The sequence below is a fragment of the Peromyscus leucopus genome, chromosome 4 (genome assembly GCF_004664715.2).
Source record: "Peromyscus leucopus breed LL Stock chromosome 4, UCI_PerLeu_2.1, whole genome shotgun sequence".
Taxonomy (NCBI): Eukaryota; Metazoa; Chordata; class Mammalia; order Rodentia; family Cricetidae; genus Peromyscus; species Peromyscus leucopus.
In genome coordinates, this window is record NC_051066.1 from 8,533,062 (window position 1) to 8,603,564 (window position 70,503).

Consider the following 70,503-nt stretch of genomic DNA (forward strand, 5'->3'; position numbering starts at 1 on the left):
ATCCCTTGGAGCTGGGGTTCCAGATAGTTGTAAGCCTCCATATGGCTGCTGGGAGTTGATCCTGGTGGTCCTCTGCAAGAGAAGTAAGTGAGCCATCTCTCTGGCTGGATTTTATTTTATTTTATTTTATTTTATTTTTATTTATTTATTTATTCATTCATTCATTCATTCATTCATTTATATATTATGTATACAGTGTTCTGTCTGCATGTATCCCTGCAGGCCAGAAGAGGGCATCAAATTTCATTTCAGATGGTTGTGAGCCACCATGTGGTTGCTGGGAAATGAACTCAGGACCTCTGGAAGGACAACCAGTGCTCTTAACCCCTGAGCCATCTCTCCAGCCCTGGATTGTATTTCTTATACTCTCTAGTCCTGAAGCTTCAGTGGTTGGTATTTAGTCTAGCATTTTCTGAACATTCCTACTTGGTAATGCTGTAGATCCACCTGGTGAGGCTCATTCAGGACTTCCTAGGTACTCTGCCTAGGGGGCTGAACTCCTGGGGAGCTGAGAACCCTCCTGACTCCATAGGTCATCACAGACAGTTGAGGGTCGGAGATGAAGCCCAGATTGGTAGAGTGCTTGCATAAAATAGAGTTGGAGGCTAGCCTGGACTACATGAGACTCTATCTTACAAAAAAAAGGAAGGAAGGAAGGAAGCCAGCCACTTGTGGTAGCCCATCTTTTTAATCCTGGGACTTGGGAAACAGAGGCAGGAGGATCTCTATGAGTTTGAGTTCAGTCTGATTTACACAGTGAGTTCCAAGCCAGCCAGAGGACCCCGTCTCAAAGAAGAAAATGTGTCAGCTGAGGGTGCAGAACTGGGAATCATGCCAGCTGCCTCCCTCTAGGAACTGACTGGAGAGAGAGAGCGAGCAGTTAATGTTGGAACCAGGGCACGTGCCCCCAGGCCAACACTGCTGTGTACACAGGAAGCATGAAGCCTGGATCCTGGGTCATAAATCTGCCTTGCACATGCTGGAGACAAGCAAGGCTAGTTCTGAGGCAGTCAGGGACCAGGTTTAAAGAATGGAACCCAGGCGGCTGGAGAGAGGATCCCGTGGTTAAGAACACTTGTTGCTCTTGCAGAGGACTCAGGTTCGATTCCCAGCATCCACATGGTGCCCTTTTCTGATCTCCTCAGGCACTAGGCACACATGTGGTGCACATATATACATGTAGGCAAAAATACTCCAACAAAAAATAAAATAGGTAACTTTAATTTAACTTAATTCTTTTTTTTTTAAGTCAGGGTCTCACTATGTAGCCATAGCCTTAGCTATTCTGGAACTCACTCTGTAGACCAGGCTGGCTTCAAACTCACAGAGATCTGCCTGGCTCTGCCTCCCAAGTGCTGGGATTAAAGGTGTGCACCACCACCACCTGGCCAAATTTTTTTTTAAGATTAAAAAAAAAAAAAAAAAAGAATGGAACAGGTGGCCTCACCTGGAATTCTAGCATTGAGGAGGTGGAGGCGGCAGGGTCAGAGTTCGAGGCCAGCCTTAGCTGCACAATATCACATCAGAGGCTTGCACAAACTCCATGAGACAGGAAGGAGACCAGCTGTGGGGAGCGAAGGAAGTCCTGAATGTGTAAGGAACAGATGAAGTCCTGAGCAAGTCTGTTGTTGGCATGGGCACGGCCATGCCGCAGACTAAAGTCTCAGACTCATAGCAGTGGCAAAGCCTTCCTCCGATGAGGCCCGGGGATGGCAAAGCCTTCCTCTGGTCCTGGTGCGAATGTTGGCAGGATATAATAAAAACTCGTAACTGCAAACCTCCTCAAGGATGTTTACGGGCTGGGACTGCCCTCCTACACAGACCTCCTGACCCCTCCCTCCCCCTCTGTACACAATAAACTCCTGGCAGGGAGCGAGTGGCTCACTGACCCCAGCTTCTCTGGATGTGTGTCTGTGCTTTCCCTCGCTGCCCCAGTCAAGTTCCAGCCGTTCTGGACAGGTACCCAGCCACGTTCTCCGCCCGGGACACCTGCCCGCACTCACACCCTGCCACGTTCTCCTCCCGGGACACCTGTCCACACTTGTACCCAGCCACGGTCTCCGCCCAGGACACCTGCCCGCACTCACCCAGCCACATTCTAGTCCCAGGACGGTGCCACCATCCTATGTTCCAGAAATGGCATCCTACCTGTCCATTTATCAGTAGTGGACACAGGCTTAGAGAGGAGGGACACCTGCCTGTGGCCTCAGCTCCTTGGTGGCAGTCAGAGCTGGTGGCCTCTGGTGGAACCCCCATTTCTCACTAGGGTCAGTGAGGGACTGTGGCAGGTTGTCAGCTAAAGGAGAACGAGGAGCAGTCACAGCTGTGTCCAGACCGGGGCTGGTGATTTCGGGGTGGCCATGATGGGGGCGGTGGTAACAAACTTAAGGCCCTCCGGTCTTCTTTTCCTTATTTTCTGGGTATCAACACCCACAGCACCCCAGCACTCCGAGGAGAGTGATGTTTAGAAGCGGTGTGCCAAGGTCTGGCCCTGAGGCTGTAACCCCATCTAGCAGGAGGCAAAGCCTCAACACCCCACTGCCTCAGCCCCACCCCTTACCGAATTCCCTCAGCACACCCGCCTCTGGCACCAAGCAGCCGTCCTCTGGCACCCTGAGCTCACGTACACGTGCGGCGTGGGTGGCGCTGGAGGAGAGGGAACATGTTGCCTCCAGCTGCTGTCACTGCCTTGACCTGGGGTCACCGGAGGTCTCTCCTCATAGCAGTCACTTGCTGCAGTAAAACTGCTCTGTTCCAGCATGTGTTGAGGGCGAGGGGCAGGCGGATGTCACGTGTGTGTGTGTGTGTGTGTGTGTGTGTGTGTGTGTGTGTGTGTGTGCATGCAAGTCTCGTCTGGTGGGAACTGGCTTTGGTGACTTTTGCCTCAGATCACTGCTTGTTATTGTGACACATTTCTCCCTGCCTCCCAGTACGTGACTCCCTCCATGCCTCTGTCTGGATACTGTAGCAGGGGAGGAGAGGTGAGCTTTACTTTGTTTTTTTCAACATCCTGATTTCCCCATTCTTCCCTGCCCCCGGCACCACCGTGGCGTGGTGGGGCCCCATTGTGGTTTCAAACAGATGAGGGAGGGAGGCCCGGGTCGGAGCTCCATCTGCTCCCAGCCACCTTTCTTACGTGTGCCTAGGGAGTGTGTTCTCTGCAAGGTCCGCCTTCCCAAGCGGGGGCCTGCCTCGGAGCCGAGACCTCTCCTCCTACCCTGAGTCCCAGCCTTGCCTACCTGCTTTTCAGTTTTGGTCACATTTGTTCTCAATATGGTTTTGTTTCATTTTTGAGACAGTGTCCCATGTAGCCCAGGCTGGCCTCTCTCTACATAGCTGAGGATAACCTTGAACTTCTGATCCTTCTGCCTCTACCTGGATATGTAAAAAATACATATTATTTATCTTTATGTATTTGGGTGTTGGGCATTATATATATGCAGTGCCTGAAGCGGCCAGGAGAGGGCGTCAGACCCCTGGACCTGGCATCACAGACGGTTGGGAGCCACCCTGTGGAAGAGCAGCCCGTGCTCCCGACCGATGAGCCATCTTGCAACACCTTGTGTTTGTTTTCAGGACAGGGCCTTTTGTAGCCCAGGTGGTCTACACCACCACCAGCCAGCCTTGACTCTTGCTCTTAACACGCCAACTCCTCTCGGTGGAGACATGCTTGCAAACGTGTGTGAGCCCAGGGGCCAGCCTCGGCTGCTGTTCTCAAGTGCTACCTCATAACTTGGAACTGGGCTAGCCCATGGGAGCCTCCTCTCTCCATTTCCCTGAGCTGGGGCTACGGGCGGGTACAAGAGCACCTAGCTTTTTCATGCGGCTTCTGGGGATTGAACTTGGTTCTTCATGCTTACCCAGCCAACACTTCACAGATTCCCCAGCCCCCGGCTCCCCTCCCATGTATAAGGAGCAGTCTGGCAGCTCAGCCCCTCCCCTCATCCGGCGCTTCAGACAGCCACCTCTCAGTCCCCTGTGGTAGACAGGGCCCATCTGCAGACAGGCTCATTTGCTGTGGTGGGCTTCCAAGGGTGTTCCCATAATTAGGACCCAGAGGCTGTGTAGACACCGCTCCATCTCGTCGGGTGTTGTGATCTGAGGGAACCCTGTCCTGTCTCTAGTGACCCATGGGATGAGAGTCACCACGGCCCCTGCTCTCAGGTCTCCCACCCTTCCCTGTCATCTGTCTCCAGAGTCTGTCCAGGCCTGTCACCCTGTGCCATGCACCACTGTAGTCTGTGCCACAGAGCTGACCTCACCAGCCATCCAGACTTGCTTTCCTTGTGTCTGGGTCGCAAGGTCATGATCCAGGTGAAAAGAAGAAGAAAGGTCATATGGACGGGGCTCAGGGAGATGGAGGCTGGCTACAACACCTGAGAAAGTTCCAGGTCCTGCTGGAAGAAAGGGTGTGTGGGGGGGTGCCGAGGCTAGAGAATTTGTGATCCCCCCCCCCCAATCTGGTGCTCTTCTTCTTTTTCCCTTGAGGCAGAGTCTCTCACTGAACCTGGAGCTGGATCGACAGCCAGCAAACTCCAGCCATTCTCCTGTTTCCATCCCCTCCTGCTAGGGTTATTAGCACTTTAATCACATCTAGGTTTGTTTTGTTTTAAATATGGGTGGTGGGGATTTGAACTCTGGTCCTCATGATTGTTCAGCAATCTGTCTTAACCACTGAGCCTTTTTTTTTTTTTAAAGAAAGAAAACACAGAGTTTTGTAACAAGTCTTTTTCTGTTCTGCCAATTCCCAAATAATAACACAGAGACTTCTTATTAATTACAAAAGCTTGGTCTATAGCTTAGGCTTGTTCCTAACTAGCTCTTATAGTTTAAATGAACCCATTTATATTAACCTACATTCTATCACATGGCGTTACCTCTCTTCCATCTTTTTTTTTTTTTTTTTTGTTTTTCAAGACAGGGTTTCTCTATGTAGCTTTGCGCCTTTCCTGGAACTCACTCTGTAGATCAGGCTGGCCTCGAACTCACAGAGATCTGCCTGGCTCTGCCTCCCGAGTGCTGGGATTAAAGGAGTGCGCCACCACTGCCCGGCCCTCTCTTCCATCTTGTACCTTCTGTTTCCTCTTTGTGTCTCCTCGCTTTTCCTGCATGCCTAGATCCCTCCTCCTCTTCCTTCTCTCTCCAGAAATCCTGCCTGTATCTCCTGCCTAGCTATTGGCCATTCAGCTCTTTATTAAACCAATCAGAAGGTGCCCTAGCAAAGACACATCTTCACAGTGTTCAAATATTCTGCAACAGGGTTTCTCTGTGTAACCCTGGCTGGCCTGGAACTTGCTCTGTAGACCAGGCTGACCTCGAACTTACAGAAATCTGCCTGCCTCTGTGCTGGGATTGAAGGAGTGTGCCACCACGCCCGGCTAAGAAAGTCAAGAGAGAGAGAGAGGAAGGGAGGGATTGAGGGAGGGAGGAGAGAGGAAGGAAGGAAGGACAGAACGTCTTATATACAGCCCAGGACTGCCTAAACTCATTCACTAGTAGAATATGACCAAGATTTATTTATTTTTATTTTATGTGTGTTTACTTGCATGTACATATGTGTGCACCATGTGTATGCCTGGTGCCTTCAGAGGCCAGAGGGGGCATCAAATCCCCTGGAACTGGAATTAGAGATGCTTGTGACCCACTCTGTGGGTGCTGGGATCTGAACCTGAGTCCTCTCCAAGAGCACCAAGTGCTCTTCACTGATGAACCATCTCTCCAGGCCCTGACCTTGAACTCTTGATTGTAGTTATTTTTCCGCCCTGTTTTAAGCAGAGCTGGGGATAAGCGCCCCATCTGCTAAGCTCCATCTCCCCTCCTTAAGAATGTCCATGCCCGTGGCTGAATTTCATCTCCTCCTGCGTTACCAGGCCCCCTGCTACCCATGTGCCTCACTTCCCTCTCGTGTACTTCACTCCAGCAAACAGATTTTGAACTCTGCTGTTCTGACCACAGGGCCTTTGCATATGCCGGGTACTTCCCAAGAAGGTTCTTCTCTGCCTGGCCAGCTTCTCCTCAATTAGACTCTAACACATGTCTCCACCTGACTACTGCCTCAGTCTCCCTGCAGCATTGGGGTGCTGGGTATCCCAGCCTCTACCGGGCTCTGCCTACTGCCTTTCAGTGAACAGCTGGTGGCTCCTTTCAGTAAACAGCGGGAAACAAGATGAGACCTCTGAAGCGGTTCACCGCACAAGCACTGGGGCCAGGCTGGACTGGCCCGTGGCCTGGCGCTGCTCGTCAGATGGGCTGCAGCTGGAAGCTACAGTCCCCAGACTGAGTGATGGGGCCTGTCCTGGGGAAGGTCATGGCTCAGTCCCTGGGGTCATGTTTATCTAAGCGGTCATCGATGGCTCCAGGGCGTTCACCGTCCCTGATTGATGGGGCTTGACTGCCTGGTTCATTTTAGAGAGCGGCAACAGTCCAAAAGGGGTCATGGAAACTGACTGACAGCCAGTGAGAGTTTTCTCCCTTGGTCATCATTTACGGTTGGCTTGTAAGCAGCCTTCCCGCCACGCATGCTCACAAAAGAGCAGGCTAGCATGCCTGAAGGAAGGGAAGGCTGAGCAGCGCCCTGTGCTTAGCTGGGCTGGTGAACGGAAGAATCCTGTGGTCAGTCCTGCAAGGATGATGCTTAGTCAGCTTTTGGGGTGGAAAGGGACAGCGACAGCACTGGATGGGGCCCCAAACTTGCATTCAGAGGGCAGGCGGGTCTCCTCAGAGAACACCTGTCACTCACCCAACCCTAGCCTCTGAGTCCTCCTTTTTCTGCCTGGTGTCTAAGGGACAGAAGAGACAGCGTGGGGAAGGTGGGAAGGACCGTGCCCATTCAAGCCCCGTGGTATGTTAGGAAAGCCCCAATCCAGCGGCGGCCTCCCAGTCAGGTGCTATGAACAGGGCTTGAGCCTCAGCCCCTTCTGGGTAAAAGCTCGGAGTCACTGTCGCCCTCGGCCCTGCATCATCGAGCCAGCTGGCCAGCAGGGGATTGGAGTGTCTGGCAGCCCCAGAAGGTCCCGGTGGGCTGGGCGCCCCAGCACTAAGGCTACTGACTGTACCCCTCTGCTCCCCAGGGCCCACCGCAACGACATGGAGACCATCTATCCCTTCCTCTTCCTGGGCTTCATCTACTCCTTCCTGGGACCCACACCTTTGATCGCCTGGATACATTTCCTTGTGGTCCTCACAGGCCGTGTGGTGCACACGGTAGCCTACCTGGGCAAGCTGAACCCGCGCATCCGCTCTGGAGCTTATGTCCTGGCCCAGTCTGCCTGTGTCTCCATGGCCTTGCAGATCCTCTGGGAAGCGGCTCACCACCTGTGACCAGTGCCTGAAGCCTCTGCAGCTACCACATTGTGGACAGAAGCCACAGAGGCTGAACCTGGGGACTTGGGGTCCCTTCCAGAATAGGGATGGGCTGAGGTCCTGGGATCCTGCCACCTAGGTGTGTTGGATACCGGGCCAGCCCACGGAGAGACCTGGCTGCTGTGTGTCCCAGGAAGTCCTCACAAGAGGCCAAGCGATAACCTGCTCCCTCTCAGGCTGTGGAGCTTGGGGACTTGCTGTTTTTCAGCAGTAGGCAGGTCTGCACGCCCCTGTTCCCTGTGGACACCTCCCTGTCCTTTGTTCCGAGTGCCTTAGGTAGGGCAGGCTTAGGAATGGTGGGTGCTCACGGTAAGCTCTGCCTGCCTGGTCAAGGCCTTAGCTTCTTCAAAAGGCCGTCTGTCAGGGATGGGCTTTGTCTGACCAACCACTGAAAGGATTTGGGCTTCTTCAGCATCTGTGAGGTTTGAAGATGCCAAATGTCCACCCCTGTGGAAAACCTCATGTGTGTGGTGATCCTCCAAAGTCCTAAGACCTGTTCAGGGTTAGTCATTAAACAGCAATGTGTGACCTGTGAATGCCCTGTGTTCCCTATTTCCAATGTCCCAGCTGGCCTGGTGCCTGCTGGGAATTTTTGGGGTTTGGGTGTATGTTTTGCTTTCTTGAGACTGGGTGTCACTTAGCCCAAGTTGGCCTCAGATTTGCTATGTAGCCGAGGACAACCTTGACCTAACAGCCTGCCCGTACCTCCTAAGTGCTGGAATTTTAGATCTGCACCGCCACAGTGGGTTCGTTCCTGGGGCCAAGCCAGCACAGGCCACCTGTTTGTGGAAATCACACGCCCCCCGTCAGGCTACTCCAGGGAAGTCCCCTTCTTCGCAAGGGGATGATCCCTGACAATGTGGTGTTTGGTTGGGATCTAGAGATGTCCAAATCCTGTCCTGCCGGGTAGCCTTCCCTGCAGCTCTGTCACCAGGGAGGATGCTGTGTTTCTGCTCTATGGGTGGAGACACAGGAGTGACCACCTGGAAGCTCGGGGCTGCCCCAGCGGGGCCTGCGCCCCCCTATGTTGAGATCTGCCCTCTGAGGGAGGCGTTACTGGAAAGCCCAGCCAGCCTAGGCTTCCGCCTGCCCTACAGAGCCGCAGTGCACGGTGAGTGGATAGCACTGCCCTCTGGTGGTAAGACGAAACCTTTGCTGCTGGAACGCTCGCTCGCCGGAGGAAAACAAAAACCATAGAGTGCCAGCTGCTGAGCATTAGGCTGGAGGTACCTTCATCTGTCGTCCCCCCTCACCGCCCCAATTAATACTTAAAGTAATTTTAAGAAGGAGGAATTTCTGCATTTTAGACAGGCGGTATGGCCAAAGACTTCATTTCTGCCTTTTCATTTTACGTATATGGGTGTTTTGTATGAAGACATGTCTGTATCATATGTGTGCCTGGTGCCCATGGAGGCCAGAACAGGGTGTTGGATCCCCTGGAACTGGAGTTACAGTTATGAGCCACTCTGTGGGTGCTGGGAATTGAACATGGGTTCTCTGAAGAACAGCTAGTGCTCTTAACCACCAAGCCATCTCTCCAGATCCATTTCAGCATTTAGCTGAGGGACTCAAGGGTCCAAGAGATGACTTGCTCTGAATTCCTGCCTAGGACAGGAGAGAACTCCGCATGGTAGGGCCCAGGAGGGATGGGGGTCAGAGGTCTAAGCAGGGCAGAGGAACATCTGTCCGTTTCTGTGTTTTCCCTCTTGAAGAAGGGCTTGTGAGGGCCAGGTGTTCTAGTAAGAACCTGTCAGTTGTCTGGTGCAGGGACATGTTTCACACACACGACGACTGCATGATCTTGGACCTGGGTGATGGAGCTGCCCCTCTGAGGGGCCTGGGTGATGGAGCCACCCCTCTGAGGGGGCCTGGGTGATGGAGCCGCCCCTCTTAGGGGCCTGGGTGATGGAGTCGCCCCTCTGAGGGGACCTGGGTGATGGAGCAGACCCTCTGAGGGGGCCTGGGTGATGGAGCTGACCCTGTGAGGGGCCTGGGTGATGGAGCGGACCCTCTGAGGGGGCCTGGGTGATGGAGCGGACCCTCTGAGGGGGCCTGGGTGATGGAGCGGACCCTGTGAGGGGCCTGGGTGATGGAGCGGACCCTCTGAAGGGCCTGGGTGATGGAGCGGACCCTCTGAGGGGGCCTGGGTGATGGAGCGGACCCTCTGAGGGGGCCTGGGTGATGGAGCGGACCCTGTGAGGGGCCTGGGTGATGGAGCGGACCCTCTGAGGGGGCCTGGGTGATGGAGTGGACCATCTGAGGGGCCTGGGTGATGGAGGCCCTCTGAGGGTCCGCGCAGTTGTCCACTCCTACAGTACACTTCCTCAGTCCTGTCCCCTAGCACGGCCGGCCGTGGGAAAGGCAGCCCAGGAGGGGACGGTGACAGCCCCACTTGGGGTGAGGTGGGGTGTGCTGCTCAGGGGCCCTCTGATCCCCGCTGGGCTAGTGACACTGAGGTCCAATGGGGAGGTGAGTCATGCGGACATTGGCCAGGAAATTTAAAGAAATCCAACTGGGCTGGGCGTGGCAGCACACACCTTTGATCCCAGCACACAGGAGACAGGCAAGTGGATCTCTGAGCTGGAGGCTAGCCTGGTCTACAAAGTAAGACCTTAGCCCAAAAACAAAAGACAACCAACTGTGAGGGTGGGGAGAGTCAGCACCAGTGTGCGGTGGTGTGCAGTTGGGGGTGGAGGGACAGCGGAGTAAGAGGCCCACTAAGGTAGCCAGGGTCGGGTGGTACCTAGGCAAGTGGGCCCAGCCGGCCAGTATATGACCCTCACAGGGTGTCACTGGGTAACTGGCAGGAGCAGAGACAGGACTGCTGCAGCCCTCGTGGTGGGGAACGAAGGGAGTAGTCTCCTGGCTGCAAATCTGGGCTCAAGACGGGCAGCTTTGCTGCAGCCCACAGCCCAGGGTAAGAGCAGCTGCACCGCCCGGGGGGTGGGGTGGGCAGCTGAGCCAGTACCACCTGCTGAGCCAGCCAGAGGTGGCACATGGTGCCTGCAGACCCCAGCCCTGGCACCACACCAGCAACTCTTGGTTTCTCTTCCTGGGCTTGCTTTCTTGTCTGAGGACATCCATTTTCCCAAACTCCAACCAGACAGGACCAGTCCCTCCTCACCCTGGGGTCAGATACTGGAAACGGTGTGGCTGGATTCATGGGGTGCTGGGGTGTAGGCGACTGAGCAGCAGCCTGGAGCCCTAGAGTACCAGACACAGGAGCTGGCCAAGGACTAGGAGCCTGGGAAGCTAGAGATGTCCCTAGTTGGTGCTCAGTGGGGAGAAGCCCTAACCTCTGGGAGAGCAGGAGGAGACCAGAGCCAAGGTGGGGTTCATATGAACCCAAGGGCCAGTAACCACACTGGAATCTTAGAAACAAGTCTGTCTGCATGTATGTATTCTCTGTGGGTACATACGTCAGGGTACACATGTGGATGGTCGAGAGTCAGTTCTGTCTTCTGGGCCCAGGGATCGAACTGAGATCCTTAGGCAAGAAGTACCTTTACTTGCTGAGTTACCTTGCTGGCCCTTGCAATCTGTGGCTCCCACCCTGTAGACGAGGCTGGCCATGAATTTGCCTGAGATCGAGACTGCAAACCTGTGGCAGTGACATTAAGTTTAGTATCACCCTGCCTTTCATTCCATCAGCCCTGGTTGTTGGGTAATTATTTCCCAGAGTGCACTACATGTGCTACCCAGGTATCTTCTTCACACATCAATCCCTACTGGAATCACAGGCTGGCGGCACTGCATCAGCTCACATATATTTCTTTTTGGTCTCATCTTATAGCTGAGGGTAGCCTGTAACTCACCATATTGCCTATGCAAGCCTAGAACTCAATAGGCCAGGCTAGCCTCAAAATCAAACAGCCAGACATGGTGGCACACACCTTTAATCCCAGCACTCAGGAGGCTGAGGCAGGCAGGTCACCCCAAGTTTGAGGCACCACAAGTTTGAGGCTAACCCAGTCTATGTGGTGAGACCCTGCAGCAAACAAACGAAAAACTGAATAGTATATTTTAGCCCAAGCTTGCCTCCAGATTTAGGCAATCCACTTGCCTCAGTCTCCTAAACCTGGAGATTACAAGTATGAGAGGTGTTTTTTGTTTGTTTGGTTTTGGTTTTTGGTTTATTTTATTCTGTGTTATGAGTGTTTTGCCTGTATGAATGTATGTGTACTGGGGGTTTGTCTGGTGACCTCAGATGTGAAAAAGGGCATCAGACCCCCTGGGACTGTAGTTTCAGGTGGTTGTGAGCCACCGTGGGGGTGCTGAGCACCAAACCTAGGTCCCCTTAACCACTGAGCTATCTCTCTAGTTCCAGATTTTTTTTTTTCAGAGACAGGGTTTCTCTATGTAGCTTTGTGCCTTTCCTGGAACTTGCTTTGTAGACCAGGCTGGCCTTTTATTTATTTATTATATATACAGTGTTCTGCCTGCATGTATGACTGCAGGCCAGAAGAGGGCACCAGATCTCATTACAGATGGTTATGAGCCACCATGCGGTTGCTGGGAATTGAACTCAGGACCTCTGGAAGAGCAGCCAGTGCTCTTAACCACTGAGCCATCTGTCCAGCACCCCCATAATTTTTTTTTTAAATCAAAGGCAGTTAGCGAAGCAAGGACTCATATTCCTGAACCTTCTCTTCCCCAGTCTCTTCACAGAGATCAGCCAATCATATCAGGTTGTGCTCCCGCCAATGGGATGAGACGCAGCCACTGCCTAGATCAGGGATAAAGGAAGCCAGGTTGGCCAGGCTGTGTAGATAGTCTAGTTCGGGTTGTGGCTCATCCTTTTTGCAAAATGAATTGCTTGGCTAAGATACTTTGGTCTTATTTGTGTGTGTTCCTTTGTGCTATACTGAGATTATTTCTAATGCAGACCATGTCCAGGTGTTTAGAGTCTATTTGTGAGGCTTGAGGGATCTACAAGCACTCTCTAAAAGGATGGCATTAATTTGGACAGGACACATTTTTAAAGTTTTGTTCATCTTTGCCTCAGGGAAGTTTACAAGGATATAAGGACAGGAGGGAGACCATCCAGTGTCCTGCCTCCCAGAAGAAAGCACCAATTACATGATGGTTTTTTACTTTCCTTTTTCTTCTTTTTTTAATTATTGCAAATTTTAAGCACATATCTGATATATAACAGACACATGTTGTGTAAGTCAGTGGCCCAGGCTTCAGGATCCTGGCCTCTCCTTAAAGCACACGCTCCCTTTGGCAATATTTCCATTCCCCCGGGAGATGCTGCCGTGGTCAGGCACACAATGTTGGTAGCTCCTCTTCACATCGGCACCAGCCACGGATTTGACCAACTTCACTTTGCAAAGTTTGGATGCGGAAAATAATGAGTCTCTGTGAGATAGTTGTTTTTGTCAACATGACTAAAATAGGGAGTCATCTGGGAAGAGGCAATGTCAGTTGAAAAAAATGCCTCCATCAGGTTGGTCCGTGGGCAGTTTTCTTCATTGGTGCTTGAAGCTGGAGGGCCCAGCCCACTGTGGACAGTGCTACCCTCTGGGCAAGTGGTACTGGGCTCTATAAGAACACAAGCTGCTGGGCGGCGGTGGTGGCGCACGCCTTTAATCCCAGCACTCGGATCTCTGTGAGTTGGAGGCCAGCCTGGGCTACAGAGTGAGTTCCAGGAAAGGCACAAAACTACACAGAGAAACCCTGTCTTGAAAAACCAAAAAAAAAAAAAAAAAAAAAAACCCACAAGCTGAGCAAGCCATGGGGAGCTAGCCAATAAGCCAAGTTCCTCATGGCCTCTGCTTCCCTCTGCTTCAGTTCCTAGCTCCAGGTTCCTGCCTTGAGTTACCTAAAGATTTATTTATTTATTATATACACAGTGTTCTGTCTGCACACCAGAAGAGGGCACCAGATCTCATTACAGATGGTTGTGAGCCACCATGTGGTTGCTGGGAATTGAACTCAGGACCTCTGAAAGAACAGCCAGGGCTCTTAACCTCTGAGCCATCTCTCCAGCCCCATTCTTGATGGAATGTAACTGTAAGGTGAAATAAACCCTTCCCTCCCCACGTCCCTTTGGGTCATGGTGTTTATGTGTGGAGTTTTTTGCAGGAAAAAGCAAAGCAGGGCAGTTCCTCTGTTTACCAACAAACACTCACAGCATGGAATCATCCTGGGTTTTTGTTGTTGTTTGTTTGTTTTTCCAGACAGGGTTTCTCTGTGTAGCCCTGGCTGTCTTGGAACTCACTCTGTAGACCAGGCTGTCCTCGAACTCACAAAGATCCTCCTGCCTCTGCCTCCCAAATGCTGGGATTAACGGTGTGCGCCACCACTGCCCGGCCATTCTGTCTTTTATTTATTTATTTATTTATTTATTTATTTATTTATTTATTTATTTATTTGTTAAGAGTCTAGAACTTGGCTGTTTGTTTTTTTAAACACGCTACTTTATTAACCTATTGAACATTTTAATGTGTCTTGATTATATTTATCTCCCCCTAACTCTTCCCAGATCCACCCCCACCTCCCTACTCTTCCTCCTCCTCCTCCTCCTCCCTTCTTTCTCTTCACAAGACACCCACCACCCCTGAACCAGACATGATGAGCCAAGCTCTCTAGACAAGAGAGCTCATTCCCTTGCCCCGTCAGAGTATCCTCATCCTTCCTCCCCACTCCCCCACCCCGCCCATTCAAGACAGGGTCTCTCTATAAAGTCTAGTTGGCCTGAAACTCACTCTGTAGACCAGGCTGGCCTCCAACTCACAGAGATCTGCTTGCCTCTGCCTCCCAAGTGCTGGGATTAAAAGTGTGGATGACCATGCCTGGCAGGAATATTTTTTCAAGATTTATTTATTTTATTTTATGTGTGTTTGCCTGCACATGTGTCTATGCATCATGTGTGTGCACTGCCCACAGAGGCCAGAAGAGAGCAACAGAATGAACTCTCCTTTTGACCCGGGACTGGAGTCACAGATGGTTGGGAGCCACTGAGTAGACACTGGGTATTGAACTCGGGTCCTCTGGAGGAGCAGCAATTGCTCTTGAGTGCTAAGCCCTCTCTCTCCAGCCCCTAAAGATTTGTTTTTATTTTTAACATGTATATGTAGCCAGGAGTGGTGGCGCACCCCTTCAATCCCAGCACTAGGGAGGCAGAAGCAGGTGGATCCTTGAGTTTGAGGCCAGCCTGGGTTACAGAGTGAGTCTTAGGACACCCAGGGCTACACAGAGACCCAGTCTTAACAACAGCAAACAAAATTGCGTGCGTGCATCTGCGTTTGAACGCACCAGATCCCCTGGAGCTGGAGCTGGGGCTGGAACTGAACTCAGGTCCTCTGTAAGAGCAGCATTGCCGCACCATCTCGCCAGTCTCAGGGGGGGCATCTTCACTTCTTCATTGCCTACCCCTCACTCTGCTCCTCCACAGTAAGAACTGCTGGATGTGTGGCTCCCTTGGGAGAGGGCTTGCCTAGCTAGCAGGAATAAAGTCCTAGATTCCACCCCAGCGCCACATACGCCAGGTGAGATGAGACATGAAGGGCCTTGCCCAAGGCCCTCAGCCACAAACTGCTCTTTCGCTGGTATTTTTTTTAGAATCCCCCCCCCCCCGTTGTAAGAAATAAAAGCAGACACGAAGCCGGATGGTGGTGGCCCCGGCGGCGGCGCACGCCTTTAATCCCAGCACTCAGGAGGCAGAGCCAGGCGGATCTCTGTGAGTTCGAGGCCAGCCTGGGCTACCAAGTGAGTTCCAGGAAAGGTGCAAAGCTACACAGAGAAACCCTGTCTCGAAAAACCAAAAAAAAAAAGCAGACACGATGCCCTCGTTCTTTGCTTAAATAAGCAAAGCCAGGGGAGAATGGGGTCCAAGTCCTCCTGGGCTGGGCTGGGCTGGGCTGGGCTGGGGCTTCAGGTGCCTTGGCTTTATAGAACAAGGACAGCCTGGGACGGGTGCCCAGGAAGCTGCCCCCACACAGATCTGCAGCCAGGCGGATGGCAGTGTTTAACAGTCTCTGCTTTGCAGAGAGGGCGGGCTGCAAGCCCCCCCTTGGCTTCCAGAGTAGCATGTGCAAGCTATTAAGTTGGTTTATTTTTTCTAGAGTGCCAGAGTGGAAGTGACATGGACATCCTCATGGTCATCCGTGGGAACATGGCCTCCAGCATTTTCCAAAGCTGCCATTTCCGGGGCCCACCTTCCAGGCCCCCAATCAGTGGGACCCTGAGTTGACAGCGGTCAGCCAGTCTTCAGTTCTCTGTGGTATTTTGCCTCTAGGGACTATACAGTAGAAATTTGGCAGGGTTGGGGGCCGGGTCGGGTGGAGAGATAGCTCAATGATAAGGATATTTGCTGCTCTTGCAGAGGACCCAGGTTCAGTTCCCAGTGCCCACATCAGGTAGCTCACAAGGGCCTGTAACTCCAGTTCTAGGGGATCTGACGCCCTCTTCTGGCCTCCACATGTACCTGCAGCTCCACAGTGCACACACACACACACACACACACACACACAGACACACACAGACAAGCAGGCATATACACAGACATATAAATAAAAATAGATTTTAAAAATTTACATAGAAAGATGGATGGGTCTCCACTGGACTCTGGGTCCTGGCCTGGTACCTGAGAAGGCCTGGTCCCACATCCACTCCCAGTTACATGAGAAAAAAAGGTATTGCTTTAGACCACACTTCATCCTGTGAGTTGGACTGTGCTGATACAATTCCTCAGGTAAAGGAAGGAACAACCACTGTGTACTGAAGACCCTGCTTAGGCACAGCCAACTTCTAGAAACTTCCATGAGGCAGATCCTATATCCAGATGTCTTCTCTTGGGTACTCGTGTATATCCAAGCCTCCTTTTGTTCCTCAGCCACCTTCTAGTCATCAACTCAGGCCCGTCCTGCTTCTATGACGTCTTCCACATTCACCCACACTGTCTCCATATTGTCCAAGCCGCTGACCCTCCTGCCTGGACACCTGCCTCAGTTTCTGACAGGCCACCTCTGGCTCTACTCTCAAGCCACAGTCCCTCCTCCACACTAAGGCCAGAGGGCATATTCCTCCTCCCCGCACCCCCCTGCCCTGGAAGGGCCCCTCCAGACAGTTCTTTCCCTTCCATAGGGAAGCTCACCTATGGAAATGGTCCCCTGGTCCAAGAAAAGCCTCTGACCTGACCTAAGGCCTCTATTGTGCTCTCTGGGCCCCGAGACACTCTGTCATAGCCTTAGGCTAATGGTGTATTTACTCATGTAGTAGTATATTCCCTGTGACGAGTACTACCCCTGTGGCCTGCTCTCTGCCCTAAACCCTTGCTCCAGACCCCAAAAGCTGGAGCCCATGTTGAGTGTGTCATAGACTCAGTGGACGAATGACAGACAGAGGCCCAGGGAGTGCACATCCAGAGCAGACAGGAAACCAGAACATGGTTCTGGGCTCTGGAACATAGCTTGGCATGCAGAAAACCCGAGTTTTACCTCCAGAACCACATAAACCTGTCATGGCGGCACACGCCTGCAATCTCCGTACCTGGGAGGCAGAGCCTGGAGAATCAGGAGTTCAGTGCCAGCCTGGAACTCCATAACACCCTGTTTCAAAACACAGAACAGAAGAGCACAGCTGCCCATGCCCCAGCCCAGAGCACAGGCCTCCTCTGGCTTTGGCTGGGTCCTTGCCTTCAGATGGGCCACTAGACAGCACTGGATTGCCCAAGGTCCCTGTTGCCAAGGCAGTAAGTCCCGCCATTTCCCAGGGGTGCTGCACATCCACAGACCATGCTGAAGCCACAGGGTCTCTGCTGGGGTTCCAGTGGGAAGGAGAGGAAGAAAGCTAAGGGACCTAACTGAGAGAGTGGAGTCTGACCCTCACCCGGAACTGCTGCCCCGACCTTCACATGGCAGTTCACGTAGTCCAGTGCTCTCAACCACTGAGCCATCTCTCCAGCCAGGGAATGATTAGTTTTGGGATCTCAACACAATATGGAATCACCTATGAAGAAAGTCTCCATGAGGGGTTGTCTGGAGAGAGTTGGCTATGGACATGACTGTGGCAGGCCGTCTTGATTACATTAAATGGTGTGGGAAGCCCCATCCACTGTGGGCAGCGTCATTCCCTGAGCCTGGGGCTCCTTGACGGTGGAAGCGTAAAGAGGGATCTGAGCATATCTATGCATTCCTTCTCCCTGCTCTTGACTATGCGTGTGACCAGCTGCTTCAAGGTCCTGACCCCTCAACTTCTTCACAATGGTGGACGTCACCCGGAGTTACGAGCTAATGTAAATCCTTTCTCCCTTAAGTTGCTTTTTGCCGGTGTATTTTGTCCCAGCAACCGGAAAGGAAGCCAGGGCACCCTCCACGGTCACATGCCCAGATGCCACACTTGTGCATGCTCAGTAGAAGAATCCACCCCCAGCACCTGTCCCTACACTCTCCCAGTGGCCACCTACCCACACCTCATGAAGAGAAAGAGACGTGCCCTGGCCAATCACCCAGCAAGATGCCTCCAGAGCCTCCAGGTGTCCCCATGGGCCTCAGAACGGGAAGTGAACCTGGAGCAGGTTCTGCCTTCTGCCCCCTCTCCCTTCTGGGAACCCCGCGCACGGACAGCACCACCTCCCAAAGAACTGTACAGGTGAGCTACAGGTGAGCTGGCAGTGAGCCTCACTGAAGCTGCGATATCGGCCAGTCCAGGCCTGGTGCCACCTCCAAACTGCTATCCACCGGGAGGGCTGTGACCCAGCCAGCTGGGTGCTGGCACCCTCTGTGAGCACCCGGCGTGCCCTTCTGAAGTCGCGCGGAGCTTAAGAAAAATGGTTTTATTCCTTAAAGACAAAAGCTTTTTGGTTTTAATACATAAGAGAGTTCCTTGGCGGACTCCTGTTCCACCTTCTGGCCAGGCCGCTCCAGGGACCTCAGGCCACAATCTCAGCCACCAAAGGCACTTCCAGTACCCAGCAGGCCTCTGGAACTCAGGAAGCTGGGATGAAGAGAAGGCACAGGAGAGGCTGCCCAGTCCCTCTGGGCGCAGGGACAGACAAGGCCACTTCCATTGCTGCTGTCTGTCATTGGGCCAGGAGGAGGCTGGACCCAGCGCACACTGTCAGTTCACTGTGGGCACCTGGCTGTGGTGGAGGCTGAACTCTTTGGCCTTGAGGCGCAGGCTGGCAATGCTGTTGGCCATGTTGACCCCGGGGGTCGCAGGACTTGAACCTCCGGGGCTGTAGGGAGGCACAGAGCTGGGGAGACAGGAAACAGAGGAACCCATTGGTGCATCTGGCTAGTCCTACTTCCCTTGACGGCCCAGGGTGGCCCTGGCCAGGGGGAGGAGACAGCATCTAGAGTTAGCACTGGGTCAAAGGCACCTCCCCAGCCCGATGGAGTGGCTCACATCACTATAATCCCAACGTCTGGGATGCTGAGGCAGGAGGATGGCCTAGGTTAGAGTGTGAGACCTTTGCCCTTTGTTTATTGGCATTCCTCTCTGGATCGAGCCCCTCCTGAGAGCGGGACATGTGCTCTGTTCTGTAGCAGTACTCTGTGCCCAATGCTTCTGGGTGAGGATGGATCAGGGAGGGAGGTTGGTAACCCAGGAGCCACACAAACTAACCACCCAACATCCCTCCCAGAGGTTCATGGCTCCTGCAGAGTTATCTATGCTGGTGAGAGGCTGGAACTCCTAGAGCTTTGGAATATGCTGGCCCAACTCCCTAGCATCCCCTCCTTTCCACCTGGCCGGCCATCTTGGAGGGAGCCATTTTTTTTTTAAGGCTGACTTTACTTTTTATTTCTGTGTATGTTTGCCTACATGTATGTCAGCACACCACATGAGTGCCTTGTCCCTGCGGAGTTACAGATGGTTGTGAGCCACCGTGTGAGTGTTGGGACCTGAACCCAGGGCCTCTGGAAGAGCAGCCAGTGCTCTTAACCTCTGAGCCATCTCTCCAGCCCAAGGAAGGAGTTTAGTTTGTTTGTTTGTCTGTCTGTCTGTCTGTCTGTCTTAAACAGCAAAGCCACTCCTCTACATGACTCTAGACCCCGACAGGATCACAGGACAGGGAACCTTACCCTCAGCACTCCCAGACTGTCTCCCACCTGGAGGGTGGATACAGGGCGCTGGCTTGAGAGGCTTCCTTTAGCCTTCTAGCTACCTCAGGGTGGAGCCCACCCTTTGTTCTCCTCCAGGCAGGCCTGCCTTCATCCCTCGCCACATGCATGTACATACACACTGCACATCAACACTTGGGTGGACACACACACACACACACACACACACACACACACACACACACGATCCTGTGCATACTTGAGCGCTCACATGCACGGTCATGTATACACACTCATCCATACACCATCCAAGCTCTCCCCAGAGAGGTGGCCTTAAAGGTCTCACGCGGCTCCAGCTGCCCCTGCTGGCCCAGAGGAGCTCCCCAATCTCACCTATAGGGGGATGACGCCGGCCAAGACAGATAATCCGGGCTCAGCGCCGTAGGTCGGGGGGCTACGGGCTGCTCAACGGCGGCCTCCTGGCCATAGGACTTGAGCAGCGAGGCCGAGCGGGTGGCCAGCATGGCACGCTCATTCCGGCGGAACTTGGCACGGCGGTTCTGGAACCAGACCTGAGAGGAAGGGCAGAGCAAGCAAGTTCTGGCAGATTCTGAGGGGAGCGACATCCTTGTGGGTCTGCATGACTGCTACCCCAGCCTGAGCTGGTGGCTTCATTCTCCGACCTTTTGACTCTTCCTCCAGAATGGGGGTGATCAACAGTGCCAGCAGAATGTGCTGAGGAGGACCCGTGGAAAAAAGGTCACTGGACAGGTGAGCCAGTGGGTCCCGGGATAACAAGGGAGGTGGGCATCCAGGGCAGAGCTGGCAAAGAACGTCTAAAAAGTTAATAATTTCTTCCTTCCTTTTTTCTTCTTCTTCTTTTTCTGAGACAGGGTTTCTCTGTGTAGCCTTGGTTGTCCTGGAATTTGCTCTGTAGACCAGGCTGGGCTCAAACTCAGAGATCCACCTGTCTCTGCCTCCCAAGTGCTGGGTTTACAGGTATGTGCTACCACTGCCTGGCAAAAAAAGTTAATAATTTCTTTGCCAAAAGCTTCGTGCTTGGCACTGCTCTAGGCTCTCATCTTTGTGCGTATGTGGTGTATGCACGTGTGTGTACATGCATGTACTCACATACATGGGTGTGTGGCGGTCAGTGGTCAATGACCACTATTGGAGCTCTATTCCGCTCCACAATTTTCTTTTTCTTTCTATTTGTTTGTTCTTTTATTGAGAAAGAGTCTCTCACTGAGCCTGGAGCTTGTCTGTTCCAGACTGGCCGCCAGTGATCCCCAGGATCCTCCTGTCTCCACTTGCCCAGCACTGGTATTACAGGGGTACACTGCCTCCCTCAGCTTTTTACACGGGTGCTGGCGATCTGAACTCAGGTCTGCATGCCATGGCGAGCATGTTACCCGCTGAGCTGTCTTCCCACCCCGGCTCTACTTTTACACGAACATCAGCTCCCTGAATCATAACATAGCCTGCATTGTAGGTGGATCTATTTGCAGGGAGAAACTGATCGGGATGAGACCCCTCGCTCCTTCCACGTCACTGGCTGTAGCAAGGCTTCCATCTGAGCTTCATTTTCCTGGCCCCAGGGGCTCTGAGCTAACGCCTCTCTCCCCTGGCAAGTGCCTGCTCCCGGGCCACCAGTGGCCACCAGGGATGTGGGCTCTCTGGGAGCCTCTGGATGGGTCCTACTTACCTGGACACGTGCCTCGCTGAGGTTGACACGCCGGGCCAGCTCCTCGCGCACAAAGGCGTCGGGGTAGTGTGTGCGCTCGAACACTCTCTCCAGGGCCTGAAGCTGGCTGCTGTTGAACGTGGTTCGGTTCCGTCGCTGCTTCTTCTTTCGTTTGGTGGCATGGCCACGGCCCGGGCTGGGACAGTCACCTAAGGAAAGACGGAGGGTCAGCAGAGCGGCTGCACTGTGCCCACAATACCCCGTGTGGTACATGGGGTCCCTGTGGCCCAGGGACGTCCACAGTATCAGCCATCGGCTCCTCTTCCATTGGCTTTCCTGTGTCTACCTCTGCAGGTGGCCTGACCTGAGGGTTGGAACATGATGTCCTCTTAGCTAACCTGCTACCTTTTGCCCATGTCCATTTATCACTCACCCACCTATTAGTTTATCCATCCATCCATCCATATATCCACCCATCCACTCATCTACATACCCATCTATCCACCCACCCACCTACCTGTCTGCCTCTCCATATATCCATCCATCCATCCATCCATCCATCCATCCATCCATCCATCCATCCATCTATCCATCCATAATATTCATCCACCTCTCCATCCATCCATCCACTCCCTCATCTATCCATTTATCAATCTGTCTGTCCATCCATCCATCCATCCATCCATTCATTTATTTGAGACAGTGTCTCTCTCTGAACTACAACTAGACAGACTTTGTGGTCAGCAAGCTCCCCAGGACCTGCCTGTCTACCCCCTCACCCCCACACTGCAGTTACAGGTCCTCACGCTTACATAGCAGGCATTTTACCACTGAGCTCCCTCCCAGCTCCTAAAATGTGTGCTTTAGTAGCCAAGAAGCATCATTTGCCACCGTGCCGTGTCCAGCGGACACAGGAGGGTGCAAAGCAGAGCAAAGGCCCCGGGCTCCCCAGTCCCGAGCCCCGTGGTTCGTAAAACTGCATCATCATGGTTCAAACTTAGAGGCCAACAAGCATGCTGCCATGCCACATGTGCTGGGGCTCTGCCTGGGCTGTTTTATTTTCTAATATTCTGGAAACTTCCATTTCAGTCTGCACACTCGGCTGTTTTTCCTTCCTGTCCTCCCTCTACCTGCAGGAGCCAGTTCTTTAATTAGCTTTTTTTTTTTTTTTTTTAAGATTTATTTTATGTCTGTTGGTGTTTTGCCTGAGTCTGTGTGAGGATGTCGGGTATCCTGGAACTGGAGTTACAGTTGTGAGCTGCCATGTTGGGGCTGGGAATTGAACCCAGGTCCTCTGGAAGAACAGCCAGTGCTCTTAACCACGGAGCCATCTTCCTAGCCTTTTAATTAGTTTTTGCTCCATCCCTCCAGTATTGTCCTTTTTTTTTTTCTCAGTATAATACAATGTGTGTAACGAGCCTTCCTGGGGCTCATTTATTCAGCTGGTGAAGGGAACCTCTTGCTCCTCTTCACAGGGCACACACAGTACTTACTCCTTCGGCAACCGTGCTGTGGTTTGTTCACGGGTCCTCATGATGGACACTTGGTGTGTTTCCAGTTTTTGGAAGCTACAACAAACAGGAGCATGTGTTTTGCTGCTCACATTTGCTACAGATTCCTAGACGTGGCAGTTGTGGCCAGTGAGCAAGTGTTGGGTGTGGCCAAGTACCTTACAGGTCTGTCCTGGACGCTTCCCACCACTGCTGCTGGAGAGGCCTTGGTGGCTGCTGGTGGCTGCTGGTCAGCCATGAGAGCTGCTCACAGGCCGTCTTTGGAATTCTAATCCATACTTCACATTTTGTTTTTTTAGTGACACATTCCTCCCTGGTTCTGATACTCAAAGAAAACCTTGTGGCTTGGGGTCAGAGCACTTGCCTGGCAGAGGGGAGGCCCTGGGCTTCGTCCCTAGAACTGCAGAAGAGATCGAGAGTGCAAGGGCTCACAAGAGAGTGCAAGGCTCACGAGTGTGTTAGGTGAGGGAGAGGGAAATGAAAAGAGGGGCCAGCAGGATACCTCAGTGGCCAGGGCACTTGCAGACAAACCTGACTGTCTTGAGTTCAACCCCCAGAACCACATGGTAGGAGGCGAGAACAGACTCCCGTGAAAAAATGTCCCCGACCTCCACAGGAACACTGGGGCACACGCATCCCCCTACAACTGTGCACACACTCACAGCATAAATAAAAATGTAATTTTGTTTTTGAGGCAGGGTTTCTCTGTGTAGCCCAAGCTGGCCTTGAACTCACGGAGATCCTGAGACCTCTGACTCCTGAGCGCTGGGATTAGAGACCCGTGCAGATGCATACCACTGCGCCCATCCCCTGATCCCACTTTCAGTGTGTCTGTATTCAGTGCTGGGGATGGAGCCAGGGTCTCATGCTCCACCAGCAAGCACCCGACCGACCGAGCTACAGCCCAGCCCTGCAGACGGGTTTTACCGGGGGGTGCTCCTGGGACTAGCAGTGAGTTAGGGGGGCTAGTCAGTGTACTCCAGCACACAGGCCAGTCCCGCCCCCGTGTGCAGGCATCCTCTGCTCCAAAGTGCACAGGGCTGAGGACAGCAGCAGTTTGTGTGCAGTTTTCCCTCTTTGGGAAATGCGTGCAAACGAGAGCCGACCATGCGGGGGAAGCGAGGGCGCCAGAGCGCGGCAGGGCTGGTGCAGGCTGGCCTTGTCACCTGCTCCCCTCCCCCGCTTCCTTGTCACTCCACACCCCTGTCCGGTCTTATGAGGAAAGGCTAAGATGGATGAGTGTGCCTGGTGCCTGGGAATGTTCCCGTCCCCGCCCCGCCCCCTCACCCCTGGACAGGAGAGAAATCCTAAACCAAAATAACTAAGGCCGGGTGCTGAAAGAATGTCAGGTGGTGAACAAGAACCCCAAAGTAGAGATGGGAGCTTCTGGAACATGAGCCATCCCCAGAGCTGACTTCCGCCCCCCTTCAGGCAACGCCGCTTGGGCACACACCCAATGCAGGAGGCATTTCAGCCAAAAAAGGAGAGTTTTTCTGGAAGTTTCTGAGCAATTGGAAACTGGGGGTGTTTAAATGAAAACCGTTTTTGCAGGCTTCCCCGCTGAGTGGCTGTGGGAAGAAACAATGGCACTTGAGGCCAGATATGCTGGTGGTGACTTATAGCCAAGACTCAGTGCCCAGGCCCCTTCTCCCAGGGCCACAAGGGCCCATCACGGGGCTTTAGCCCAGGGGCACGGCAGCAGGGTAGTTGGAGGCAGAACACTCCAGAAAAACCAGTCTGGGCAAAAGGATTTCAGTGGCCTCCACCAAAGTCCAGCATGGCTGTGAGGTGCTGAGCCACTTCCCACATGGGGAAACTGAGGCTCTCAGGCTCTCTCATTCCAGGCTGTGTCAGCCACCTCCCTCCCAGGCTTGGTGACACTGTCTGTCCCAGCTCTCAGAGCCCACAGTGATGAACCTCTAGCCTCCGTCATCTCAACCAGCGCAGAGATGTCCACTGCCTCCGTGACAGACCTGAGCAGTGTCTGGTCCCTGAGGAAGTCTCCATGATGGGAGTTTCGGGACAGTAGCTTGCTCTAGGACTCCAGTTGGTGTGAACTGCTAAGTGTCCTTAGTGCAGAGCACAGACAGCCGTTGTTCAACAAATGAGGGCTCTGTGTGACAGCCTGGTCCTTTGGTCCCTTCCTGTACTGTGGTGGAAGGACACAGGGACTCAGCAAAGCCCAGGCGGCAGCCTCCAGGGCACAGCCCGTGAGGCCACAACTCTAGTCCGGCAAGGGCCGCTGTTTGACCTGCTTGTCACAGGTTGCTGCTCTGCCTCCTGAGAACAGGGATTCCCTCCGGGCTCCAAGCTTGGCTTCAGGTATTCGGGAAATCAGTCAGTTCTCTCCCAGCCCCAGTTGGTGTGCGTGCCCTGTCTCATCCCGGCATCCTCTCTCTCCCGGGCTGGTGCTCACTGGGTGGGCTGCATCCCAGGAGAGCTTGCGTGCAATCTCCTTTGGCTCCAGGACCCCTCCCTGCTTCCCGCAGGTGATTAAACATGTTTAAAGACCACTGTGAGAGATCGAACATACCAAGGCAACCTGGTCTACAGACTGAGTTCAAGGTCAGCCTGGGCAAGTTAGTGAGAATCAGACTCTAAAGAAGAAACAAGAGGCTTAAGGGTGCGGCTCAGTGTAGAGGCACTTGGATGAATGGGGCCCTGGTTCCACGCCCAGAACAGAAAACAAGCAAACAAAAATAAAATAAAACCAAAGGAGCAGTCGAGAGGTGGCTGTGCACGCCTTTAATCCCAGCACTCAGGAGGCAGAGGCAGGTGGATCTCTGTGAGTTCGAGGCCAGCCTGGTCCGCAGATCAAGTTCCAGGACAGCCAGAGCTGTAACCTAGAGAAACCTTGTCTCAAAAAAACAAAAACAAAAACAAAAACAAAAAACCACCAAAACAAAACAAAACAAACAAAATCAAGCAAACAAACAAAAAATAAAACCGAAGGAGCACACCAACAGAATTTACAAAACCCAGAGCCCCCCATCAGCACCCACTGCTCTGCTGAGGCTGGGTCAGAAGCTTGAGACAGGGAGGCCAGCTGCGACTTTTAGTCTCTTATAACCTAAGTGACACTGTTCCCAGTGACATCACAACGACAAGTGACGGGCACACATACCATTTGTTTGCCTGACTGTGACCCAAAGACATTAAAAAGCCCTGCTCGCTGCCAAACACCCAGTGTCCCTCTGCCTTGTGTGCCCATGGTTCTACTCCGGGTAATTTAGGATCTCAATAGCCTGGAGGGAATTAGCTGAGAATTCTTCGGGAGACAAATAAACTTAGCCCGCCCATCCTGCCTTTCTCAAGTGCTGTGGACACTTCCAACAGTCGTCTGTGCCTGACCCTTGGGCTGCGCCGAGCTCCAACCCAAATAAATAAAGTTTATTAATTAGCATTCATTCTGACCAAATAAGCTCTATCCCCCGTGATCCCTGCCAACATGATCGGAAAAATAAACCACTGGTCCCAGGGACCTTGACGAGGATTTAACAAATTAACACGAGGCAGTCCTGGGGGAGGGGAGGCTGTGAGAAAAGTCCATATTACAGCCAAGGACAGAGCTAGAGGTGGTACAGACTGGGGGTCCTGGCTGAGGTTTCAGAAGCTCCTTGGTAGAGACCAGGTTTCCTGTGACGGGCCCCTAGAGAAGAAAGGCACGTCTTTTGCCGGGGGGGGGGGGGGGGGGGGGGGGGGGGGGGGGGCGGCGCTACAAATCGAGCCAGAGAGGCAGTGGGCAGGAGTGGGGGGTGGGGTGGGGTGGCTCATCCACAGTGTTCCTTAGCACGCATGAAGCAGGTCCACCCGGAAATCCACTTAAACCTCGTACACCTGCCATCCCAGCACCAGGACAGGAGAGACTGGAGGATCAAAAATCCAGTCAGCCTGGGCGACAGAGTGAATTTGCGGCCAGCCTGGACTCCATGAAACTTTGTCCCAAAAAACTAGAAAAGAGAGGGCTGGAGAGACCACTCAGCAGTCTGGCTGCTCTTCCAGAGGACCTGGGTTCAATTCCCAGCACCCACATGTGTGTAACTCCAGTTCTAGGGGACTCGACACCCTCACACAGACATGCATGCAGGCAAAACACCAATGCACGTAAAGTAGAAAATAAATAATTAAAAAAAAAAATCCAGAAACTAGGGGGAGGTTGCAAGGGCTGAGGGCAGCTACGAAGGAACAGGGAAATGGATGCTATCGAGATCCATGATGTGAAAGTCACAAAGAATAAATAAAAAGGAATGTAAAGAAAAACAAAACACTAGAAAAGAACAAGAATGAGAGTGGAGTGGCCTGGCTGAGGAGGAAAGGGACCTTAGGCCCAGATCTGAGGTCGTCGCTAGCAGAACGGCCATGCATACCCTTAACCACTCCCTGCCCCAGGAGTCAGATCTACGAAGTGGGAACAGCCAACACTCTCTCTCTCTCTCTCTCTCTCTCTCTCTCTGTGTGTGTGTGTGTGTGTATGTGTGTGTGTGTGTGTGTGTGTGTGTGTGTGTGTGTGTGTTGTTTTGTTTTTCGAGACAGGGTTTCTCTGTGTAGCATTGGAGCCTGTCCTGGATCTTGCTCTGTAGACCAAGCTGGCCTGGAACTCACAGAGATTCACCTGCCTCTGCCTCCCGAGTGCAAGGGTCTCCGTCTCAGCGGGGAGTGGAGCTTTCTGGTTCTTCTCTCCTTGCAGCCCACCGCAGGGCCTGGCACACGTCAGCGTCTGCTAAGCACTGAATGTACAAATGAGTGAATGGAGGGCCCCTGACAGACCAGGGAGGACTTCAGAGTCTGCCCTCCTGTCCAGGCCGCAGGCTTTGCCTTAAGGAACCAGAAAGCCCAGGACTCAAGTCACATCAGTACGGGGCCTGGGGCCCAAGAAGGGCTGTGCCAGCTAGGGTCCGGCCCTGTCCGACGTGCCAAGGACACCCTGTCTTATTAATGTCTAACCAAAGCTCAAGACAGGGACACAGATTTACAGCCACCAGCCTGCGACGGTGATAAACCACCAAGGAGGGAAGACAGGCTGAATCCTGGGGGGGTCTGCCCCTATCTCATGGCACAGGAGGGAAGAACCCAGGGCCATAAGCTACCCTGGCCTGATTCTGGGGTGCATAGCCCTTTCAGCAAATCTGAGATGACCCCCTCCCCCAAGCATGGCAGCTGCTTAGCCTACCTCAGGCCCCCCAAATTCCCATCTGCAGTGCACTTGGGCCTCTCTGGTGCCAGAGGCCTGTCTTTAATTTTTATTTTATTTTATTTTTTTGGTTTTTTGAGACAAGATTTCTCTGTGTAACAGAGAACTTGCTTTGTAGACCAGGCTGGCCTCGAACTCACAGAGATCCTCCTGCCTCTGCCTCCCAAGTGCTGGAATTAAAGGTGTGTGCCACCATCGCCCAGCCAGAGGCCTGTCTTTTAAAGGCATGATACATTGTGCACATTTCTATGGGGCCAGAAAATCGCAGGGAAGGGCCCAATACACCAGTAGGAGCCCTGGGCAGCAAGGACGGGCCCTTCCTGCCACAGGACCTTTGTACATGCTACTCCTGTTTTCAGGGCATCTGTCCCATTTTTCCCTTTGTGTCTGGCTAACACGTACTCATGCTGGGCCTTCCTGGTCTGTCCAGAAAGGCCTGCCCAGCTCCCTGGCTGTGACCAGTCATCTGTCTTAGGCTCCTGGACCATGTCCCTCAGTTGTTGAAGAAAGTGTTACACAAATCCTAAATGGTCTTATAATAAAAACCTGGAGCCAGACATCAGGGTAAAATCTGAAAGATCGGAGAAGCAGAGGATTCCTTTCTCCTCTTGCCTTATATTCCTTTCTCTGCCCAGCCATATCACTTCCTGTTTCAGCCTTTCTAGTGCTGAATCCTAGTGTGTGATCCTGAGTGCTAGGATTAAAGGTGTGTGCCACCACTGCCTGACCTCTGTGGCTGGCTCTGTCCTCTGATGTTCAGGCGAGCTTTCTTAGATTACAGATGTATCACCACAAAAAATGTTTTTCTCTCTGCTTCCTGTTTGTACACCTCATTCCGCTCTTGCCAACAGGGAGGCAAGACACATGCAAACAAGGAGAAGAGTTGAACTTCATTTCATCAAAATTAAAGACTTACCAGGTGGTGGCATGCACTGTATGTAATATCAGCACTGGGGAAGCTGAGGCAGGAGGGCTTCAAATTCAAGAGCAGCCTAGGCTATACAGACAGACCCTGCCTCCAAACAACCCCGCCCCTGCGCATGCCAATTAACAACCTTGTGAACATCCCTGAAAAAGGTAAAAATACAACTCACAAAATGGGCTGGGGAGGCGGCCCAGTGGGTGAAGAGTCGGCCACGCACGTGAGTGAGGACCTGAGTAAAGCCAGACGGAGGAGCCACTGGCAACCTCAGCAGCTGCATGGTGGAGAAACCGGGGATGGAGCCCAGAGAATGCCTGGAATTACAGACCAGCTGCCCTGGCACACAGTGAGAACAAAACACCATGGCTCAAACAAGGCAGAAGGTGAGGCTGCTTTCTGACTCCCACCATTCACCATAGCATGTGCACAGCCTCGCTCTCACACACACACATGCCTACATCTCTCTCTCTCTCACACACACACATATATAAAGGGGGGACACAGGGAAAACTCGGGTTGGGAAAGAATGAAGCAAAGGTGATTGATGGCCATGAATCTCCCAGTAAGAGACAAAGTCGATAGTACCATAGATGAGGACATGACACACTGGGAGACATTTGAGTGCTCTGAGACAGTAGGCAAGGGAGCATCCGTGTGGGTCAGCCACAGCGGGCCGACTCAAGGGAGCATCCGTGTGGATCAGCCACAGTGGCCGACTCAAGGGAGCATCCGTGTGGGTCAGCCACAGTGGCCGACTCAAAGGAGCATCCGTGTGGATCAGCCACATCGGGCGACTCAAGGGACCATCCGTGTGGATCAGCCACAGCGGGCCAACACAAGGGAGCATCCGTGTGGGTCAGCCACAGTGGCCGACTCAAAGGAGCATTCGTGTGGGTCAGCCACAGTGGCCGACTCAAGGGAGCCGAACACAAGCAAGGCCAAGACAAAGCAAGGCCTGGGAGGACAGGGATGCGGCCCCTGGCAGAGGACATCTGCACGGTTCTCAAGCACAAGAAAGACCAGACACACAGTCCCACACGGGCTTGGGGCTCCTGGTGGGTACCAGTGCCAACAGTCCCTTGTGCCCCCAAGGCCTATGGTTTCCCAGACCTCAGCAAACCAGAGCCAAGTGTTCCTCTGATCACACAGATGGGCAACTTGGTCTCCGTTCCTGTGTCCCTGACCCTAAGCTCTGGAGAGTGAGGCACCTGGCTGCAGCTGAAGCACAGGCGGACCGAGGAAGCGGTAGCGGGGAGAGGGGCTGCCCCAGTTCCAAATCCAGTCTGAGAAGGAGCTCATGTCTTCTGTCTGGTTTTAATCTAAGGCTGATGGCCAACTGCCAATTTAGTATAGGACCTACATTTTAATAAGGGCTACACTGCCCATTAACCACCTCCAGACCGGAACACAGAGACCCATGGGGCCATGGGTGCTTTCATCTCCCCCCGTGAGGCCTGGAGCCTCCAGACTACAGCCAGTAGGAAGGTGAGGTGAGGGCTGGGACCAGACACCAAGGCTGTTGAATTTCATGTTGGGTTTTTGTCGTTTTTCTCTGCCTGTCTTGGGCAGGGTCTCATGTGGTTCAAGACGGCCTCAAACTCAGTTTGCAGCTAGGGCTAGGATCACCGACTTGTGTGCCACCACACCCAGTTTTGGGTGGGTTTGCTTGTTTGTTTTTGTTTTTATTTTGGTTTTCTCTGACAGGGTTTTTCTGTGTAGCCTTGGCTGCCATGGAACTTGCTTTGTAGGCCAGGCTGGCCTAGAACTCACAGAGATCCGCCTGCCTCTGCCTCCTGAGTGCTGGGATTAAAGGCGTGTGCCGCCGCCCAGCCCACCTGGCTATCATATCCAGTCTTTTTGTGCTTTGTTTTTTTCTGAGACAATGTCTCAATGGACTGTCCTGGAACTCACTCTGTAGACCAGGTTGGTCTCAAACTCAGAGATCTGCCTGACTCAGCCTCTCAAGTGCTGGGATTAAAAGTGTCCACCACTCTGCCCGGCTTCAGTTATTTTATTAATATTTAATTTTATTCTTAAAAGTGTGTATATATGTGTCATGTGTGTGGATGCTCAGGAGACCAGAGCGCGGTGTCTGAATCCTTGGAGCTGGAGTACAGTATGTTGTGAGCCACTGGATGTGTGTGGTGCTGGGAACTGAACTTAGGCTGTCTGGGAATCAATGAGTGCTCTTAACTGCTGAGCCATCTCTCCAGCCCAGGTTTTTGTTTTGTTTGAGAAATGTCTCCCTCTAAGCTCAGACTGGCCTCAAACTCATAGCAATTCTCCTGCCTCAGCCTGGATTACAGACGTGACCCAAATGTCTGGCTAGGCTTGGTTTGAGCAAATCCACGGGCAGTTCTGGAGCCCCTGGGCCACTGTTCATCTTCTGAAGGACTCAGAGCCCACAGGGGTCTTAGGGATCATCAACAAAGCACTTCATTTGCAGATGGGGAAACTGAGGTATGGTGAGAGAAGTGGGGCCCCCTGCATTTTTCCTGGACACACAGGGACACGAGTCCTCACCACCCCCGCCTCTGTACTGGGGATTCCTGGGTGGGCTGCAGGACAGCTGAGCTGCGGGCAGGACTTGCGCCAGGGTGCAGCAGGCAGCCATCCAGACAGCAAACGCTGCCCCCTTCTAGCGCATCCAAGGAGGAGAAAAATGGGCCTGGGCTGGGAGCCGCCCCTTCTCAGATCCTGAGTTTCTTCTGTTCTTCCACGTTCCTGGAGGCTTGGTGAGTTGGTGTGTGTGTGTGTGTGTGTGTGTGTGTGTGTGTGTGTGTGTGTGTGTGATATATCCCAGACCCCACCCCCACTTCCCTTTCCCTGGAAGACCTGTTTGCAGCTGGCCAGTGCTTTGCCAGTCCCCACCATAAACCTCCGGACCCCCACCAGGACCCACTCCCCAAGCCCGGTTCTGGCCCCAGGGAGCCTGTTCTGGTCCAGCTTCATCTCTTGAGAGTAGCCCAGATCCGGTGTGCCCACCACTCTGTCCATCCACCCCAGGCATAGGCCCTGCTGTGACCCCTCCCAGAGGCCAAGCTCCAGGGCAAAGCCGGAGGTTTCCATGACCCAGTTGTGAGGCCTACAAAGCGGAAAATTTGCTTTGCAAGCTTGGCCGGGCCCTGCCAGGCGAGGCTCCAAGGGCTGTCTCCAGCAGGACTCTCTGCCCCAGCCTCCACACAGCAGGGGGCCTGTGGTCGGGACTGGACTTCTCCCCAACCCTGGTTTTTTGGCTTCGCCTCTTCGGCTTTCATTACACTCTACACACTGGCTTATGAAGCCTCTCCTTCTCAAATGCGGAGGCCTGCAAATTAAACCCAGTTTGCAGTGTGGGGCAGTGAGGGATCAGAGAGGGAATGTAACTAACTCGAGCCACACAGCACTAGAATCTTGGTCAGTCTTTCTGTCCCGAGTGACTAGTAACCAAAGGACATTTGTCCTTGAAGAAGTTCACCTGTCCTAGATTGAGGGAGAGGATGCTGCTGCTCTGCTGGCCCCTTCCTCCTGCATGCAGCCAGAAGGAAGCACCTGCTACGACTTCAGCACGCCCAGGGGGCGGATGCAATGTGATTTCTGCTGCTTACTGGCCATCCTCTACCATAGTGAATCGGAGCACTCTGCCCATTTACCCACTCAGGTAGCCTAGAAATGCCCGTTCCCTGTGGTGTAGCAACAGGACAGGGTACCTGTCTGCCTCAGAGTTCTACCCAGGGCACCTGCACGGAGGATGCACAGAGTCTGTGTCAAAAGAGGCGTTCATCCAGCATCTCTAACACGTTCCCAGTCACAGCCCCAGAACAGCCACCCCTCCCTCTAGGAAACGTTCCCCACTCAGTTCAGATCCATTTTCCTCGTGCGCCCTCCCGGTGATACTGGGTTTATGCTAAGAGATACCGTGACACCAGGGGACTCTGCTTCCCAAGATCATCTAGTTCACTCTTTTTGAGACAGGACCTCATTATGTAAGCCTGGCTGGCCTGGAGCTCACTCTGTAGACCAGGCTGGCCTTGAACTCCCAGAGATCTGCCTGCCTCAGTCTCCCAAGTGCTGGACTTAAAGGAGTGCACCACTGCACCCAGATTCACTCTTTGTAGCCCAGGATGACCTTGAACATGCTACGCAGCACATGAGCTGGAACTTCTGGTCCTTCTGTCCCACCTCCCTAGTTCTGGGACTGCAGGTGTGAATTGCCGTGACTGCAGGTGTGAATTGCCGTGACGGTTTGTGTGGTACTGGGGATGCAACAGGCTTCCCGTGTGCCAGGCAAACACTCCGCCAACAGAGCCACAGCCCTAGCCCAACTTTGCTCACACCTTTTTTGTTTGTTGGTTTGGTTTTATTTTTTTGAGACAATCTTTCTCTCTGTGTAGCCCTGGCTGTCCTGGAACTCGCTCTGTAGCCCAGGCTGGTCTCGAACTCACAGAGATCTGCCTGCCTCTGCTTCCTGAGGGCTGGGATTAAAGGCGTGCGCCACCTTCACCCAGCCCTTTGTTCACTCTTAAAGCAGCTTTCCCAGGTGTGACCCAGGCCTTCAGCAGCAAGACTGATACTAATTCTTCCAGATTCTTCCAAAGTGTACACGCAGCATTGGGGTGTGTCAGTACTACTCTGCTTGTCAAAGAAGCAACCTTGGAGCAGAGCATGGTGGCACATGCCGTTAGTCCCCGTAGGAAGCAGAGGCAAGCAGATCTCTGAATGTGAGGCCAACCTGGTCTACAGAGTTCCAGGACCGCAAACAAACAAACAAACAAACAAACAAAACAAAACAAACAAAAACGGAGCCTTTGGGGCTGGGAAGACGGCTCAGTGGGATGAGATCTAAGTCTGGATCTCAGTACCCAGGTAGAAAACTCCGAGGGGCCATGCATGGCTGTCACCCAGTGCTGCTGTGTAGGGCAGAGACATGAGGATATTGATGCTATAACCACTGGAGCGAGAATTCTCTTTGATTCAAGAGAAGAAAGCCAGGTGTGTCTGCGTACACCTGTGATCCCAGACCTCAGGAGGTGGAGGCAGAAGAATTGAGAGTTCAAGGTCATCCTCATCCACACAGAGGATCTGAGGTCCTATCTCTTTTTCTTTCTTTTCCTGGAACTCGCTTTGGAGACCAGGCTGGTCTCGAACTCACAGAGATCCGCCTGCCTCTGCCTCCTGAGTGCTGGGATTAAAGGCATGGGATACCACCGCCCGGCCTGAGGTCCTATCTCAAGACAAAATAATCTAGGGGCTGGAGAGATGCCTTATCGGTTAAGGTCATTTGCTGCTCTTCCAGAGGACCAGAATTTGGTTCCTAGCATCCACTGGGAACTCAACTCCAGGGTTCCCATGCTCTCTCCTAGTCTCTTTTGTCTTACTGAGGTTGAGCGAGATGGCTCAGCAGTTAAGAGCACTTGTTACTCTTGAAGAGGACCTGGGTTCAATTCCCAACACCTACATGGTGGCTCACAAACATCCATAACTCCAGTTTCCAATGCCCTCTTCTGACCCTCACAGGCATCCAGCATGCACATGGGCATACATCCTCGCAGGCAAATACTCACACATAAAAATAAATAAATCTAATACGATTTTAATCAACTATTAATTAAAACAAAGAACGCGAACCTCATTCCTCCACTGCAAAACAGGCCATGTCTTGCAACCTCAGTAGCCATCTGTGGCCAGGACTGCACGGGACAGAGAGAGTTTCCATTATTACAGAGAGCAATGGAGAGGGGCTCTGGAGATCAGAATTCTCCTTTCTTTTTTATTTTTATTTTACTTTTTTTTTTTTTAAGATTTATTTATTTATTTTGTATAGAGCATATACACCTGCAGGCCAGAAGAGGGCACCAGATCTCATTACGGATGGTTGTGAGCCACCATGTGGTTGCTGGGAATTGAACTCAGGACCTCCGGAAGAGCAGTCAGTGCTCTTAACCTCTGAGCCATCTCTCCAGCCCCCCAGATTTCTCCTTTCTAAGGAAAAGAAACAATGGACAACAGCAGAGCCTCTCTATACATCCCTCACGACTGTATTTGTTGTTTTCTTCCATATCCTGCCTGTCCTATGCCCCTGGCCACACAGCTACCATGAATCTTCTCAGAACCCCATTTTCTCTTTTGGTTAACAGGCCAGGATTCGGAGCAGACATACCAGGGACAAGGTATACACCTACATGGGCTTGAACTGTACAACTCCACTGTCAAGACCAATAGACCCCCTCCAGCCATGTGGCAGGTACCCCATGTTCATGGTCAATGGCTGCATTCAAGTCCTGGCTTCCCCTGCCAGCTCTGGGAACACCGGGCTTCGCTTTTCTGAGTCTCGGGTTCCTTACTAGGAATAGGGAGAGTGGTCTCTGAGCACTTACATGCCCGGCATCCAGGATGTGCTGGGGCAGCACAGGTCATATTCTGCAGTGGGTGTTTTTATCTTGACATCTCATGGAGCTGATTCAGGTGACCGGGGGACATCAAGCTTCTCAAAGCAAGTGGCACTGAGCTAGGCTGACACAAGGTGCCTGACAGTCAATCCCCGCCACCCACACCTGTCCGGGGTTTTAGCTTCTTCACACTCCTCGTGAATGGTGTCATCACGTCCCAGGGGAGACACTGTATTTTCTTACCCAGTCAATCTCCTAGGATTTTCTCTTGTGTAAGAGGAAAGGCATTCCATCTCTTCTTCCTTCAGCTGGCTTTCAAAACCATGTCGATTGGAGGCCTTGCGTCCCCATCCCCAGCATTTTCTTATGTCCAGCTGTCCAGAATAAGCTAGGCCACAGAAGTCTGAGGGGATTCACTGAGCACAGTGGGGAAGGATGCTGGATGCTTGGACCAGGCCGTGGGGCTCAAATCTCAGTCCCCCTCGCTGCTGGGGGACCCGGGGTCAGTTATGAGTGCACGTTCCAAGTTTCAGCCTAGCACAGAGGGCAGCAGAAACACCTCCTGTACAGGAGATGAATTAATAATACACGGGCTGTTTTTAAAACAGTGCATGGGCACACGCTGGTAGGATTTGCTGAAGGAGGCGGAGGCAGGAGGATTATGAGTTCGAGGCCAGCCTGGGCTACATATTTTGCCGGGCGGTGGTGGCGCACGCCTTTAATCCCAGCACTTGAGAGGCAGAGCCAGGCGGATCTTTGTGAGTTCGAGGCCAGCCTGGTCCACAGAGCGAGATCCAAGAAAGGCGCAAAGCTACACAGAGAAACCCTGTCTCGAAAAACAAAACCAAAACAAAACACCAAAAAACAGTGCATGGGGCACAGCACTCTACAGTTAGGGGATTTATTTATCAGAAGGTGATGTGAACCCTTTCAAATCCCACGGTTCCGCCACGTGAAACAGCCACCATCTTCACCAGCTCAGCGGTGCCTACTTATGAGAGCAGAGGCCGGGCGTGGCCATTGACATTGCCTCACGGAGGAAATGAAGGTCCTCGACCCCTCACCTCCCAAGAGTGTGCAGTTTTCCCTAACAGCACTTGGTCCGATCGTCTCCAAGAGGTGAGAAGGTACACAGACTGGAGGAGGTTAACTGGGGGGGGGGGGGGGGGGAGCTCCATCTGTGAAGCTATGGGGAGGCTATCATCCCGGCCTGGTGAAGACTTTTCAGTGTGGCTGCTTTGGGGTCCCCCACTCCTGTAAGCACCCCTCACCCCTGCCCTGTAAGTAAGCCCAATACACTCACTGGCTCCCCAGGGTGGACTTTTGTGGAACGGAACTTTGGTTTGACAATCTTATGAGGAAGAGGTGGGTGTTGCTTCTATCTTCCCCCAGGGGAGGAATTCCAGAAACACCCACATTTGCCATGCTGTCTGTGCAGCCTTTAAGCGAGTCACTTTAACTGCCCTCTCCAAACGGCTGTTTCTAACTTGGAATTTGCAGAGACAAATGTCTTGGGACACAGAGGTCTCCTAGGCGGCAGCAGTTCTTAGCATCTCAGAGATCAGCTCTCTGCTTCCCAGGACACTTCATGGTCAAAGGAGTACAAATACTGACACACACATGTGCATGAGCACGCACGCACACGCTCGCGCGCGCAGGCACACTCACATGTGCACACACACTGACGTATGCACACATGCACACACATGTACACACACACATTAGGGCCCTCCGGTGTATCGCTGAGCCAAGTCTCAATGAGACCCTTGTGCTGGTCTGGTGGACGACAGACAACCCCACAGCACAATCAGGGTTTCAAAGCTGCACCCCCGCTTCTCTCTTCCCCTCCCCAACTGAGGGTCCTTGAGGTGACTCAGCTTTGAAACAGCTTATGCAGGACTTCGCAAAGAAACCGGGGGCGGGAAGACCCCCAGCCCTCGGGGAGCAGGCGCGGTGGGAGGCTGGCTTTTGGGGCGCCCCTTCTTTCAGCTGGCTCCAAGGCCCAGTCCCCGCCACGCCAGCCTGGGGTCGCAGGGCCCCGGGGACCGCGCCCGCAGCCGCCCACCATGTGTGCGCCAGGCCGAGCGTGCGAGCCGCCGGGGCGGCCAGGGCGGCGCCGCCACATCTGGTTCCAGGCGCGGCCCTGGCGCCGGCCTCGCCGCAGCCCCGCGGCCCAGACACCGTTAACAGCCTGGCGCGCCCCGCCCTGTCGCATCCCGGGTACCACCGCCACCCTCCCCACCCCCCACCACAGCCCAGGCGGGGAAACTGAGGCTGGGAGAGAGGCCCTATGGCGAAAAGGCGCAGTAGAGAGGACACTGGGCTAGACCCAATCCTCGGCTATAAGGCCCCTCTGCACCCCCAAGGTCACCCCAAGGTGGCAACCATGCAGGCCCTCCTCCGGGACCATTAGCCCCTGCGCCTAGGGGATGTCAGACTTCGTGGGACGCTCCAGGATCGAGGATGACCCACCGCCATCCCGGCCCCAGCCCAGCAGCAAAGCAAAACCAGGTTCAGTGTTGCTCCTGAGAGCTGCCCTGCCCTACAAAGGCCTTTCTGGTCGTCAAGAGAAGAGCCTAGTTGGTTTGTAGAGAGGACTGCGACCTTTAGGGGCAGTCCCTCACACTCCAGAATCTGGTGATAAGTTGGAGTGAGCTACAATGGGCTACTGAGTGGCAGTCCGGGCACCTCGGGGCTCCTCACAGTTACACAAATGTGCTTGCAAATTACAATGGTTTCTGGGCTCTGGGTCCTGGCACTCCTGCAGAGGGGCCTTTTAAGGAGGTGGGTCACATCAAAGCCAGCTCAGCCAGGTATCATAAGGTCTGGAGTGTAGAACAAAACCAATTTGCAGACTTTGGAGCAGGTAAGAGATTCACCAAGGGCGGTTTAATCCCCCAGCCTGAGAACAGGATGCAGACAGACATTTTTTTGACTTTCCAACTGAATTCACGTGTAGGTACAGAGCGGGACAGACAGTGTTGTCCTTGACCGTGGAGGCCAGGGGCATGACAAGGCTGGGTGGTAACAGAGTGGTCAGGGAGCACCCGGGGCAGCTGACCAGCAGGGACGTCAGAGCCAGGATCACGCTACTAACTGTCTGTCACTTCCTCAGCCTGCCTCTCCAGAAAGGCCCCTTTATGTGGTTTCTGGGGGGCAAACTCAAACTCAAGTGGTCAAGTGTGCAGCAAACACATCGATGTTCTGAATACTGTAAGGGGCCCGTGGCAGACTGAGGCCACTGACCTCTGTCCCCATGCCTCATTTCCACGCCATGCCTGCGTCCTGCTCTCTTAGACCGTAAGCTCTCATGGAGGTACAGATGGCTAAGAACACCCCTTGAGACTCACAGACTAACCCTGGGTCTTCGTCAGTTCTAGCCTGAGCTGGGCCTGACCACCTGCCTGTAGAGTGTCGAACCTCTCCATGTGCTGCAGGGTCACCCCGAAAACTTCACTGTGGGTGCTGTGGCCTTGCCCTAGACCTCTCTGAGCTAGCCTGGATGTGTCCCATCTCCTTGCCAGGCCTTTGCTGGAACAACCTGAGTTCAATTCCCAGAACCCATAGTAGAAGGATGGAACCAACTCCTGGAGTTCTCTTCTGACCTCCATACACACGCCCACTCATGCTTACACAAACACATGAACACCAATAATAATAAATGATAATCTGGGACAGGGAGCTGCCTCCATAGATAAGACTGCTGCACAAGCTTGCACTTCAGTTCAATCCCTAGAGCCCCCACAAAAACCCACAAGCACTAGTGTGTGTCTAGAACCCAGCTGGAAGGCAGAGACAGGGGGGCTGAGTCAGCGGGGACCTCACAGGCTGGCCACAACTAGAGAGACCCTGCCTCAGCTAGATGGAAGGAGAGAACTGACTCCTGAAAGTTCTCCTCTGATCTCCGCATGCGCACCAAAGCACGCGTGTGTCCACATTCACACACATATTGAACACTTCGTTTTGTTGTCTATTATGTAGCCCTGGCTGTCCTAGAACTCACTATGCAGACAGGCTAGCCTCCAACTCCCAAGAATCCTCCTGCCTCAGACTTCCAACTGCTGAAATGACATCATGCACTTCCATGTCATCCTATCCGCCCCTTTTTCTTTCAGAGTACAAAAGACAAATTTATCAGGTAGACTGCAAGTGAGCAGGACTGGGGAGGGGCCCAGCAGCAGCCGAACTCCCAGCCTGCAAGTTTCTCTCTGAACTCTGTACCCTCTCACCGCCGGATTCAGCCATTGCTCTGGTCAACATCAACTCCAATGAGCCAAAGTGTCTGTGCACACCAACATCAGCAGGAGAACATTCACAATTTCATGGCTGGGGCCACTGAGATGTCCTTCAGTGGCTCTTTGGACAGTCCATGACAGAGGGCTGTCACACTGGGAAGGAGGTGCTGTGTTGTGGGGCGCACCCACGATCCCTGCACTAAAGTGGAGACAGGAAGATCAAGAGGCCAAGGGTCATCCTGGGCTAGAGAGTGTGGCTAGAAGGCCAGCCTAGGCTACACAGACCATGTCTCAAAACACAAACATACAAAGTTAACTGTGGTCTGGTGCGCTGGCTCAGTAGGTTAGCAGCCTCTGGGCCTGGATTCGATCCCTGGAACCCATATAAAGGTGAAAGGAGACAGTACCCAGTTATACAGAGTTGTCCTCTGGCCTCCATACTCTTGATGGGGCACACATACTCACAATAATAATAATATTTTAAAATTCAAAAGCCAGTGATGGTGGTGAACGCTTGTAATCGTAGCATGCAGGAGGTAGAGGCAGGGGGATCACCACAAGTTTGAGGTCATCAGGGTTACATAGCAAGACCTGTCTCAAAAAAGATGGCACAGGGCTGGAAAGGTGGCTCAGCAGTCCAGAGCCCTCATTGCTCTCGCAGAGGACCTGAATTCAGTTCCCAGCAACCACGCCTGGCAACTCACAAGGGCACGAAATTCCAGCCTCAGGAGATCCAACACCCCTGGCCTCCAGGGTATCTTGCACACATGTGCAAAGCAAACACACCTGTACATAAATAAATAAGTAAATCTTTTGAAGAGGAGGAGGAGGATGGTAATGACATCGAGGAAGAGCCTTAAGTGCATTAGGAGGAGAAGGAAGCCAATTTGAAAACACCCCATCCAATTTCTACGGCAAAATAATGCGAAACTGTGCAGACCAATGGGACAGTGGTTCCCTGGAAAGAGAGGAGGGGAGGGAGGAGCCTGAGCACAGAGGGCTTTCAGGGCAGAGATACCAGAATGGCAGGCACTCATCACGCATCTGTCCAACCCAAAGAACACTCCCACATGACGAGTGACCCCTCCTGACTGTAGACACCTGGTGGTGGTGTGTGCCTGTGAAGGATGTCCCACCCGGGCAGGGTGTGCCAAGGCGGGGCTGAGGGGCTGGAGAGGTGTGGGAAATGGTTCCCTTCTGCTCAGCTTTGCTTTAAGTCTAAAACTGCTCTAGAAAAACAAAAATCTGCTTGGGAGACTTGGTGGTGCAGGCCAGTAATCCCAGCATGTGGGAGGTAGAAGCAGGAGGGTCAGGAGTTTAAGGCCAGCCTGGGCTACATGAGAGACTCTGTCTCCAAAGGGAAAAGAAAAAAGAAATCCATCTAAAAGGGGTAAAAAGAGGAGCGCTGTCTGGCATTGAGTGGTAGAGCACTTACCCAGCATGCACGAGGCCCTGGAGTTCATCTCCAGCTTATCAAGGGGGAAATTAAAAAAAAAAAAAAATACTGTCTTAGTTAGGGTTTTCATTGCTGAAGAGACACCATGATCACAGCAACTCTTACAAAGGACAACATTTAACTTTGTGGCTCCCTTACAGTTCCACAGGTTCGACCCATTATCATCATGAGAGGGAGGGTGGCGGCGTGCAGGTGGCGTGCGTGGCGGTGTGCAGGCAGACGTAGTGCAGAAGCTGAGAGGGCCACAGCTTACAGGCAACAGGAAGTCAACTGACAGTCACCCTGAGGGAAAACTCAGCAAGAGACCTCAAAGCCCGCCTCCACAGTGACCCACTTCCTCCAACAAGGCCACACCTCTTAACAGTGCTACTCCCTTTGGGGGCCATTTTCTTTCAAACCACCACAAATAGGAAAAGTCACAATCTCTCACCTGGCTCCCAGGAGCAGGGACACTAAGTTAGAAGGATTGCTACATTTCTGGAGCCTCAATCCTCCCACCACTGCCAACTCCAAGCTGATATCATAAAGGTGAACTTGAGCCAAAGCCTATGGAAGCCTCCACCGTGTCAAATCCCACCATCTAATGCCCTGCACGGGCGTCTGTGCCCTTCACCCGCCTGGAAGGCTAGGCTGTGTGGGTTAGACTACGTGCAGCCCTGGTATCCACTGCCCCCTTCAGCCCTTGGAAGGAGGAGGGTGAGGACATGTTGGAGGTGTCCCCAATCAAACCCTATGAGAGGTGGAGCTTATTTGCACAATTCGCCTTCTAAGGGCCTGGCCCCTAAGCTGAGCTGATTTCATTAGCACGTGTCCTGCTCCTCTTTCTGTAAGAAACCCCAGACTCCCTTCGCCAACAATCAGTGTTGGCATCTTTCCAGACAGGAGGGGACTGGCACCAAGCAGAGAAGGGGCTGCTGGATGCCACTTGGGTTCTGAGGCTCTGGATGAGCAGGAACCTCTGCCCAGCAGGCCCTGGCAGGGCGCTGTGAGAACGGAGTGCCCAGCGCCACAGTCCCCTAGGGTAGACCTAGCACAGTCCCAAGGTGAGCCATGAGTCTCCTGGCATTGGCGGCTGGTGCCTCCTTCCTCCTCTCTCTGATCCATCCTCAGCTGTATAGCAGGTTTGCAGCGGGAAAGAGAAATAGAGTTGGGGAGGACCCGAGCCGACTAGCTTAGACAAAACCAGAGCGTGTAACTGGGAAGTGTGGACGGGGTGGTGTCAGGCACACAGCTGGGCCTGGACTTCCATCATAAGCTTTTCTGGCTCTGGCTCTGCCCTTTCCTACAGAGACGGGTCATGCACACCTATGTACAACCTTGAACATCTGGTTCTCCTGCCTCCACCTCCAGATGTGTGCTACCACATTTGGTTTATGCAGAGCTGGGGTGGAGCCCAGGGCCTCCTGCATGCTCCACACGCACCCTGCCAACTGACCGCCTCAGCCCCGGAGACAGATTCCTATTAGATGTAGACGACACCCCCGATACTGCCTGAGCTACAACATACCACGGCCCTTGTCCCCACCCTGGCAGAGCGAGGACAGTGTGCCTCCACCTCTAGAACATCCTCTGTACCCCAAATCTCTGCAGAATCATGCCAGATGGATCCACTTTTGGAATGATTTCTCCTGGGCACCCAGCCCTGTGCCTGCCACATGCCAGTTGGTGGGTCCCTCTGGTAGCTACAGGGGATCTGGGTCTTTGGAGCCTGTCCTGGCAGCAGGGGTCCCTAAGACAGAGACTATCGATTACTGTCCCAAAGCACGGTGCAGCTGAGACTCCATGCTGACCGAGACCCAGACATCTCACAGTGGTTCTCCTGTCATAGGAGCTATTGGAGGAGGTAGGGCTAGTGGCCTGAGGGCTGCACCTGGAGCAGGGAACCCTGAGATGGAGCCCCTCCCTCCCCCAGGCTGTCTCTGACCCAGCTCTCCCCCAGACTTTAGTCTGTCCGCTGTGCCAGAGGCTGAGGGCGGCCCTGGTGACCCTGTAGATGTCCCCTGGAAACAAAGCTCTCCTGTGAGGGCGGAGTCACGGCTGCACTTCCCACCCCACCCACTCCACCTTGGCCCCCAACCTGCCTGCAAAAGGCCAGCTGGACAGACCCTACTCTCTCTGCCCCGCCCCAGGGTGGGCTGGAGGCGGAGGGACAGTTTTTGCCTTAATATGGAGTTAGTTTGGGTTGGGACACTCCCTCATCCCTATGCTGGGAAGATGAGGGTCCCTTGGGACTAGCAGCTGCCAAGGGTGTGTCCATGTGCTCAAACAGTCTTTCTTTCTGATGCAGGAGCTGCCAATAATAGTAACGGAAGTAATAGTAATAATAATAATGGCAGGTACAGAAGCAAGCTATGGGGCAAGAGCTTCCTTTACCACAGCCCCCACCCTGGGGCGGGTGCTGCCACACCTCACCTATGCACTGAGGCTCAGAGGGAAGTCTCTTGCCCCAAGGAGCCAAGCAGCACCAGCCTGGTTCCCTGGCCTCCCTGGACCTCCTCTTCTCGGGGCTTAGACACCGACAGCAATGACTGAATCAACAACCCCTCTGGGAGTTACTGCTCTCTGACCCCTCCCCCCTAAGCCACATCACATCCATCTTCAGAAACTGAGACAGTGGGGGAAGGATCACTTCAGGTAGCGGGAGAGCTACCACTGAGCTCTCCAGAGCCCAGCAGTCTGGTGGGGGGACTCTGAGCTGATCCCAGTGTGCTGAAGGGGCACCCTTCCCACACCCGTCCTCTTGGGAATGGGGCTGCTCTGGCACGCCTCCCTGCCTGGCAGAGTTCCCATCCATCCTGCCTCAGACCTCACGTAGACTGACATCTGGCTCTGATTTGGAGGCTGCGGGAAGGAGGCAGTCGGGGAAGCCAAGAGCTGGGCAGAGGAGGTTCACCTGGCCGCTTCCCTGCCCTCTTTGAGGCCCCCTACTCTGTGTATTTATTTCCCTCTGTCATCTGGAGCTGCTCTGTCTCTGGAAAGGGGAGCCTGCGCTGGCCACCACTTGAACCCTTGAGTCCTGGGCAAAGAAGGAAGCGGGAGAGATGGTCAGAGCTGGAATGATCGCAAATAGCACATCACCCAAGTGTGCGGGCCCCCAAGGCCTAGCCTAGTGGGACATGTGCACGAGCACGTGTGCATGCATGTTCTAGATGTAATGTGAGGGCTGATGCAGCTCCGAGGACACACATCTTATCCACAGATCTGGAAACAGCAATTAATCTCTAATTTGAATTTTTAACCTCAAACACCACATTATAAAAATAGTTGTGTTGTATTTTAGGGATGCCATTTGTCATGAAATTAGCTATGGTTACATGGATGCCACGGAGAATAAAGCACCATGCCTCTGTCTGCATGGGAGCCTCGAGCAGGGCCAGCCCCAGCCAAGCAAGGGGTTCCCGTACAATGGTGCTGTCCCTTCTGAGGGGACCCCCGGGTCACAGGGCAAGCTAGTCAGGGATCCAGGGAATGTGTCCTGTGGGGTGGGGGCCCTGGACTGGGAAGTTAGGTTCAGCAAAGCCACCAAGCAGAGCTTGGTGCCTGGGAGCCGCTCACCCACCCACCCACCCATCATGTCTGCCCCTTCTCAGAGCATCAGAGAGAGGGAACTGGAGTACAAGCCGGTGTGTTTCTGACACCTGCTGGTGTGAGGCAGGCAACAGAAGGTCTCCTGGCGCCTCTGAGTGTCCCTAATGTGGGGGAGCCCTGTCGCCCTCTCTGCAGATGAGGAACTTGGATCTCAGCGCAGGGGCCAGGGCTGGGCACGGTTTGTGAGCAGCAACTCCCAGGAGACTCAGGGCAAGTGCGCCACAGCCGCTGTTTCCACGTCAGACCTTTGTTAACTGTGAGATCCCATGGGGGGGGGTTCCCACACTCCAGACACCCACAAAGGTGGGGAAGTGTCCCCAGTGCACATACATCAAAAATGGAAAATCTTTCCTCTATTCTCTCTCGCAGCACCAAAGGTGGAACTCGGCCTCGGCCTCCATCATGCTGGGAAGGGTCTCTCTACCACTGAGCTACACTCCCAACCTTTTTTCTTCGTTTTTATTTTGATACGAGGTCTCATAAAGTGGCCTACACAAACCTTGAACTCGAAATCCTCCTGCCTCAGCCTCTAGAGTAGCTTCCACTACAGGCCAGCACCACCAGCCATGGCTCTAACAATGGCCGCTCTTTTTTGTTTTTGTTTTCTTCCATTTTTTTTTTTTCGACACAGGATTTCTCTGTATAGTTGTGCACCTTTCCTGGAACTCGCTTTGTAGACCAGGCTGGCCTCGAACTCACAGAGATCCGCCTGCCTCTGCCTCCCGAGTGCTGGGATTAAAGGCATGCGCCACCACCGCCCGGCACAATGGCCACTCTTGAAGGAAACATTCTTGGAACATCCCCTGCCTCTCAGTCCTGCTTCTGAAACAGTCAGGCGCCCTCCCCAACCCGAAGCCTCTACATCTCTCTTCCCTCCCCCAGCACCCTCCGGACCCCTCTCTTCTTACCTCACTCCAGCTCTAGGTCCCTTCTGAGATCTACCTTCTCCAGAGACCTCCCTCAAGTGTCCCTGCTGGCGCTAGCCAGGCAGCTCCATCACCCCAGGACCCAGCCTGGGCTTGGCATGAGTGAGACACACAAGATAGGCAAGGAACAAGGGAACGGTTACAGGACACTGCCCTCACTTCCGGTGCCTCGACACAGCAACTAGACCCCTCTAGAGCCGCCCCCCAGCAACAGCTCCATTTAAACAACGAACCTGCTTTCAGCTGCCATCAGATCTGGGCCTTTTCTTTTTTCCATTCCCGATGAAACCAGAGTAGCAGTTTTTACTTCTTGTCTCCCGTAATTTCCCACTTAGAGTTCTGACACTCTCCTGCCCGGGTTGTGGTGCCCAGGAAACGAGCTCTGCGGGAGACGCTGGGCCCCCAATTAAAACAGAATGTCTCAGGAAACTCGCTACCCCCTTCCTCCAGCACTGCAGGACCCCAGCCCCAGCCAGGCCCAGCTGGGGGCCTCGTGAGTCTCCTGGAAGCAGATTCTTGGTGGGAAGGGGGCAGATAGAAATCCAACCCTGACAGGCTGGGGCAGCATCCAGAGAGGACATCGTAGCAACCTGGCCATCTGCAGCCATGCACAGAGTGACATGGCCACTGCAGTCCCTAGGGAACGATGCAGAAGTCACTTTGGCTCCCTGAGCTGTGAGGTGGGGACAAAGCTCCACCTCACCTCGGGCTGCCAGGTGTAGAATGTGGAAGGCCACACTGCCCACCTGCTGGGCTCCAAGCCCTCAAGGGCAAAATATGGCCAGGTCACCGGTGTATGCCAACAAGGTGTCTATGTACAGAATGAATAAAAGTCCAAATAAATGAACATCACCTACCTTTCTTTTTTATTTTATTTATTTATAGTTTACGTATGAATGCTCTGCATGTATACCTGCACACCAGAAGAGGGCATCAGATCCTATTATGGACAGTTGTGAGCCACCATGTGGTTGCTGGGAATTGAACTCAGGACCTCTGGAAGAGCAGCCAGTGCTCTTAACCCCTGAGCTATCTCTCCAGCCCCTACCTAGCTTTCTTAAACGAGAGGGCAGACACAGTGTGGAATCACTGTCTCTCGGGATGGCATAGCATCCTTTGTGTGGCTTGGTCATGAAGGGAAGTGAAGCAAGGTGCCAGTATGTAGCCAGTGCTGGCATGTTGCTCTGCACTTTCCCCCTTGGTGTGGGAACGGGCCTTCCTTCTCCACATTTGAGCTGTGGGACTCAGACTTAGGATTCTGGAGGGGACGTGGCCTCCTGGCCCTGTCTTCAATAGTGTGTGCAGCAGTGGCCCTCTCTGGCTGCTGAGGACCAGAGTTGGTGGTGGAGGGAGCTTCTGCAGGGAGCTTTTTGAAGGGCAGGAGATTCACTCTCCTCCAGCTCCGAAGACTAGGCTGACCCTGCGTGTGCAGGGGCAGCAGGAAGCCCTCTGAGCAATGCAACAGTATCACCCTGCTGGCCCAGGGCCTGGCCAGGACTCCAAACAGGATCTCCGATTGCTAGTGCTTTGAACCTATATCACCCCTAAATGTCAGGGCTTCGGTGTCTGCCACCCAGTGACACCGCCTGCTTGCATACAGACCCTCAGATTACAAATCCTTATCGGTGAGAAGGGAGGGCGAATGCCTAAGCCTGAAAGATACAAAGAAAAGGAGCAGCTTGGCCCCACGGGTGTGGGATGAGGCCAGCCCGGGGTGCCCTGACCTGTACCCTGCATGCTGGGTGCCCACTGGCTAGACCAACCACCCAAGCGCCCATCTTGGGAACATTAGGGCTGCTGTGAACAGATGTTTTCTGTTACGTGTTATTTGTTAGTCTAATGAAAGGAGGTGCGCTGGCTTTCAAGACCTCGCTGGTCTGCGGGGTTTTATGTGGGAAGCCTTCGCAGAGATCTGGCGGCGGGGAGGCTGCAAGGCCCCTGCCAGGCGCGCCCGCCCCGCGGCTCTGCTTTGATTGCGAGGTTTGCAGCCATCCGAGTGGTAATTCCAGCCCTGGTTAAATGTCATTTTTAATAACGCCGTCCCTGGCATGTGAATGGCTGCGCCCAAGGCAAGAAGGGAGGCTGGCATGGGGGAAGAGTCGTCGGGGAGGACTGACAGGGAGGAAGGGTGGAGGGACGGATGAAGAAAGTCTGGAAAGAAATGGCTATCCCATTGGGTACTGTGTATACTCATGCCCAGGGGACCCCTCCCTCGGGAGAGCCACAGGGGGAGTGATGGGCAAGACAAGGGAGGTAGCAGAGAAGAGGGTCTCAGGATGACGGAACCAGAGCGACAGAACCCAGCTCACGTGGTCCCTGGCCACGTGACCCCACACCTGGAGGTGGTAGAGGGGTCAGGACACTGGGGGTGGGGATCCGTCCAGGACTCAGCCGCATCACAAGCTTTATCTCAACCTCTCAGGATGCCTTGGGCTGGCACGGGGCAGGTGGGTGGGCAGTGCAAACCCAGCGGGTAGATGAAAGCAGCCGTCCTGTCTAGACCTTGGGGCCCCGCTCTCCCGCAATCGCCCTTCCAGACCCTTCGGCTTCGTGTTTTCACGGCACCCTACGCAACTGCTCCATCTCCAGAGGGCGGTCTCTCAGTCAGGAAAAGGAAGTGACAAGATGCAGTTGGCTCTGGAAGATCAGTCATTAGCAGGCCATTCTGGGGGCTGGGGCTGTATCTCAGTTGGTGGGTGCTCTGCCACGATGCGCAAAGCCCTGGGTTCAACCCACAGCAGGAACCCCAGAGTTGGGTGGTAGAAGCAGAAACGTGAGTAAGCATTCAAAGTCGTCCCTGGTTATAGAATGACTTCTAGTCCAGCCTGGGCTACACGAGACTGTGGCCCTAAAAAACTGAATCAAACTAAAATAAACACAAAATCTTGCAGGGAGGGGACTTTCACATGCAGGAGCCTGGGGACTCTGGCTCCCCGGAGTCTGTAAATACACTTATCCAGCTTCCCAGGTAAGTCCTGGAAGCTCATCAAATATAGCCAGAGACAGACAATCCAGTCTGCTTCTTCCACACACAGGGCGCAGAGCCCAGGCTCAGAGGCAGTGGCTGGGTCACACCGGGGAACACTGATTTTCTGACCCTGCCAGAGGCCCCTGCTACATCTTCTTGGGCAGCGATGTCATGGAGATGACATGCTCTCACCTGCCACATCTTGAGCTACTGAGGGGTTTGTTCTGCTCTGGGGTCGGAGGGAGCAGTGTCCCTCTGTGGAAGCTTCCAGACCACCCGGTCCCTGAGCCTGCTGCTCCTCTTTGAAGACTGCCTCCGAGGCTTCAGCTCAGCCCCTGCCCCGCTCAGCCTTTCAGGCCCCCCTTTCCTGTACCCTCCCACTGACCCACCACCAAAGACTAAAGATGGCCTGGCTGCTCGTCCCACACACAGGCAAGCAGAATCCATCTTAAAGAAAGCCCCAAGCTAATCTCTTCCAGAGAGCGCTTCATTTTTAGGGCACAATAAAAAATATCATTACCCGTGGAGGGCCCCATGTGGATGGCGTCCTGTCATCACCACCCGACCCTCCCGAGAGTCAGTCAGGGAACAAACAGATGTGGTAGAAACCCAAGCTCGGGCAAGCAGGACATCGGTGTTTCCAGATCTCAGGGGAGACGAGAGAAGCAAGCCGTGGTCGTGGCCCAGGGGTTTCTCTGCTGTGCTTGGTAGACCAGTCAGCCATGGAGGCCGTGGCTTCTAACTTGACAAGCCTGGCCCTTCTCCGATGACCAGTGGGTGCTGATGGTGCCCAGTCTGTGGCCCTGACCACATTAAGAGCATATGGAGACATGCCCACTCCCAAGTTCTCTCTGAACAGGAAGGCTCACAGCTCTCTCCTACTCAGCACCTTATAAGGGCACTTAACCCTGGGCCCATGTAGTCAGGTAGCTCTGCCACTCTCTGGGGGCCTGAGCTAGCCTCATCCAAAAAGCCTGGTAGGATTATTTGGGCCAGCTGGAGCCTCACATGCCCACACCAGGTGGGGTGTGTGTGTCACTCTGTGGCTGTGAGTCCAGGACAGCCAGCCCACCATGTGGTCCCCAAATGTTAGCAGGTGACAACGTTCTCACCCCCAAACTACAAAAGCGAAAAATGGGGAGGCAGTTAGTGATTTTTTGTTAGCTGGGGAACTTTCTCTACGGCAAGTGAAAGGCTCATCCCCGGATGGAAAGACGGCACTTGAGACGGACAGCCGCTGGGAGTCAGTCTCTTCTTGGCACACACTCCATCTGCTCTATGCCAGGTCCAGTGCTTGGCAGAGCAGGTCCGAAGGGCCTGAGGCTGAAGGACTGGATCTGTGGGCAGGCCGAAGACCGGACGGGAATGGGGAGCTGGGGGAGGGGCCTCCTGTCACACCCCTGCACAGAAACCCTCAACAGCTGTCTGGGGTCTGTGTCTGGAGATGGGTGTTGGGAAGGGAAGAGACAGCAGGCTCCCCACTTTCCCATCCCTAAACTCCCCTAAAGCTGGACAGCTGCCCCTCTCTCTCATGCCCAGGTCTCAAGGCTGGACGTGTTCATTCTCTCCCTCCCCGACTGCCTCACGGCCCCGAGTGTACCCCCACCTGTCAGTGGGTGTGAGGCAGCCTCGGTCCTGTCACCTCAGTTATTTCCAAGGCTGCAAGGTGATTTGGGACAGACACACCCAGGGTGGAATCCGGGTAGGACTAATGTGAGAACGCTCTTACACAGATGGTCTTCTCTGAGCCTCAGTTTTCCTCTTTGTAAAATGGGGATAACCACGGACCCGTGTCACAGGGCTGAGGTGAGGTCCTAGCCACTCTCTACCTGCCTCACGCTGCCTTCAGCCTCTCTCCACACACTCCTGCTTGCCTCCCTCTCAACCCCCGAAAGAGGTGGCAGCCAGAATCTGCCCCCCTTTTGGATGCAGGGTCTCATAGAACCCAGGCCGACCTTGAACTCACTATGCAGCTAAGAGTGACCTTGAACTGCTGACCCTCCTGCATTCTCTCCCTCCTGCTAGGGTTACGGGTGTGCACCCAACTCGGTTCTGTGTGGAGACAGGATTTAATGTGGGCCTTGTGCATGCTAATCAGGCGCTCTACTCACTAAGTTACAACCCCAGCACCCCGGGATCCCTTCCCTAGGGAATACACCAGCTCCCCTTAACCTCAAGACTGCCTCCACCCAGGGTCAGCCCCAGTTCTTTGGAATGGCGGCGGCATCAGAGTTCTGCCTGGTACTCCTAACATCACACCCCTGCTCGGGACAAGCCAGCAGACATCCATCTTTTTTTTTTTTTTTTTTGGTTTTTCGAGAGAGGGTTTCTCTGTGTAGCCTTGGCTGTCCTGGAACTCTCCCTCTGTAGACTAGGCTGGCCTTGAACTCACAGAGACCCACCTGTCTCTACCTCCTAAATGCTGAGAGACATCCATCCTTTCTATCCAAGTGCTCAGAAACTCCATCATGCACACAGGGTCCTACCCAAAACCCTCCTCCCCGTCAGTCCTCCAGTCCCCCACCTCCTCACCCCCTCTGCTCCCAAGCCCCACAGTCAGTCTCCCTCGCATCCAGAGAGCTCTTGCTTCCAGCTTCTTCCACCCACATACTGGCCTAGACTTGGGAGTCCCAGTGCCAACCTGACATCCTGTCCCAGCTTCGAGACCTGGGGCAGGGTGTTCCACATCTCTGGACCTTCAAATTATGAAAACCATAATCCCTGTAAATCCTTTGAGGAGCTTTCTGGAAACTCTGTATTGAACACCTACCATGTGTCACACAACTGCTTAGGACTCGTCCCACTCCCATAAGGAACATCCCTTGTTCCCATTCTACAGATGACAGCCTGGCAAGATGGCTCAGTGGGTTCGAGTGCTTGTTTAGAAACCTGACAACCGGGGCTGGAGAGATGGCTCAGTGGTTAAGAGCACTGACTGCTCTTCCAGAGGTCCTGAGTTCAATTCCCAGCACCCACATGGTGGCTCACAACCATCTGTAATGAGATCTGGTGCCCTCTTCTGGCCTGCAGGCATACATGCAGGCAGAACACTGTATACATCTAAATAAAGAAGAATAAATTGCCGGGCGGTGGTGGTGCACACCTGTAATCCCAGCACTCGGGAGGTAGAGGCAGGTGGATCTCTGTGAGTTCGAGGCCAGCCTGGTCTATAGAGCTAGGCCAGGACAGGCTCCAAAGCCACAGAGAAACCCTTTCTCAAAATACCAAAAAAAAAAAAAAAAAAAAGAAAAAAAGAAAAGAAATAAAGAAACCCAACAGCTGTAGCTCCAAGTCCAGACTAGTTTGACGTCCATACGTTCCTAGAACCCACAGTGAAAGGAAAGGGGAGCTCCAACTCTAAAGCTGCCCTCTGACCACACACACACACACACACACACACACACACACACACACACACTTTTTAAAATACTAATCATGAATTAATTAGCACATGACCTAATAATTCCGTGTGGAGAAGCATACCTCAAAGAATTCAAGGCAGAGACCTTTGAAGCTGTACCCACACTCACAGAAGCACTACCCATCATCACTGTCCACTAGTGAATGAAATGACAGATGAAATACGGGACATCCACACAGTGGAACACCATTCAGCCTTGACGGGGAAAGGCGTTTGAACACATGGCGCATGGATGAACTCCATGCTTTCTACACGAAATAAGCCAGACACAAAGGGACAAACACTGGAGGGACCTCCCATGGTCAGGTTCACAGAAAAGAAGGTAAAATGGGGACTGTGGGGAGCCGGATGCAGCAGAAAGGGACCTTTGCAATACAAGGACGTTGCTGGACTGAGCACTCACGAATGGGCCGTGGTAAATCCCGAACTAACCATGTGTTATCATAGCAACAATCAACTGAGGGTAGAGCACGGTATATGCCGTGTGGGCAAGAGGATCAGGAGTTCAAGGCTAGTCTCAGCTATGTAGCAAGCTTGAGGTCAGCCTGGGCAACATGAGACAGTCTTAGGAAGCCAAAAATAAAAATGAAATGAAACCTGATAGATTGAAAGTCTACCAATCTCTGAAACCCAACGATGACTCAGGACTTCCAGTTGGCCCTCTGGTCCTGTTTAGCAAAGGGGTCCCCCACCCAAGCTAGACCCACCCCAATTACCAGCTACCACTCAGCTTACAAGGGCCCCAGCTCCCCCAGACCTCGTCAGATTCCAGGTGTCCCATCACCCAAAATCTACACACACGATCCTCTTGAGGTTCACTTAGTCTCCCTGGAAACCCAGCATCCTATGCTTCTCCAAGCAGGTACCAGCCCTGAGCAGGGCCCAGCCTGCCCTGACTCAGGCCTCTCTGCCTAGCTCCTGGGGCCATGTTTATTTTCTCAGCGTGTCCATGGCCTGGTTTCCGCCTTGCCCACAGGAAGGGAACGCTTTCAAGAAACTCGAGGTTATTAATGTGGTTTCTTTTGTTGTATGCCATCGCATAGGCAGAGAACGAGGGTTTATTTTCCTAACGTGCTTGGCATAGCTCAGCATTTGATTCCGGAGGAACTCGAGACCCTGGTTTGTTCTGAGTCACTAGCGAAGCCGCAGCCTGCGAAGCCAGTTCTGGGGGGAGCAAGGGCTTGCAACATCATTGGCAGACATGGGCTGGGTCTACCGGTGGCTTTTAAAAAACAAAACAAAAGGATTTTAGTCTGTTGTTTGGTTGATTCGTTTGGCTCGGTTTTTTAATTGGCAGGATGAAACCAGGGGCTCTCACTCATTTGTCCCCCAATGACTGTACTTTTCTATTGGGGGCATCCCCACTCTGCAGAAGCCCCAGGAAGATTGGCTTTCGAGAGTATCTGTGCCCTGGAGGTGGCAAGGGCCCAGGGTTGGAGAGTTCACAGCACAGCCTATGGCCCACATGTGCTGCCCTGGGGGTGACTCTGGTACCCAAGGTCTGTCTGCTTTCCTTCCTCCCTCCCTCCCTCCCTCCCTCCCTCCCTCCCTCCCTTCCTGTGTTGGGGATGGAACCAGGGCCTTGTGCACACTGGGCCTCTAAGCTCCTCCCCCAACTGGTACCCTCTTTCCACCGGTTCCAGCAATTCGGGCTGGGCTCAGGATGTGGAAAGGACAGGTCCCTTCTTCCCGATCTTTGGAGGTCTTGGGACTGTGAAACCAATCCATGGCTGGGGGGGGGGGGGATGACAATTAACGAAAGGACAAACAGGAAGTCACCCCAGCCTCCTTCCTCTGCCTTCTGTTTCTAGATTCCAACCCAGAGGGAAGCTTGGCATGGTACCACTGGACCACTGCATTCCCAGGAGCAAAAGCTGGATGTAGTTTCCAAGACAAGGAGCAGGGGCTGAGTGATTTCGTGAGCCTGGCCTTGGATCTCCCACCTGACTCCACATGCAGCACGTCCTGTGTCCTCAGAAAGCCCAGTGGGCAAGAAGCTGCACCCCAAGAAAAGCCTGGCAGTTCTGACGGATTTCCAGGATGCCGGGTGCCAGATCCTGAGGCTCCAGGGGACCCCACTACTCACCCAGCTGCCAATGGCACCATCTGGGCACTCACACCCTAGCTGACACTTGCAATCTGGGATTCCCCAGGGGGCAAACATCCATCTGGGGACCTTGTAGGCCAGTGGTTCTCAACCTTCCTAACACTGTGACCCTTTAATACAGTTTCTCATGGTGTGGTGACCCCCCCACACACACCATAAAATTATTTTGTTGCTACTTCATAACTGTAATTTTGCTGCTGTTATGAATTGTAATGTAAATACTCTTTGGAGATTAGCCTCTGTTGTAGGCTACATGACAAAGAAATCAGACCTTGTACCGTCTGCTCCCTACCAGGGCCGGCACCTCCGTCCTCCTCCATCAGAACGCCAGTGTTCTCTCTTTCGTCTTCCTCTGCCAATCCCTTCCTTTTTCCCCACCACCTTGATTTTATTTTCCCTCTGTCCTGCCCCACAGCCTCAGTCACCAAGGTGAAACCAGAGAACACTGGGCACATCACACCTCACTTTACCTCTGGCCGGAACTGGCCCCTTTCCCTCCATTTCGCCATCAAGGATCTACAGCTGGCTCCCTGGGCTGTCAGCTCCCTCATCATCCATCACCCAACACCCGAGGGAGGAGGGCAGCCAGGCCCCTGCAAATGGTGGGAAGTGGTCACCAGCATGGAGGGCAGGGGCCTCCCCGGGGGTGAGGAGCATGCATGACTGCCCGCCCGGGAATGCCGCAGTGGATGTTATCAGATGGTGTTCTGTGGATGTCCCAGGACACACATGCTCCTAGCCGAGGTTTCAGACAGTGCCACTGTCCTCTCTCTTGTCTGAAAGCAGAGGCTCCCAGCCTGCCTGAGTACCCCTCCGACCCTGAGACGAGTACAGGAAGTGGAGTGTTTAGGGTGGGTGGGAAGGTGGCAGGATACCAAGTCCTCTTTGGTCACACACTGTTTGGGGATCTAGTCAGGTGTTTCAGCACATCCAGCAGGACAGGAAAGTCTCAGAGCTAGGGGACAGAGGTGGTAGCCTCAGACACCCCTCCCCAGCACCTAGGTGATTTTGACTCTGGCCATCCCCCGCTGCCCTGCTCCTCACCAAAACTGTCCACACTGGGACTTTTGTATCATTAGAATCCTTCGCGCCTAGTCTCGCCTCCGCCAAGCCTATCCCCACATCTTTATTTCCCACCAACTTCTCCCTCTTTTTTGAAAAGCTGAGCTGAGGACTCTACAATCCTGTGTGATGTGTGTGTGTGTGTGTGTGTGTGTGTGTGTGTGTGTGTGTGTGTGTTGGGGGGGGCTATTTGGGTGGACTGTTTGTTTTTAAAGCCCTTTCCAGATGACCTTTAATCTTTGCAGGGGATACAGGCCTAACTGCGAGCTCCTCCACCCGGAACCGAAGGGTGTGGTTGTGCAGGCATGCCCACCCCACACACCCTAAGACCTGTCTTAGCTAGAAGGGGCTGAGCCGAGTTTGACTTGGTGGCTTGGCCCTCCCACAGCCTCAGTTTCCCCAACACCAGCTTCTGAGGGTAAGTGGGTATGGGATGCAAGGGCGGCCAGCTTCCCTAAAGTCACAAGACGGTAAGCAGATCTGGTCTCCTCCGAAGGAGAGGCTTTGGAGACAACAGCAGCTCACCACTGAGCAGTACGTTCTAGAACTATGGCTCCTGCTGTGGACAAGCCAGTTGTCCAGTACCCACAGCAGGGATCCCCCAGCTAGTGGGTTCCTGTAGCCGGGGTCCACAGTCTTGCAAACTGTGTGTCCCACACCCCAGTTCCACAACCGGGGTTCTGCAGCTCAAAGATCCTGTAAGCCACAGGTCTCTGTAGCTGGGATCTCGCCGCTGGGGTGGGGGGCTGGGGGGTCCCAGCATCCGCGGATCCCACAGCCATAGTCTCATAAGCCAAAGATCCCGCAGCCAACGAGTCCCTCCGCCCTGCCGGGAGAGTCCCGCAGCTCAGGGATCCCGCAGCCTGTGAGCCCCACCGCCCGAGGTTCTCAGTGAAGGGATCCCAGCAAGCCCTAGTCCCGCAGCCCAAGTCCCGCCGCCCCGGCCCGGTTCCCACGCCGCACACTCACCGTCCTGCGGCGCCGCCTCGCTGCCGCTGCTGCCCCCGGACGGCTCGCGCGCCGCTCCCTCCCGCGCCTCGGGCCCCGCCACCGGCCCCGCAGCCCTGCGCCCGGCCGCCGCCACCTCCTCCAGGTCCAGAAGGTGGCTCACCGAGAAGTTCTTGCGGGCCTGGGCGCAGTCGCCGGGTGCAGGCGGGGGCCCCGGACCGGGCGCCGGCGGGTCCAGGGCGAAGGCGGCGGCCGTGCTGTCCATGCCCCGGCCGCGCCTCTGCCGGCCGCCGCCGCCTCCCGCTGCTCGCCGCGCCGGCGCTCAAGTCCGTCGGTTGGGGACGCGAACTTTCTGCCCTCCCCTACGGGCGGGCGGGCCGCTCGCTCGCTAGCCAGCGGCCCGGGCCACACGCCCCTTCTCGGGGCGGACCTCGCCCCCGGCTCCCCTCCCCGCGTCCTGCGCCGTCCGGCGGGAGGCGGGGCCAGGACGGGGTCCTTGGACTCCCAGACGTAGTTTAGGATGGCCAAGTCCCGTGGGGGGTATCTCTTTAAATTCCCCCAACCAGGGTCCCCAGAGGTGATGGGTGGGAAATCCGTCTCTTTACGTTGTATATCGGGTGGGTGTGGGGGGCACTCTAAGAAAGTTGACGGATCCCCTCCCCTCCAGCCCACTTCTCTTTAGACAGGGTCTCATATATTCCAGATTAGCTTTAAATTTGCTACGTAGCCAAGACCGGCCTTGAGCGCTTCCCAGCTTCTGCTTCATTGTCCCCACCCTAATGGAAAGAATCCGAGGTTTTTGAGGACCACCCTGTTCCCTCCACGCTGAAAGGAAGGTTCTGGGATGGAGGCCAATGCCATTTCTCTCATCTCCCAGTGGGTGACACTTCTGTGCCGGTCCCCAGCATTCCCCTTAAGGAAACAAAGCTGGGAGGGGTGGATGAGCTTCCCTCCTGGGGGACACAAAGGAGAGACTCATCAAGGGTGACAGATGAGAGGTGGGGGTGGGGGGTAGGGGACAGACAGGTCTATCTTTCCACTTTTTCAAGAAAGCCCAGGAAAATGGCACTGAGAAGAATGGAGACTCTCAGATCACCAGATACTTCAAGTCCTACCCCAAGACTGTCGTGCCCTTCTGTACCCTTGCCACCACCAGAGAGGCATCAAAGAGAACCCACCAGGAGATCTTGGGGGCAGCAGCAGGAAACCCTCCCGAGACCCACCCACGTGGCACCCTGGGTCTCTGCCCAGGGATTCAGGGAGAATGTTGCAAAGGATCTGAGGGATGATCTAGCTTCCCTTCCATTGTATGACAGATGGGGAAGGGGAAGCAGGAGGGCTTGGGCTCCTTCTAGAGCTTGGGAGAATCACTGAAATTACTTGTCCAAGCTGTTGTGGGGCCCAGAGCCTGGATGTGCCATGTTAGGGTCTGAGGGGACGGACGCAGTGGCCACAGTGGCATCCTTCACCCACTCATGTAGTCTTCATTCTGAGCATGTGGAGCCGTGATGTCCTACGTCAGTGCGCTATAGTGATGCTCTGGCTCCAGCCTCCTGTGTTCAGATGCAGGGAGGCAGCGCTTGGACCCGGGGCCAGCAGGTTAGCCCCGCGTTTCCTCCAGTGCCAAATAAGCTATGGAGAGGAGTGAGGAGTGGAAACGAGAGCGAGGAGGTGGCTCCGTTGGTAAAAACGCTTGCTGTGCAAGCGCGACCATTCAAAACTCACGTCAGGCCCGATTACAGCAGCGCCTGCCATCCCAGGCCTCCTACAGCAAGACAGGGGCAGAGAGCTGGGGAAAGACGCTCCGTAGTTGAGTGCTTCCTGCTCTTACAGGGGACAACAGCGGTTTATGTTGGGCAGCTAACAACTACTTGTAATTCCAGTTCCAGGCGGATTCAACTCCTCTACTTATCCACAGGCACCAGCACTCACATGCACATACCCATGGAAGACACACAGACATACATGTAATTAAAACATGAACTCTTTCTTTCTTTCTTTCTTTCTTTTTCTTTTTTTCTTTTTTTCTTTTTTTTTTTTTTTTTTTTTTTTTTTTTTTGGTGTTTTAAGACAGAGTTTCTCTGCGTAGCTTTGGAGCCTTTCCTGGAACTCATTCTGTAGCCCAGGCTGGCCTTGAACTCACAGAGATCCACCTGGCTCTGCCTCCCGATTAAAGGCTCACGCCACCACCACCTGGTTCACTAACTCTTTTTTAAAAAGATTAAAAAGAAATAAAAATGTGGAAAGTAGAGATGGGAGAATCCCAGAACCTCTTGGGCCAGCTAGCCTGGTGTATACTGCTGAAGAGAGGCCAAGCCTCAAATCAAGCCGAAGGCAAAAATCCACCATCATTGTCCTCTGATCTGTGCCTGGTGGCATACACATGCCTGCATTCACACACACACAGACACACACACACACACACACACACTTGCAGATCAATTTTAACACTGAGTTGAGGGAGCTGGAGAGATGGCTCGGCCATTAAGAGCACTCACTGATCTTTCAGAGGACCTGGGTTCGGTTCCCAGCACCCACATGGCAGCTCACAACTGTCTGTAGCTCCAGTTTCCAGGTGCTTGATGCTTCTTCTCACACCCAGGCACACAGACGAACATGTAAAACTAAATAAATAAATTTTAAAAATAGGCTAATACATGTATGACACCTGGCACCTAATAAGCAATAAGGGTTCATGGTATTTCCATTAATAGTTTGAGACAGTGCCTCTCTATGGAACCCTGGCTGTCCTGGAATTCACTATGTAGACTAAGCTGGACAGGAACTCTCAGAGATTACCGCCTTGCCTCCTGAATGTAAGGACCAAAGGCGTGCGCCACCACACTCAACTAAGGTTGCTTTGCTTTGTTTGGTGCCATTCTAGGATGGAGCATGGGGATTTGCAAGCACTGGGCAGGGGGCACACCTCTGAGCTGATTCACTAGCCCAGCAATGACTATTTCTGGAACATCTGCTCTGAGCAGTCAGCCAAGCTGGTGCTTTTATCTTGGACCCTGGAGCTTGGAGGCATGAATTCGGCTGAGCTCAGCACTGTCGCCTAGTTGTGTGGCCTTAAGGAAGTCATTCCTTCATCCTCCCGCGAAACAGTCATTCCTCCATCTCCAGCAAAATAGAGGAACTGGCAGAAGGGATCCAAATGTCACTCCTCATGCCAATCTCTGGATGAGGGCTGGGTGGAACGAGGCAGCGGAGGACAAGAGGCATGGAGCTGCCGAGGCAGAGCTCAGCCCCCCCAGGAGAAATCAGCCAAGGGAACACCCACAGCCTAAGAGAGGCAGGACAGAGGGATTGGCTAAGAGAATTTCCATAGTGATTGGAACAAATTCTAGATGCTAAACCAGAGGCGGTGTGAATAGATGACAGTCTCATTTCAATCAGCCCACTGGCTAGGGCCTCCCCTGGACTCCACAGGGCCATCTGCTCTCTTGGAAGCTGGGATCTGGATCTCACTTTCAGGGTTAACACTGACTTGCTCCCATCTAAAGCTCACATGTCCAGGAAAAGAAGTACTGTCTTCTCTTTGTATAGAAGTGATATTGAATTGCTGAGATTTCATTTTATTCATTTGATCATTTTTATATCAATTTATTTATTCTGCGTGTGCACACATACACATGGAAGTCAGAGGACCTTGACGAGTCAGTTCTCTCCTTCCACTGTGGGTTCCAGGAATGGAATTCAGGTACAGACTTGGCAGTAAGTGCCTTACCTGCTGGGCAATCTCACTAGCCCCATTACTGAGATCTCAAAACTTAAGTTAAATGAAGAGAATTAAAATCACTATTATGTCATTCCCAAAGAGACCTGACACATAACAGTCAACTCCTAGTGCTTTAAATCTTTACTGAGTATTTTTAGATTTTCTTACTCTATGTATATGGATGTTTTGCTTGCATTTATGTATGAATGTGCCTGGTGCCACTGGAGGCCAGGAGAGAGTATTGAGTCTGCTGAACTGGAGGTGTGGATGGTTGTAAGCTGCCATGTGAGTACTGGGAATGGAAATCAGGGCTGAGCCATCTCTCCAGGTCCTACTTGAATATTTTTAAAAATGACTTAGACAATGGTGATGTGTATCTTTAATCTCAGTACTTGGGACACCGAGGCAGGAGGATTGTGAATGTGAGGCCAGCCTGAGCTACACAGCAAGTTCCAGTCCAACTTGGAATATACACTGAGACCCCGTCTCACATAAGAAATTAATTTAATAAAAGGGGATTGGAGAGAATCATCCTGTTTAGTTAATATTGAGTTGAAGGCCTAGAAAAAGCAATAAGACAAGAAAAATTGTCCTGGTTACTGGTCTATTGCTGTGAAGAGACACTATTACCGAAACGCTTATGAAAGAAAGCATTTGATTGGAGGCTTGCTTACAGCTTCAGAGGCTTAGTCCATTCTGATCACAGCAGGGAGCATGGCGGCAGGCTGGCAGGCACCGGAACAGTTGCTGAGAGTTACATCCTGATGTGCAGGCCGAGAGGGAGGCTCTGGACTTGGCATGGGCTTTTGAACCCTCAAAGCCCACCCTCAGAGACATACTTCCTCCAACAAAGCCACACCTCCTAATCCTTTCAAATACTGCCACTCCCTGATTAATAAACATTCAAATATATGAACCTATGGGGGCCACTCTTATTCAAATCACCACAAAAAGAAATGACCAAAAAAGAATTTAAAGTCTATCCTTCTAGTCGGTATCTATATGTCTAGCTACTTGGATGGACATTGTCATAAAAATTGATCTATTTCACAAACTGCTCTCTATATCTTGAAACGGTCTTGCCTACTATTTTGTTTTTTCTGAGACAGGTCCTCACTGTGTAACCTGGGATGGCCTTGAACTCTAGACCTTCTCACCCTCCTGAGAGACAGAATTATAGGTGCACACCACCGTTCCTGACATCTGTCATATATATACATATATGTATATATATTTGGGGGGACAGGTTCGAGACAGGATTTCTCTGCATAGCCCTGGCTGTCCTGGATCTCGCTCTGTAGACCAGGCTGGCCTCGAACTCAGAGATCTGCCTGCCTCTGCCTCTAGAGTGCTAGGATTAAAGGTGTGCACCACCATTGCCTGGCTGAACCAAATTCTCCTAACTGCTCAGTCGTCTTTCTATATATCACATATATATCCATATATCTCATTTTTGTGTGTATGTGTATGTGGGTGTCTGTGTTTGTGTGTATATGAGTGTGTGCCAGTATGTACATTTGAAGGCTAGAGGAGGGTGTCAGGTACCTTATTCCCTTGAAAATCCTCCTGTCCCTGCTCCTCACAGCACTGAGGTTTCAGGGGCCAGCCTGAATTTTTATGTAGGTGCTGGGGATTTGAGCTAAAGTCTTCATGCTTGAACAAAAAGCACATTTTCCCACGGAGGCATCCCCAGCCTGAGGCATCCCCCGAGTCTCTCCAGCTACACTTCTAAAAAATATTTTATTATTTTATGTGTATGGGTGTCTGCCTGCATACATGTCTGTGCACCACATGGTGCCTGCGGCAAGAAAAGGCTGGGTCCTCTGGGGCTGGAGTTACAGACCACTGTGAGCCACTGTGTGGGTGCTGGGACTTGAACCCAGGTCCCTTGCAAAAGCAGCCAGTGCTCTTAACTGCTGAGTCATCTCTTCAGGCTCCCCAACCATAATTTTAACTGAGAGCCTAGCAGTATATTACTGCTGCCTATTGCTCTGTGTCCATGTAAGGAAAAAAATGCCTAGCAATAAGACATCTGGGTGTGATAGACAATTAATGGTCTCCCAAAAGTGTTGACAACATAATTTCTGAAACCTGCGGATGTGTCATTGAGGAATTCAGGAGGGAGCTGAATTGGAGCTGCTAGCCAGGTGATCTTGAACTGGGACCTGGGGCTAGATTATCCATCTGTTCCCCCCAAAATGGAAGAGACAGGACAGTCAGTGTGGCCACCCCTGGCTTTGCACATGGACTGTGGCTGGCCACCAGAGAGGGCTGTGGGGACCTGCAGAAGGGGGAGATGACAAGGAGCAGGACACTCACTTTTCTCTAGAAAGATCCTCAGATGTGTCCCATGAGCGCTTTTACTGAGCCGTTGAGTTCTGATCATCAGAACCACAGGATATCAAGCATACTTAGTTTGAAAATAAGGCTGGGTCTGGGTCTCAGTCGATCTCTTGTGCAGCACGGGCTAGATTCTAGATTCTGCGTTCTGTCGCCAGCTAATAGGAAAGGAGAAAGCATGTGACAAGCTGCTCCAGTAACAAACAGGAACGACTAGGAAATTAAGAAAAGTCACACAGTGAGTCAAGGTTTTATGGGAAAGAAGTTTTTAATTGTTTGTCTCTTTCCATTTGTGTATAGTGGGTGTTTGCCTGCATGTATGTCTGTGTACCTTGTTTGTGCTTTGACCAAGGAGGCCAGACCCCAGGAACTAGAGTTAGAGACGGTTGGGAGCCACTGTGTGGGTGCTGGGGATTGGACTCAGGCCCTTTGGAGGAGCAGCCAGTGCTCTAACCACTGAGCCATCTCTTTGTGCCCCCTCCCCTTTTTTGTTTTGGTTTTCAAGACAGGGTTTCTCTGTGTAGCTTTGCGCCTTTCCTGGATCTCACTCTGTAGACCAGGCTGGCCTCGAACTCACAAAGATCCACCTGGCTCTGCCTCCCAGGTGCTGGGATTAAAGGTGTGTGCCACCACCACCTGGCTCCCCTCCCCCTCCTTTTTTATAGACTTACTTATTTTCTTTATTTACTTTCATTTAATATGCATGCATACCTGCATGAGTTTACATGCACCACATGCATGCAAGTGCCGAAGGAGGCCAGAAGAAAGCATCAGACCCCTGATGCTGGTTTTAGGATCCTGCTCTCACTCTGGCTCATGCGCAGCTTGGGGTCTGGCATCTTATGTTATCAGGGCGAGCTGGTGACTATATATACTGGCCATACTGGCCTTAAAAGGCCAGAAGCAGACCTCCCACGCTCTCTCGCTGTGCTCCCTCTCTGCCTTCTCTCTGCTCCCGCCATCTTCTTTTTTTTCTCTCCAGGCCTGGCTTCTTTCTAATAAAGCTCCTTGTAACTCTGGTTGTCATGGCCGTGGCCTGTGACTTTTCTGCCACAGTAACCAGCACCACCAACCAGTGCCATATTACCATCAGCTGGAGCTATAGGTGACTGGGAAACACTCAGTGTGGGTGCTGGGAACCCAAGTAGGGTCCTCTGGAAGACGGCAACAGTCACTGAGCTGGAACTTAGTTCTGTGTCTCTGTGAGTTACATTTGTCTCATTCTTTATCCATCACAACAGCTCCTCCAGACACTTGTCAATCACTCAAAAACCAGGCTCTCTTCACAGAACGGGGATGGAGGGAGTCCCAGGTGGGTCCTGCAGTTCCCTGCCACCTGGTGACGCTCAGACCTGGCAGATGGGAGAGCACTGGGCAGGGAGTGCTCCCAGCAGCTCCCACAAGAGATCCTGCTCCCTGCTGCTCATCCGGGGAGTCCCAAACACTACAGAGATGTGACTCGGAGGTGCCCGGGCATGACTGTGACTGTAAATATTATGTCAGATTGGGAACACAGCAGGGAGGGCACTCTGGGCCAGCAAAACTCTGGTCTTCCCTGTGAGGCAAGGAGCAGAGCTGAGCGGGCAAAATGGTTGTCTCTTCTTCAATCAGCTCACTGCCCCGAACTTTCTGAGCCTCAGTTTCTCTCATGAGGATTTCTGGAGGATCCCTGGCTTCAGTGAGAGCCTCTGAGTTCAGAGCCAGAGCTCAGCTAGTTTAGTCAGCTCTCTCTATCTACAGTACACTCCCTCCTGGAGTCCATCAACTAGGAACCAAAAAGATACCCACATTGGGGGAGGGGACTCACATTCCCCAGATTTGCTTGCAACTTGCTGTGTAGCCAAGGACGACCTGGAATGTCTCATCCTCCTGCTTCCAACTGTCAAGAGCTGGGATGACAGGTGTGCTCCCCCAGGCCAGGTGATGTGGTGCTGGGGATGGAACCCAAGGCTTTGTTATTGCGAAGCACGCACTCTGCCAACTGAGCCAAATCTCCAGCCCATAGACAGACAGACAGACACATACATACATACATATAGAGATGATGGGTAGATTATAGATAGATAGACAGATACATATACACATACATAGATGATAGATTATAGATAGATAGATACATACATATGCTGTGGGATGGTCTGTATGTCAAATTGCTCTGATTGGTCAATAAATAAAACACTGATTGGCCAGTGGCAAGGCAGGAAGTAGGTGGGACAAGGAGAGAGGAGAATGCTGGGAAGCAAAAGGCTGAAGCAGAGAGACACTGCGAGCCGCTGCCATGACCAGCAGCATGTGAAGACACTGGTAAGCCACCAGCCACGTGGCAAGGTATAGATTTATGGAAATGGATTAATTTAAGCTATAAGAACAGTTAGCAAGAAGCCTGCCACGGCCATACAGTTTGTAAGCAATATAAGTCTCTGTGTTTACTTGGTTGGGTCTGAGCGACTGTGGGACTGGCGGGTGACAAAGATTTATCCTAACTGTGGGCCAGGCAGGAAAACTCTAGCTACATACACAGATTAGATACATACATACAGAGATGATAGATACATACATAGATGATATATAGACAGATACATACATACATAGGTGATAGATTATAGATAGATACATACATAGAATAGATAGATGATAGATAGATAGATAGATAGATAGATAGATAGACAGATAGATAAGTAGATAGATAGACATCACATCTATATAGCGGCATGGTGGTGCACACCTGGACCCCAGCACTTGGGAGGCAGAGGCAGGAGGATCAAGAGTTTCAAGACCAGCCTAGGCTACATATAGCAAGACTGTTGCAGAACAATTAAATTTAAATGTAAAAATTAATACAGTTATGGCCAGGCAAAGTGGTACACACCTTATTTATTTATTTTTGGTTTTTTGAGACAGGGTTTCTCTGTGTAAACTTTGCACCTGCCCTGGATTTCACTCTGTAGACCAGGCTGGCCTCGAATTCACAGAGATTCGCCTGCCTCTGCCTCCCGAATGCTGGGATTAAAGGCGTGCACCACCACCACCCGGCTCGGTACAAACCTTTAATCCCAGAATTTAGGAGGCAGAGGCAGGTAGATCTCTGTGAGTTCGAGGCCAGCCTGGTCTACAGAGTGAGTTCCAGGACAGCCAGGGCTACACAGAGAAATCCTGTCTCAAAAATAAATAAATAAATAAATAAATAAATAAATAAATAAATAAATAAATAAATAAGGGCTGGAGAGATGGCTCAGAGGTTAAGAGCACTGACTGCTCTTCCAGAGGTCCTGAGTTCAATTCCCAGCACCCACATGGTGGCTCACAACCATCTATAATGAGATCTGGTGCCCTCTTCTGGCATGCAGGCATACATGCAGACAGAACACTGTGTACATAATAAATAAATAAATGTTTAAATTTTAAATAAATAAATAAATATTAATAATACAGTTGTGTTGAACACATCCAGATGTTTTTCCCTGTCATTATTCCTGCGCAATATGGTATGAGCCCATCACCCAGCATGTGTGTTGCGTTGGGGAACCCTTGTAACCTAGAGATGCTTTAGGCAGAGGGCAGGCCATGCAGTTATAAGCAGGTGTGACCCTGCTGGCGTGAGGAACTTGGCCGTCTGTTGACTGGGCATCTGTGGGCCATCCTCCACGACACTGAAGGACAGTGTACCTTTCTGAACAGATTCAAAGATTAAAATACACTCAGGGTAGCAGAGGCTCAACCACAGTGGGCCTCACTCTGAGCCCGGAAGCCTCAGGAGCCTCCTCCACCCCCAGCCTCCTCAGAACCTGCAAGGAAAGGAGACACAGACCAGACTCGAGCAGAGCTTAAACTCTGCCACCCTTTCTTTTGCCAGGCTCCTAACTACCGTGCCAGGGTGTCCATGGGAACTGAAGGATGGAAATACGTGTTTTCTTCTTTCAGAATTATCCTTGAAAATAAATGAATAAATAAATACAACGACCAAATACTGAGAGCCATCATATTTCCCTTTTTGTCTTGACTACTGGAAACCTTAAAGTCAATCATGGGACATATCAGAGTAAGTCTGTCTGTCTTGAAGGAAGGAAGAAAAGAAGAAAGGAGGCTGGGAGGGAGGAGGCAGGAAGGGAGGGAGGGAGGGAGGGAAGGAAGGAAAGAAAAAGAAAAACACCCAAGTTACTCATTCCACAGCCATTTATTGAGCACCTACTGCATACTGATCAATCTTAGGTGGGTACCAGGACACAAACCCTAGTGCCCAAGGACTTGGACTGCCTAAGCCTGGGACTAAACCCTGCTGGGCTCAACCACTCCAGTCCTGTAAGTGACAGATGGGGCTGTCACTCTGAGGACTCCCAGGGATGGAGAACACTTGAACACCCCAAGCCTGGGACCCTACCCCCACCTCAGCTCAACCCCCTGCCTCTTCCTCTGGCCCTAGGGAAATCAGGAGAAGGTTGCCCCTAAATGATGGGGCACAGACAAGGCTGGGGATGCCCAGGACCTCCCTGAAGCCCTGGGGCGCTGCTCTGAGCTCGCCGGGGCTCATCAACATCTTGCTGTGATTACTGTCGCCGTGGGGGGAGGCGGCGCCTGGGAGGAAGCCCTGCGGCTCACACGGAACCGAGTTGGGGTGCAGAGAGGCCTGGGCGGGGCCTAAGGCTGTGGACAAGGCTCCCAGCTTGATGGCTAATTGGGGCAATAATCGTTCCTCTCATTTATAACTTACCCTTGAACCCTCGCCAGGAGGGCGGTTCCCCGCCTACCCCATCCAGGCAGGCGCTAAATAATTACGGCAAGGGTCTAATCTGAGGGGAAACTCCCTGCGGGCTCCCACTTCCTTAGTTCGCTGATTGCTGATATGGGGAGGGGGGTTGAAATATGACTATTTTTACGATCAAAGAGAACAGAGTTCTAAGGTGGGGGAAAACCGTAAAAAGGCGGAGGGGAGGCTCCTCCCAGCTCTCCTTCCCTCTGATTTACTGGGATTCAGTGGTCCGCTTAAATTTCTTGAGGCGTGCAGATTAACACACCCTTCTTCAGGGAGCCTTGAATTACCCTCAATCCCTCACTCTCGTTAGCAGGACAGGAAACCTGCTCAAAGATCCAGCCTCAAATCCCTCCCGAGTTCTTTGCAAAGAGACGTTCCTGAGGATTTGTGTGTGTGTGTGTGTGTGTGTGTGTGTGTGTGTGTGTGTGTGTGTGTGTGTGTGTGTGGTGGAGGAGAAGGTTTATTGTAGAGATAAAGAGAGAACAGGCAGAGGCATCCGGAAGAGTCTACTGAGCATGGCCGTCCTGTAGACTGAACCAGGCCATGGAGCGAGGATTTTTAAATAAAGCAATCTGTAATAATGAAATTTCTTCCTTTTCCTCCTCCTCATGAGGAAAGGCATGCATCATTTTCCCCCAGCAGACAATGTGTGGCTAATGAGGATGGTTTATTTAAAAATCTGTACATCATCACCTTGTCAGGGTCTCAGACAGGCGCCAGGATGAGGTCTGCCACTTTGTTTCAAGGGTCCGTGTCAGGTCCCTCCCAGGGACTTAAGCAGGCTTTGGTAACCGCTCCCTGTGCACCTGAACACACCCCACCACCCTTGCCCATCTGATCACCCACATTCCTCAGGACAGCTTCCCCACCTTCCCCTTCCCACCCTGCCTGCCTATGATACTCAGCCCTGGCCCCCTAGATTCCAGAAGGGCTCCCCGCTCCTCCCCGAGGAAGCACAGCTCAGGGCATGTGTGGTGTGCAGATCTGCAGTCAAATGGAGCTTGGCCTGGGGCTCCTTGCCCCGTCAGGGGCTGCTGGCTTCCCAGGTCCCTCGGATCCTCCTCTCTGCCGAGAATCTCTCTGAGCTGTGTTGTATGGAGCTGTGGCGGCGGCCGGCCTGCTCTGCCCCGTGGTGGGTATCTAAGGCCCAGTACCAGCTGCCATCCACCTCCTTCCCCTGACACTCTCAAATATCTGTCACCAGGGGTTTGTTGTTCCTGTTTGTTTATTTTGAGACTGGGCTTCACTACGTAGACCAAGCTAGCCTCAAACCCATAGAGAGCTTTGCCCTGTTTCTGCTTCCCAGTGCTGAGACCAAGGCGTGTGCTGCCAAGCCCAGCAACTGTGGACAGTTTTATGGCGGGCCTTCTCGTGCTATTTGGGACAGGCCCATGCCTACAGAGGGGCCGCTGGGCCTGTACTAAAGGAAAACCAAGGAGGGAAGGTGAGGGAGGGGTCCTGGGTGTTAGCAGCATCCAGCAAAGGGGACCAGGTGTAGGGGCAGCTAGCTGGGACGTTTAGTGTGGGACAGACCCACAGAGCACTAGCTGGCCCTACTTGCCCAGTGGTTTGGGGTTTTTTTCCTCTTTGTTGTTTTTTTTTTGTTTGTTTGTTTTTGCTTTTTTTTTTTTTAATCTTACTGTGCCTCACCTTCCTCACTACACCAGAGAGCTCAAGTGACATTTCAAAATCTCTCAGGAGTAGGGATGTAACTCATCCTTACAGGACAAGGTCCTGGACATCCATACCATTAATATGTACAAGCTCCATCCTCAGCCTGCTGTGGCTTGGGAACCAGGCAGAGTAGCAGTGCTGGGTGTGAGCCACTCTGACATGTGGAAGTGAGGTCCCCGGTTGTCACATGTGGGTGCTCCTCTGAGGACAGAGCCTCTGCGGGCACAACGCTGCTTTGAAGGACGTCACACAGGAGAGGCTGGCCCTTAGGAGCTGTGTCGGGTTTGAGAGGAACAAAGCTTACCCAGAGGCAGTCTCCCAGCCGGGAGGCTGGGAAGTGTCTTCTCCCCCACAGCCCTGCCTGGAGAGCAGGAGAGCTGACCGGCCTGGGACCTGGGACCTAGGAGGCAGCTGGCAAGTAAGCCTGGATTGCCGCAGAACCGACTGCATGAGAGGCCTGGGCCTTTGTGGGATATCCTCAGGAGTCAAGGCTGGCCATCTGCACATCTGTTCCTGTCTGGAGGACTGACCGGCACTGGGGGTTCTTGCTCCACAGGACAGAGAGAAACCCTGTTGCTTGGGTTCACCCTGGAAGTGGATTCCTGCCCACATTCCGGACAGTTCCAGCCTCAGCTGTGGGGCTCGGACCAGCTGCCTGCTGGATACATTGTAGCCTCCCTAGAGGAGAGCCCCATGCCCGGCATCAGCCAGCATGAAATAACTGTTACATGAAGTCATTCCAACTGAAGTGGCCCACAGAGCACGGCTAGACAGTGTCCAGACGGGCCCAGGATCAAATCCACAGAGCCAGCCTAGCTTCAGTCACAAGGGCAGCACAGAGGACTGACAGAATGGACACCCGAGGGTGTCCACCAGGGCAGGAACCTGGCAAATACTGGCTGTGCCCAGGACTGCTGCCAGGGCCCGCTGACTTCTGGACTTCTATGGGACGTAGTCTTCCACCTGTAAAATAGCTGTGGGGTTTTTATTTGTTTGTTTTTTCCTAAGGTCTTGTGTCGCCCAGGCTGGTCTTGAACGGATCCTTTGGTCTCTGCCACCCAAGTGCCGGGATTACAGGCATACATTACCGTACCAGGTTTCATGCGCTGCTGAGGACTGAACCTAGGACCTCACCCATGCTGGGAAAGTGCTCTCTCTACTGAGCCACACTCTCAGCCCCAGACTTAAGCCTCTTGACTCCAGTCAAACCCCAAAGTGTGCCTGGCCACAGCACCCTCTCCTTCCCACCTCGGTCATCTTGGAGGCTGTGTGACCCCTGCCTCTCTCTCCCTTTGTCTCCACCATAGGGTCATTCTGGGCTCAGGTTCCAATCCCTGCCAGCCTCCTCTCTCCCCTTCCCCACGTGTCGAAGGAAGCAGCTCCCTCCTGCTCTGCTGAATTCCCTGCTCCAGCAGTGACATGGGCCAAGGGGAAGAGGGAAAAGAGCAGGCCACATATTGGTTCCAGATGTGGTCCTCTCCCAGCCCTCTCCAGCAATTTAATTAAGTTCCCCAGACAGCCAGGAGAGGTTCTTAATGATCAGATTTCCCAGCTCCCTCCTCTGGCAGCCATGGGCCTACTCTGTCTCCCTGAGGGATGGTGACGGGTCCTTCCTGCCCGGAGTCAGCTTTGCCAACAGGGCGGGGTACAAAGGACTGGTCCTCCCGGGCACAAATGCCCTTGGCCCCCACCCCTGCCCATCCTTCCTCCCCCTGCAGGGGTCCAAGCCCTCTTGCTGGCTCTTGGCAGGCCAGGTCCGACTCTGCTTAGCAGCCAGAGGGTGCCGGCAGGCCTCTCTCCTGAGCTCTGTGCCTCCACCACCCCCCTGGGCTGCCAGGGCTCGAGGCCAGATAGGCACCAGTGGGCCTCAGAGAAGAGGGGAACCGCTGGGGCCAGAACTCTGGGCTCATTCCTCTGCCAGCAGTGGAGCAGATCACGGCATCCTGGGCAGACCCTCCAGTCCTCTGGGCAGGCTGATCAAAGCACACACGGCTAGAGTCACGCAAGGGTGGAGGCATTTAGGAGGGGCAGATCTTTTGGGGACAGGTCTGGGCCACGTTTCCCACACATGGGGCTGGAAGTCACAGTCACTACCTTCGTCTGGCAGACTCTGAAGGGCCCTTGGATTCTGGAGTGGGAAGAAAACTAACCAATCTCCCAGTCCATCCACTGCTTGGACAGATAGGCCTTCAGGCTAAGCAAAGGCTAGCGAAAGTCTCAGCCCAGAATCCTTACTGTCCCCTAGCCAGGGACCCCCATGA

General features: G+C 53.1%; 2 protein-coding genes across 2 annotated transcripts in view; one reads left to right on the top strand and one right to left on the bottom strand.

Moving 5' to 3' along the window:
• Positions 1-7,898, top strand: part of Ptges (prostaglandin E synthase) — a 14,272-nt gene extending 6,374 nt beyond the window's left edge. The window contains exon 4 of the mRNA XM_028884633.2: positions 7,071-7,898. Coding sequence (XP_028740466.1) covers positions 7,071-7,320 — 250 coding nt within the window. The 3' untranslated portion in view covers positions 7,321-7,898. The remainder of the gene's footprint in view (positions 1-7,070) is intronic.
• Positions 7,899-18,127: 10,229 nt separating this feature from the next.
• On the bottom strand, positions 18,128-56,164 carry Prrx2 (paired related homeobox 2). Its single transcript, XM_028884806.2, has 4 exons — positions 55,779-56,164; positions 21,076-21,263; positions 19,764-19,942; positions 18,128-18,562 (listed from the first exon to the last, which is right to left on the bottom strand). Exons 1-4 carry the CDS (start codon positions 56,020-56,022, stop codon positions 18,427-18,429), a joined length of 747 nt encoding a protein of 248 aa, XP_028740639.1. The 5' UTR covers positions 56,023-56,164; the 3' UTR covers positions 18,128-18,426.
• Positions 56,165-70,503: the final 14,339 nt, after the last annotated feature.

Excerpts from the sequence above, each read along its gene's own strand:
- Prrx2 (XM_028884806.2), bottom strand. The coding sequence starts at position 56,022 with ATGGACAGCACGGCCGCCGCCTTCGCCCTGGACCCGCCGGCGCCCGGT. Across the intron at positions 19,943-21,075 it reads TCAGCGAGGCACGTGTCCAG|GTCTGGTTCCAGAACCGCCG; the intron begins GTAAGTAGGACC and ends CCTTCCTCTCAG. Across the intron at positions 18,563-19,763 it reads CCGGCGTCATCCCCCTATAG|CTCTGTGCCTCCCTACAGCC; the intron begins GTGAGATTGGGG and ends CTGTCTCCCCAG.